General features: G+C 40.7%; 1 protein-coding gene across 1 annotated transcript; it reads left to right on the top strand.

The window, feature by feature from the left end:
- The first annotated feature begins 24,591 nt into the window (after nt 1-24,591).
- On the top strand, nt 24,592-55,943 carry LOC117550138 (S100P-binding protein-like). Its single transcript, XM_034222477.1, has 6 exons — nt 24,592-24,694; nt 30,579-31,249; nt 32,453-32,586; nt 53,657-53,757; nt 54,718-54,817; nt 54,928-55,943. The coding sequence occupies exons 2-6, from the start codon at nt 30,581-30,583 to the stop codon at nt 55,055-55,057; spliced, it is 1,134 nt and encodes a 377-aa protein (XP_034078368.1). The 5' UTR covers nt 24,592-24,694; nt 30,579-30,580; the 3' UTR covers nt 55,058-55,943.
- Nucleotides 55,944-56,888: the final 945 nt, after the last annotated feature.

Genomic DNA, 56,888 nt, shown 5'->3' with positions numbered 1-56,888 from the left:
TGGTGCTCTTCAAACGTATATCCAAGGAGGTATTGCACTTTTACCTTGTGAAAAAAATTATAGATTTGCCATTTAAACAGATAATCATTTGAAAATGTCTCCCCTCTACTAAAGTAATCTCACGGTATTGTCCCTTTGCTTCCTCTCTATAGGGGAATGGTATCACAGCTGACTGTAGAAGTGAGTACCATTTCCTTCACTTTACTCTAATGGCGCATTTCCACTACGTGGCCTCGCTCGGTATGGCTAGGCCTTGTTAGGCCTTGGTAGGACTGGCTCACTTCATGGCGCATTTCCATTACAGTTTAGGAACTGGGGTAGTATCTAAACCAGTGGTTCTCAACTGGTCAGGCCTCGGGACCCACTTTTTACTTGGTCAATACATCGCGACCATAGACTGTATAAATGGACGTAGTGTCCGTGACGTCACCCATAGGATTCTGCAGAGTTGCCGAGAAGCCCTTAGTAGGCGGAGTCGGCCACTAACGGCTCGACTGTGACGTCAGAGTCTAATCCCGCCTACTCCAAATAAGGGCAAAGAGGCGGAGCCGAGGCGGGACCTGCTGCCTCCGAACTGGAAGTAAACAGAGCTAGCTCAGGCTAAGAAGCTAAGCTAACATGAAATACATGCATACCAAGTTACTGCTAACAGTGTAGTTCCCCTATATAAACGTTACATTCATAATCAAATGAGACAATCTGCAAGAGAATTAGCTATATTTTGTTATTCTTAATGCTTGTCATTCACACGTTGAGAAAAGACGGACTCCACCGCCCGGACCTAACGGAGCCGCAGTGGGCTAGCTCCGGGACGCCGGCTGGAGCTATTCCCCAGCGGCTCCGTTAGCTCCGGTGGCCACCACTGGGATAATTGGGTCCCCTATTAACATTTGCTCCCGTTTAGCATTATGGGCGTCATAGCCATAGACTATAAAAGTCTTACCCAAGGCTGAATCATAAACTAAAATGTATATGTATGCATAAAGGGTTACGTCCTTAGCTGGCTAATAAGTAACAAGCTAAGCTACCAAGCACACAAACACCTGCGAACGGGGTTAACATGTATAATATTATCATTTTAGACTTCTTGGAAGTTCTGTTAGTACATTCAAGCGCACAGCACGACATTTTAATTGTCTGGTATTTGTAACAATATTCCCTAAAAGGCACAATCACCACGAACACCGCTAGCTAAAGGGTCAAGTACAGTACTATGACTAACTAACGTTGTAGCCTCTATGGTTGTAGCCTAGCAGAGTGGACAAGTTGCTGTTAGCTGACAGTGAGGCATGTACGTGTCCATCAACGTGACCACACCCTAATTTATGCAAACACTTTAAGACCTAATATAAATAAAAGGGTCGTGTTAGAAAACAATTCACTCACAGATTCATAATCATGAAGGTGGAATCTAACTATATCGATAATAATATTTATTGCATCCATGGGTAGAAACATGTTTTTTTCTGCTGTAAAGTTGGGCATTTTAACATGGGGGTCTATGGAAATTGCTCCTTTCTGCAGCCAGTCCCTAGCGGCCCATGTATGAACTGCAGTGTGTGGCACTTCTGAATTGGCGTCCCGGCTGTTCCCCAGAGTTTGCCGCTTGATCGCGACCCAACATTTTGAAGCACTCAAATCTATTCAACAAAAAAACGTGCTGTATACGCTTTTCAGCATACAATATTAATAAAAGTGAAGTATAGTGCATATACTGTATCCCTTATATCCCTTCACCAAACTAAAGTATGCTTTTAAAAAAGGTTTAATGAGATGATGGAATCAAAGCTGAACTATATAAAAGGCACACATGCTGAAAACCACCCCAGCAGGGGGGTCTGGGGGGATTCTCCCCCAGGAGATTTTTAGAAATACTAACATAAACTATGCATTCTGGTACACTCTGAGAAGAAAATAAATAGATGTATTACTACCCGACATATTAATAATATTTTATGCCATTGTTTGTTTTTCACTTTGTTCTGACATCTTGCTGCGAGAAGAGTAAAGAGGAGATAGTCTGTGTGACTTACTTTAAATTGTGGGTAAGGGTAAGTCATCAGACCGGGGGTCATATTTCATTATGTGTTCATTTTTATCTGAAGTTGTAGCCACGGATGTATAAAGAAGAGTTCTACCGCAAAGTTATTCTCCGTGGGGACTTCCGGCAACAATCTTGATTCTGATTGGCCAGAAGACTCAGCAAAAAAAATATCAGCAAAGATACTTATTCAGAAGATGATCACTACGTGACAGAAGTTTTCAAAACCGTTTATGGTCTCCAGTACTTCCAGTCCAACGCCAACTGCATGCACAGCGTTAGAAAATCGGGCCTTCAAAATAAAAGTTTGACTTTTTCCCAAACATTTAAAAAAATTAAAAAAAATTCAATTTTTTTTTCTTCGCTCACACATCCCACTCCAAACGGGTCCGCGACCCACCAGTTGAGAACCACTGATCTATAGTAACACAGTGTAGGCTGAGCCGTGGCGTCATCTTCAATGAGAACCCCAGAAAAATAACATCAGCCGTTAGCTGTTAGCACTCAGAGCTCACAGCTCCTCATATCTGTTCAGAAACTAGACAAAAGTTAAACAAGTACAAACTACAGACTGCCTGTGTCATGGCGAATACAGTCGCTGGTTTATTTATGTCTGTATAGGCCGTTGCTGTGAGTGTGGACGGTCGGAGCATATATAACGTTAGCTTAGCCAAGCTCCATTTAGAAAGCACGCATTTTAAAAGGTGTTTCGCCTGCCGTCTGTCTGCAGACTTGTCAAAGCATTAATTCATGGTTTTTACTAACCGGTATCAGTATGTTGTTACTTCGGCATCATTTTGAAACGTGTATTACAATTAAATCACGGTCAAATATGTTCATCTTGTTGTAGTTGTAGCCCCCTTGCCAGTGATTCTCTCTCGAGTTTAGCATACTCAGCCCGACTCAGCCTGGTTGTTGGCCCGGAAAAAACCTCGATTTTATGGGGCCAGAAAAACTGTGAAATAGTACCCGTTAGCCGGTACTACGCCTAGTGGAAACGCAACCAAAAACGGGCCCCGCACGGCTCGGCACGCTTAAAGCGAGCTACCCGCTGCAGTGGAAATGCGCCATAAGTGTGCGAAGATCTTGCGGTCTGCCTTGTGTCCGATTGTCATCCATTTGTATGTTTAATATAATTGTTGAATGTTGTCCTTTATTTTGTATGAAGTGAAATGTGTTTCCAATGTTCTGATTTCTTCTTTTTACAGCCAACTGTACTCAGAGTGCTCCCAGACAGTCTGAGGGACACAACGGTAAGGATGATTTAAACAACATAACTATAGGTTACTTACGTAACCCCAGTTCTCAGAGTAACATGAAGTGAGATGTCTCACTATGGGATGCGCCTCATCGCGGAGCAAACAGAAGCATCAATCTCATTACGCCAATCCTGATTGGCTGGTGATCTTGACGTCAGCGTCAGGGAATTCACCCCCTATAAGTAGCTTGCGCAACGACGCATGCGCCATTCAAAATAAGCACCTCTTCTCGCTTCACCATAGCAAGGAGGGCCGTCTGGTGAGACATCTCACTTCATGTTACTCTGAGAACTGGGGTTACGTAAGTAACCTATAGTTCTCATTCATAACACTCCGTTCGATGTCTCACTATGGGAAATTGTAGCTCCCGTATTGTCAGACGAGCTTATCTCGAAAATCACCAAACCAACCAGAACTTAACAGGTAGAGCTCTGACTCAACCAGGTGCCCAGCACTGCTTGAGTCACACTGGGAGCAGAACGTCCAGCCTGTTAAGAGGCGGACAAAAGTGAGCGGCGAGGACCAGCTCGCCGCTGCACCAATGTCTTGGACTCTGTCCAGGATGTCTCCCATCCAAGCCAGACCCTTTTTTGTCAGCCAGACCCTGAGTCGAAAGAGCTCGCGGACCCGAGGGTGCCTGCGAACTCTGACTTGTATGAGCCCAAAGCAATTGCTTCCACAAACCAGTGGGAGAGCCGTTGCTTAGTAACAGGCTTGCCCTTATAAGGGTTAGCCCAGGACACAAGGGGTTGGTCATTATGACAAAGCACCCTTGATCTGTCCCTGTACGTGCGTAAAGCACGGGCTGGACACAGCAAATCCGGCCGCTGTTCCCCGGAGGAATACAGTGGCGGGGAGGATGCCTCAATGTCAAATGTGGTACCTGAACCAACCGCCTTAAGATAAAGGCAGGGTTGGGCTTCAACCACACTCTGTTTGCCCTGGGGCGAACTGAGTGCATGAAGACTGTACAGATAGTGCATGAGTGCCACTGGCTCGCTTGGCAGCTGCCAGGGTCAGCTTCATGTCACACTGTATTCAGATTGTACCACTCACGGGCCAGGCCCATAGAGCCAAGCGCTCTGGGTGTGGGTGAAAGATCGCCCCCCCCGCTTGGGACAGTATGTCCCTGCGTAGTGGGAGCTGCCATGGCTGCCCGCACAGCAGCTGATATATCTCCGCTAGCCAGTACATAGCTGGCCAGTGCGGAGCTATCAGGATAAGTGTGTGGCGTTGCTCTCTCACTCTGGCCAGAGTTGGGGGTATCAGAGCCAGGGGTGGGAACGCGTACAGAAGGCCCGGGGGCCAATTGTGCGCGAGTGCATCCACGCCTAACGGTGCATTTAGATCGCGCATCGAAAAGAACAGCTGACACTGAGCGTTGTCTTTCGATGCGAACAGATCCACCGCGGCTCTGCCGTAACGCACCCACAGCTGGCTCACAATCCTTGGATGTAGAGTCCAGTCTGCATAAAGTGGTATACCTCTGGACAGTAGATCTGCCCCGAGGTTCATCACTCCCGGTACGTGCGTCGCTCTCAGAGAGAGGAGACGTCTACCGCTCCATAGGATCAGTTTGCGCGCCAGTGTGTGTAACTGGAGAGAACGCAAACCCCCTTGGCGGTTAATATACGATATTGTGGTCGTATTGTCTATCCTCACGAGGACGTGATGTCCCCTGAGGAAAGGCAGAAAGCGTTTTAGGGTGAGAAACACCGCTAAAAGCTCCAGGTAATTTATTTGTGCCCGCTGGAGGTCTTTGCTCCAGAGACCCCTCACCGGGCGACCTTCATAAATACCTCCCCAACCTGTCAGACATGCGTCCGTGGTGACCACTTTCCGTGAAAGGACAGCACCCATAGGCACACCTCGTACTAGAAAAGTCGGGTGCAGCCAGTGGCGCAGTGCCATTACGCATTTCACAGTAACCATCACTCTTTAGTTTTAGGGCGGCCACCCAGCGCTGAAACTCCCTCATGTGTAAGCGTCCCAGTCGTACGACCAGGATGGCTGACGCCATGAGCCCCAGCAATCGCAGGCATGATCTGAAGAGAACATGTTTGCGCAGCTGGAAAAGAGCGAGACAAGCTCTGAAAGCTTTCACTCTATCTGCTGACAAGCGAGCTGAAAAGGGCACCGAGTTCAGGTGTAAACCCAGGAAGAGTATAGTCTGCGCGGGGCACAACATGCTCTTCTCTGTGTTTATTATGAAACCCAAGTTGAGTAGGTGCTTTACGAGGACATTTGTCTGCGTAACAGCCTCCTGCTCCGACTGTGCGAGAAGCAGCCAGTCGTCCAGGTAGGTCGCCAGGCGAATACCCTGTTGTCTTAACGGGGCTATCGCGGCTTCCGTACATCATACAAACACCCTTGGACTGAGAGACAGACCGAAGGGGAGTACTCTGTATTCATAACAGATCCCCTGAAATGCGAATCTCAGATATTTCCTGTGTGGGTAATATACTGGGATGTGAAAATACGCATCTTTCAGGTCGACTGATGTGAACCAGTCGTCTTGTCGCACGAGCCGCAGCAGAGATGTGTGAGTGAGCATTCTGAACTTATATCTTTTTAGATATTTGTTCAGAGCCCTCAAATCAAGTATTGGCCGAATTCCGTTCCCTCCCCGTTTGGGAACGAGGAAGTACTTGGAATAGAAGCCGCCCTGACTCTGCTCGGCGGGTACAATAGATATAGCCCTCTTTTCTAGGAGAGAGAGAATCTCTCTCTCCAGAATATGGGCTGACTCTCCTCGGGCCTGCGAATGCAGAATGCCGAGAAGCGAGGGGGGGTGACAGCGAATTGGAGTCTGTAGCCCGTGTTACTGTCTTGAAAAACCCAAGCAGATGATGTGAGCATCTTCCACTGTATGCTCCTTAGAGCCAGTGGAGATGTCACGTCTCTTCCCCTCTGAGTCTCTATTTGTTGTGTTATGGGGCCCTCTAGTGTCTGAACACAGTGGTGCCCCTTTTCGACAATCCCCACCGACACTGCGCATGCACATGACGGTGGTGCCTTCACAACCCCAGCCGGCACTGCGCATGCGCGTGGCGGTGGTGCCTTTAAAGCCCCAGCCGGCACTGCGCATGCGCGTGGCGGTGGTGCCTTTAAAGCCCCAGCCGGCACTGCGCATGCGCGTGGCGGTGGTGCCTTTAAAGCCCCAGCCGGCACTGCGCATGCGCGTGACGGTGGTGCCTTCACAGACCCGCCTGTAATCCGCCTTTTGAGAGATGCCGTAGCTGCTCTCAGAAGGGGAACAGTTGACGGGCTGTTTATTGGTTTTATTGTTTTTCTTATCATTTTTTTTGAGCTGCGCCCTCGGCCTGAAGCCTGGATGCGTCAGCGGCAAATGTTTTATGACAGAAGAATCAACAAATTTGTGACATGTGTTTGTGCGGACTTGAGGATGGTGTTGAGGCATCTCTCGAGGCGGCGGGAACACATTTAGAGCTGGGGAACCGTGGACTTCCAGCTCTGTCACAGAGGGGAGAAGGAGGGGCTGTCACGCCGCTCGCTTCTTCTTCCTCGACTGCTGGCCGAAATTCTGGGTTAGCTTCGCCTGAGCTGCAGCCGGAACCGGAGATTTTCTAGGCCAGCTCGCCCTCGTCTCCAGCCTGGGCTGGGGACTCGGGGCGGGCTGCGACCTCTGCGTTTTCGGTGTTTTAAACCGAGCAGGGTTCGAGGCAGCTTGGGCGAAGGACTGCTGCTGCGAAGGACTGCTGCTGCGAAGGCAGCGGCTGGACCCTTCGAGGGAGGCAGAGGTGGAGTGCCTCGTCCTCCTTCTTTTTCGACTCACACCTCCTTTGCATGGAAGCAAGAGCGGAGCCGAAAATTCCCTCGGGAACGATGGGCATATCCAGCACATCCTCCTTTTCCCGGTTTGGGAGGTTGGTGAGGTTGAGCCATCTCGCTCTTTCCTGCACCACCATGATCCCCATTGCCTTGCCCGTGGCCTGGACGGCGCAGCGTTGGACACGAAGACAAATGTCTGTGACCGCTGCCATCTCGTCCAGAGTGGCTGCCCCCGGGTTACCCGACAGGTCCTCGCAGAGCTCCGCTTGGTAAGCGGTTAGCAGCGAGGACACATTCAGGGCCCTGGCGGACAACGCTGCGGCTTTGTAGGACCGTTCAGTCATTGTCGACTGAAATCGGTCCGACTTTGCCGGCAGCGTGGGGTTCCTGCTTGGTGACGGGCCCATCCTCGGTAGGAGGTGGGCTGCTACCAGCGGTTCCATGGGCGGTATGCGGAGCAGGCCGAGCTTCTCCATTCCGTCACAGTCTAGGGAGGAGGCACCCTGGATTGGGACCTTGTTGCTGAAGGGCCGATCTCTCCACGAGACCGACACCTCATCCAACATCTCCGGGAAGACCGGAAGGAGTTGCCTCTTTGTCCGCGCTGCTTGGGGGAAATGTTTCCCTTCGTAGCGGGACCTGGAGGTCTCCTTGGCCATTTCAGGCCACGGGATGTCGAGTCTGGCCGCGGCGCGTTTACACACGGCCTGCAGGTCCATGCTCAGACAGGGCGAAGCTGGTGTGCTATCGTCCGGGAGAGCAGCCCTCGCTCCAGGCTTTGCAGCCTGAGCCGATGACATGAAGATGTCCTCTTCATGTTCATCCGACTCGGACAGGAGGAACACCGAGGCGTCCTCTTCGTCCTCATCGTAGTCCAGCTCAAGGACATCCTCCGCGGGTGAGACCATGGTGAGGTCTAACCGGGAGCCCCAGCTCGGTAAAGCGTGGGGTCCCGTTCCCGCGTGTCTTGCCGTCACCGGGTCCCGGCCTGCCAGGGCGCGGGATTCCGGTTCTGCAGCCATCGCAGATAATGAGCCCCAGACCGACACGGAGAGGGGTTCACTCTCTGTGGTGGATGCCCCCGCGTCTTGACTGCCGGCCGGCAGGTCAGTGGACATGGGGGGGTCCTGCTCCGACAGGCTAGCTTGGCGTGCTAGCCGTCGGCGGAGGCTCTTCACGGTGAAGCGGACACAATGTCCGCACGAGCCGGGGTTGTCGATAGCGCCTCGGGCGTGTTCCAGCCCGAGGCAGGACGAGCAGACCTGGTGTGTGTCTGTGCCCGAGATCTTCAACCCGCAGCCACAGAGTCGAGCCACCGAGTCCCTGACTCCTCTGGTGTGAGGGAGAGAGGCGTCCATCTTGTTCGCCTCGTGGCGTGGAGAGGACCCGCTCTCAACAGGTAGGTTGGGAGAAAAAAATCCGGAGAAAAGGACGGTGTGGGTCTTTTATTCCCGGAGAATACTGACTGGTGTGACAGTATGCTCCTTTAATCCTTTCCTCCTCCGTGGGGAAGAGAAAATAAAAAACTTCCTCGCTACCGTGGTGTCGATAGTGAGGGAGCGAGCTAACGCTAGCTTGAAAAAATCAGACCTACCTTACTTTCCGGGGAAAGAGAACGGCGAGGTCGATTTCAATACTAACTGGCGTTAGTATTACCGTCTTCCTGCGAAGCAGAAGGAGTAGCCGGCGAGCGCCCGTCGACCGAAATGGTTATTTGGGTTCAGTCTGTGGACCGTTAAGCTTGTCCGGCTACCATAGAGATGTGCTCTGAAGCGAGAAGAGGTGTTTGAATGGCGCATGCGTCGTGGCGCAAGCTACTTATAGGGGGTGAATTCCCTGACGCTGACGTCAAGATCACCAGCCAATCAGGATTGGCGTAATGAGATTGATGCTTCTGTTTGCTCCGCGATGAGGCGCATCCCATAGTGAGACATCGAACGGAGTGTTATGAATGAGAACTGATGTTAGGTAATCTTTGCCATCAATGCGGTAGATATCGCAAGGTTACATCATGTGTGCACTTCCTTTTAGACGGCATGAATGAAACAAAGACTTCTGTTTCCATTCACAACTAATAGAGCAAGTATTTGTATACAAATATCTCCGGGCTGTCAATTATATGTATATAGGTAATACAGTAACTGCATATTTAAGATAAATATTGACAATACCCATTCCAGTATGCACAAATTGTATAGTAGAAAGCAACAAAAAAAGCATGTTTTTGTGATACATTACATTTGAATACATGTAATAAATAGTAATCTATTGGTATATTAACTGATTCTCTTCTCTTGACAGTGACGGTTCCTGTTGTCATTGCTGTTGTTATCCTGCTGCTGGTCGTGCTCGGTGTCTTCCTGTTCTACAAATTCAAGAAGAAAGTATCCAGGTTTGTTTTTAAACAAATCAGTTTTAATGAAATACCATGCATTTCTCTCATCTTGCAAGTTTTTCAGTATGCTCTATTTTCATTTCTATGCATCTGTCTCCCACTCAGATTGATTTACACTCATGTGAAGATGCAGAGGGACCATGACGGGGAGGTGGGGATAACATACATCTCCCCTGTACTGCCATCTTAAGAATCTTTTTAACAAATATACTGTAGCATGCAGCATTATGTACTATGGATGCTTAGAACTTTATTCCTGCTTTCAAAAGTTTTTTCCTTTATATTTTTTGTAGCAGTTGGCGTGTTGCTGTATTCCTGCTGCACTACTCTAAATGCGTTTGTTGTGCCTGTCTTTAGGGAACCATCTCTTCCCTGTTTTAAAGAATGCTTTCCCTTTTAAATCTATATTTCTGCTAAATCAGTGGTAATAGTACACAGGATTGGATTTGTAGCCGTAACGTCTATTAGCATAGCTGATCCGTTTTTAATATTGTCCCATCAACCCTAATGCTCTACATCAACATGCCACTGCAAGAAAAGGTTACAGGGAGATATTTTTAATATATATCTTTATGCTTTTTTATATTATATAGGGCTGCACACTTTACAAATTGTCTTTTAATGAATCAGTTAAGGACAATATGTGCACACATGTGATTTGGGATCACAAATGATTCATTTGTCAAACTATCACTGCCTCACTAGTTTAATCATATTTGGAGAGATCAGATTTGTATTTGCCAAAGCAGCTGAATAAGCTCAACGTTACTTAAACAATGATGATATTTGCACGGCCATTAGGTTAGCTATCCTTTTTGGTGCACAGATATATAGTTAGTGAGGCTGTGGAAGCAGACAGAAAGCAAGTAGGACCAAAGCCCAGTAGCCATGCAGTAACCCCCCCCCAGGTCCAGTCAGGACCCCCGAATTGGTGTTAACGTGACCCTAAGCTGTGGAAGTGCGGAGACTCGTAATGCAGCACCAATGTGTGCCCTTTCAGTGTCCTGTCATCCTTAAGTAATTCCCTGCACATATAAATACTGATATATATATAAAATATTTCTAATATATATTCCTAGCTATGTTTATACTGTTGGATATTATAGTAAATAAATAATGTTAGCATATCTATATCTATATTAGATATTGGGTATTATTTTATACTTTATACTAAACAAAATGTATGTATATTTTACATATTATAATATATTTTAAATACACTGCAGGGTTTGAATCATAGACTGTTTGAATGCAATAATGTGTGCAAAGTTATTATATCCGATACAATTGATTTGCAGGATATAGTGGTTATGTCCTGTCATTGTATGTCTTTGATCCTTGTGTTATTATACCAAATGATTTGCTCATTTGTTTAATATTCATTCATGAAATCACGACCCATTCTCTATTAAAGCCACCTTTGATTAAAAAAACGTTTTGTTTTGATTATTGTCGTAAAGTGTAGGCGAGTGTGTGTATTTATAGTAACAGGGTGTGTTCTAATCTGGTGAGGTGCCCCAACCAATCAGAGGTGGTCTATTCCTATGGTGTGAGGAGTTTTAATAGGTGGTGATGAAAGTTTTCCGATATCTGTCATAGGAAAACCCCATAACAGCTGAACTGTTATAGTACTCACTACTCTCACTACTCTCTACACTGCCTACTTTCTCTCTCTCTAGGCATTTGAAGATTAAAGTCAGCTGTAAAAACGTTATCTCACACGAGATTACTGCAAAACACTTAACTAATAGAGGGTTGAGAGCTTGTAAATGTTACTTTATATTGAGTGAGAACTTAAAGAGGTTTTTTTCTTGAAGTACTTTATATGAAATAGTCTACAGTACATGTGTCTCAGCAACACATACTTGTTAGTGTGGAACCTATACACAGTTATTTATTATTTAACACACTTCTGATTCACCCATGAACTTTCATGACTTTAGTTTATGACGCAAGGTGAGTGTGACAGTAGGATGTCTGACGTATAAACAAGGCATGGTGAGGTGTGCCAACATTCACATGGTGTGACCTCTGTGTAAGCCATGAAAAATAGGCTAGCTGTGTGTTATGATTTCAGTGACTAGACAGACTTTTTTATGCTGAGTCAATCTAAATGAAATCGGCTTTTGTTGTGTTTTGGTCATAAATAGCAGGGGTATATACACTTTTGAATGTCAGATTTCTCATCTCAAAATGTTACATGAACCGGTGGATAAAGTTGTGGAACTGGTAAGATCAATACTGGTAATGTCGTAATTTTCTTCAGAAAACATGTTCAAATGACCAGATTTGAATCATTAGGATTAGGCCTGTACAGGAAATCCAAACAGTTATGTCACATGATCCACCGACCAAGCAAAAAGGGTGTGGCCTTCTGGGAAATAGTCTCACCTCAAAAGAAACCGTCATGTGAGGTTACCCTTCCAGGCTGCAAACAAAAATGCTTTAGAAATGCTGGAATTCCCCTTTTGTGTATGGAACATTCATGCATCTTTGACCATTCATCTGAAACTATAGTAGATTGGACTTTCAAACTTTTTCCTGCCCCTGTATCCCACCACAAGGTATCTTTGTCTGTGAGTGGCCGTGTGTTATGGACAACGTACAGCAAGACATTTGGAAATGTTGAAGTGGGCTCTTGACCTCAGTGGTGTTGTTCTGGTTAACAAGTGTTCAAATTAGCCACTTTCAAGGTTCAGTAATTGTTCAAATGTTTATGGTTTGAGTCCTTGGTGTGAATAGAGCCACACACTGGAAAAAAATGCTGCTCCAAAAATAAGTTAAACACTATTGAAAACAAGCTGTTTTCACTTGAAATAAGTACAACAATCTGCCAATAGAACAAGTGAAACTTTGCTTTGTAAGATTTCTTGAAATAAGATGGGATATTTAGATAAATCCGATTTTGTAATTAGATGGGAGAACTATATTCGACCAGAATCAGGAAAATGTTGTGTTACAATATAGGCCTCAAATGTTCAAAGGTGTTCTGTGTTCTGATGTTGGTGATTTTCTAATAACTATCTAAAAAAATACGTGTTTCATCTGAGATACAACTCAAAATAAGATATTTTGACTGAACAAGATGATTGATGATGCATTGTCTAAAAACAAAACCCGATATCTCACTGCAGTGTTACTTCTGAAGTTATTATGTCTTATATCAGGTGTAAAGACTTATTCTGACTAGATATTAGACACATATGCAAGATTTCGAGTTTTTGTACTGTATGTATTCATAGTTGGTTTTTTTCACAATATTTTAAATTTAGATTTTTTTTAACACGAGAGACATAAAAGCAATTATGCTTCACCCGTATAACACAGAAAACATTATGCAAGAAAATAAAATAGAAAATACACAATTCTAGCTCTTAGAAGGATATCTTCTCCAATAGGAGGCCTGATAACATCCGTATCAACCAATTAGTGATGCCTGGGCTGTGGGCCTTTTCCAAAACATGCAATACAGGTTTTGGTGTAGAGCAAGCTGAGGTCTATTTTAAATGTTAGTATTCATACTTTTATGTACACAACAAAGTGTGTTCTTGCATGACCCCGTGGTTAAATGAGTCTTTTGAGTACCAAGTGATTCATAACATAGAGGTGGATGGGAAACAGCTAGCTTCTGTCACCAGACATTCAAATGGAAATGAAGAAACAGGTGCAGTTAAATGTGAACACCGCTGGAAACATTAAAGAGCCAAACTGAGACAGCTTTTAACATTTTGACATTCTCTAAATGTGTCAGATGACAGAGTGAGGAAACATGGAAGTCTCAGTTGTGTTTTTTTTGCGGCTTTTCTCTCATAAATAAGAGGAAACCCTGATGAAACCTGAACAACCTTATTTCTCAGACATGTCACTAGATCAGGGATGGGCAACTTGGATGGTGGTGGGGGCCACATAATGACAGATTCCATATATTGTATGTAATTATTGACAAATATACTAAGTCTGACATCTTCATTGACATTTTTCATTGAACTTCCTCAAATAAGCTCACTAAACAAATATCAGTTCACAGAAATGTTATTTAATTTTTACAAGTGGCATGTTTGTATTGAACAGGTTATTTAACAGTGGAATACAACTATTTTAAACTATTGGAAAGCACGGAAAATGTGTGTGCATTAAAATTAAACATTAAGATGACATAAACAGGAAGTCTTGAACACTAACCCAGACATTAGTTATCGAACTTGTCCCACCCCTCCCCCCTCCCCTTGCTGCCCAGCTCACTCACATCCACCACAGTGTAGAAGTGACTGAGACGAGGAGAGGGATGTTCATCAACAAGCACATCGAAAAGTGGTTCCTACTTTTATGTAAGTATTCTTTTATACATTTACACACGACATCTACAGCATGTCTGTCCGTCTGTCCGGGACCCCCCTCTCTTGCTCTCCTCGAGGTTTCTTCCATTTAACTGGGCTTTCTTTGGGAGTTTTCCCTTGTCAGATGTGAGGGTCTAAGGACAGAGGGTGTCATACAGTACTCATATTCTGTACAAACTGAATGTAAAACATGTGATATTGGGCTATATAAATGCATTTTGATTGATTGATTGATGATTGATATTCTATTTTTATTTTATTTTATGCTATTACGTGAAACCTCAACCTGTAACATACACAGGAAAAAGTTAATCGTCCTAAGCAGTTCTGCTTCACTTCCTATCAAACATCCCCAGCTTGTTTTATCTGATGTTCACAATGAACGATGTGTAATCCTTGTTTATGAATTATGCATGCCGTGCCACATTCATTGTGTTTGGTTTACTGGAACCCTCGTTTGTAGATTTTCATTAGTTCAAGATTCCAGATTCAAAGGTTGTATTCATTATTGTCATATGCAAAAAGCTATAGTGTAGAAATGGCAATGAAAATCTTATGACCTGAGCTCCTCCAACAATCCAACATATATAATAAAATAAACATTTTAAAAAAAAGAAATAGTGCAAGTCTATATACATGTACATATAATAATATGCACAAGAACAGAATAAGAAATAGAACAATTTAAATTAAGACAAAATTAATTAACAATCCTGATTAACTTAAATGCGTGGAGGCTAAACCATTATATTCTTAAGATTTCCGTTTGTGTATAATAAGAAGTCATGTTGTAATATAAATGTTAAATGTATAAATATTCTTTCCCAAATCATTCAGATCAGTTGAGCAGCAGTGTAAGGAACATTAACCTGCACAACTGTCTGCATGCTAGCATTGTCACTTTCATATTTCTTTTAAATCATTTTATTGTTGAAATATATCTGCCATTGACGCTATGAAAACTTATTTTGGGTGATATTTTTGGCTTTTTGTCGCCAGTGTGTTTTCTACAATGTGGCCGTGCACGGGACATTGAATGCAACATCACAGAGTCTGCAGAGCGGACAGAGTACAGCATCTCAGACGGCCATCGCGTCTCTGAGGCCGAGGCACCTGGCTGCGGCTACTCTTGGGCCAACGGCATTGTAAGTTAGACAAACCAGCGTAGTTTAGCTCAGAGTTTCACTTCTCTGACCAATGTTCTGATTTTTAACAACAGGAAAATCAATCCCATGTAACAACCTTCTTATTGTGACCATTACATTAATATGTCAATTTACATATGCCAGAAAACGTTTGCGGATCCAGGCACAGACTCACCTGATGAATTTGAGTTGTTATGTATTGTGCTATGTGAAATTGCCAGCATTGAAAAGACCAAAACGTCTTAAACATTTAAAAATATAAAATGAATTGTATTAATATCACACATTGATGTACAGAATTTAGTACTATCCTCACTTAATGATGTATTATTCATGCATGTACGTTAGTTTTGTTTTATGGTTTGTGTAATTGTTTCCTTTCTACGTTGATTTTAGAACAATGTGCTTGCACATGAAGAGGACAAAGATCCTGAGCTGGTGGTGAAAAACGGCGTCAACAATCTCATAACCTACACATGCTTTGACAATATGGTCTTCAAACGTCTATGCAAATCAGAGGTATTGCACTTATGTAAACAAATGTTCACATAAGATTTACATAGATAATAATTTGATAGTGTCTCCCTTCTACTTAAGTAAATCCCTTTGCTTCCTCTCCATAGGGGAAAGGCTACACAGCTTACTGTGCAAGTGAGTACCATTCTGTGTCTTTGAACTCTGTCAGTGAGGGGTTTATCTATTTGTATTGTTACTGTAAATATTTTTGTTCCACCTTTCACCTTGTGTCATTTTTAAATGTTGTCTTTCATTTCTTGAGATGAAAAAATAAAATGTGTTTCCAGTAATGTCTTCTTTTTACAGCCAACTGCACAGATGCATCCAGAAGGCCTCAGAGACACAACGGTAGGAATGAACAAATATCATATTCTTTTAGATAATCTTTGTATCAGATATGGGTTACATCCTAGAGCAGCAGTGATTCTATTTAGTCTCTCACTGTATGTGTACCGTCAATGATAGGATATGGCAATGTCAGGTTAGATCATGTCCTTCCTGTTTCAGAGCATGCATGCAACAACTGCTAAAAATAGTCTCCATTAACCACTAAAAGAAAGAAATGCGTGGTCATCTAAAGTTTTTCCAGTTGCTAGCACTAAAATGACACAAATCACAATTATTTAAACTGAAACTCAAAGAGCAACTCTCCAAAACTCTTAACACATTTTCAGCTCTGCTCCCAATTTCCATTTCAACATGGCACTTTTTACAATAAACTGCACACGGTTCTCGAAGTAAGACACAGTTTTTCAAAATCTGCCATTTTCAAACACTGCCATTCAAAATGGAACACTCAAGAACCAATTAGCATGTGTCATCATCGGGCAAATACCTAAATGTTTTATTGTTGACTCATCAATCAGGATGTAAGCACTAGAAAAAGGCTAAATGTAAGAACTTTTTACGACAACAGTGGATATATAGCAGAACAAGCAAGAGGTAGAGGGAGGATAAACTGAAGTCAGGTGAAGAGTTATATGCAGCATAACGGTGGAAGTTGTATGACCGTCAGGCCAATGGATGCAGCATAAGCACTTTTATTTCCTGTGTTTTAAAATGATTTGTTTCCCCTCAAAGTTGTCTTTTCCATTTACTGTATCAGATTGAGAGCATATTTTCCTGTTCACACAACTGTAACTGTATGTGCTTTGCATACATGATTTGTTGTGGAGTAAAACATGTTTTGTTTCAACAGAATATTTGTGTCTCTGCGCATATTTCTGAAGTGCAGAGTTCTCTATACAGAACAAAGCCCACAAAAGTAAGTGTGCTCTCGATTGAGCACCACAGTGTGTAGTTGGTTGGACAAAGAGTCTTGTACTATGAATGAAGTGTGTGCCATTTGGTGCAAACGTTTGGCTTTGGTAAGTGTTTCTGTAGTTTTGAGTGCAGTTGGTCATTCTGCAGGTTGCATGCATTGTTTTGCATTTGGGTGTGTGGTTTTGTGAATTGTGGTAAGTGTTACTGTAGGTGTTTTGAGCAAATTAGTTCCTCGAAAATGTACGTAAGCAATTGAAAAAAACTGTTAGCTAGGTTGGCTTTTACTTAGAGCAAACAATGCCTCCAGGCCTGAGGCAGCTTTGTTGGTCTTATCAGGCAGCGGGATCAAACGTGTGGGCTTTACAGTTTTTCTCGATTGCTAACACACATTTTTTTTTAAATTACTCAGTTTCTCAGAACACTAAACACAATTCACAAAACCACACACCCAAAGTGCAAAACACCTCATTCCTCCTGCTAAGTGAAGAACTGCACTCAAAACTACATAAACACTTTCCAAATGCAAACTTTTGCACCAGATATAACTTCATTCATATGTTTGACCACCCAACTGCACACTGCTGAGCATACTCTAAAGCATTTTCATCTGTTATGGGCTGTGCTCTGTCCATAGAGGTTTCTGCAGAGAAAGATTGCTTGAGTTTACAGAAATACAGTACATGAAGAAATACAAATGAGTTGTTGAAAAAAAAAATCACATTTTGAGAAACAAAGAGGTGGAAGGCTAAGGATTCTCAATGAGGCAGGAAGCAGCAGTTACAAACTGGGTTTTAGCAAACAATGCATCACACTTAGAGAGATCTGAAGCATAGTAGCTATGTGCTGAGAATGAGATGCATGTTGCACAGTGTTATTTTTTAATAAACCACTGCACACGTTTCTCCACGTAAGACACAGGAATCTGACATAAAGTCACGTGTTAGCAGGTTTAAAACACTGATATTCAAAATGCCTCACACATGGACCAATGATCAAGAAACACGTTCCACCTGACCAAACACCTGGTAGCATAATTGTTGGCTCATCAATCAGGATGTTAGCACTATAAAAAGAACACAGGTGAGTACTTTCTTACAGCAACAATGGATGCCAACATGGAAGCAAGAGGAAGAGCAAGAGCTGGGTTGAGAGTGAGAGGAGGGAGAATGAGAGGTAGAGGTAGAGCTGGAGGGAGAGGACGTGGACAAAGAAGAATACTCTCTAATGAAATGAAATGTTATGAACCATGGTTTGACGACGAGAGAGGCTGGAGGGAGGGTTCAGCCTAATCTAAGCCGATTTACTGTCGCCTCTGTAATCCGACACTTAGACTTGAAAACAGGTTAGTCACCAGTTTGTAGCTCTGCATAGTTCATGATATCTCAGAGCTTATGTCTGTTGTGTGAAACGTATTTACTTCATTACTGTCATTGAATTGTTGGCATGTTGCATACTATAACTGTACACAAATCCTGCACAATGTACTGTGGTAGACTCACTGTTATGCAACACAGACACTGACCAACCACTATGTCTTTGTTGTTTATCTGAAGGACTGAGAAACAAAGAGGTGGAAGGCTAAGGATTCTCAATGAGGCAGGAAGCAGCAGTTACTAACTGGGTTTTAGCAAACAATGCATCACACTTAGAGAGATCCGAAGCATAGTAGCTATGTGCTGAGATGCATGTTGCACAGTGTTATCTTTGAATAAAATGTGATTCTTTTTCAACAACTCATTTGTATTTCTTCATGTACTGTATTTCTGTAAACTCAAGCAATCTTTCTCTGCAGAAACCTCTATGGACAGAGCACAGCCCATAACAGATGAAAGTGCTTTAGAGTATGCTCAGCAGTGTGCAGTTGGGTGGTCAAACATATGAATGAAGTTATATCTGGTGCAAAAGTTTGCATTTGGAAAGTGTTTATGTAGTTTTGAGTGCAGTTCTTCACTTAGCAGGAGGAATGAGGTGTTTTGCACTTTGGGTGTGTGGTTTTGTGAATTGTGTTTAGTGTTCTGAGAAACTGAGCAATTTAAAAAAAATGTGTGTTAGCAATCGAGAAAAATTGTAAACCTGCTAACACGTGACTTTATGTCAGATTCCTTACGTGGAGAAACGTGTGCAGTGGTTTGCAAAAAGTGCCATGTTGATTTGCAAATTGTGTGAAAAGCTGAAAACGTGTTTAGAGTTTTGGAGATTTGAGCCGATGTTTTGCTCTTTGAGTGTCAGTTAAAATAATTGTGCTTTATGTAGAATTTTAGTGTGTTAGCAATCGAGAAAAACTGTAAAGACACCCTGGCTGACCAACTCATTTTTGAATTTGGTAATACAGTAACTGCATTTTACAAAACTTTAAATGTTCACAAGTTATTTGCAGAGGAGTGCAGAAGGGCTACTTCTTGTTTGCTGACTTTTCTTCAGCATTTAACACAATGCAGCCGCATCTCCTGGTAGAGAGCCTATTATGTGATTTTAAACTGCCCGGTCAACTTATTTTATGGATTTTAAACGTTCTAACTAATAGAGAGCAGAAGGTGTCTGTCAATGGACACCTCTCTGACTCTGTCATCACTTCCACGGGCTCGCCTCAAGGATGTGTTCTTTCGCCCCTACTTTTTATAATGTAGGATACACTGATAAATGCAGGAGCATGCAAGACAACAGCTACCTGGTTAAATTCTCTGATGATACCGCCCTCTTGACCCTACTTAGCGGCTCAGAATCAGAGTGTGCTCTTACTGATTTTATTTCCTGGTGTGATGACCCAAAACCTAAAACCCAGGAATTGTCAATTGACTTTAGAAGATACAAGGATGTTCCTAAGGAGTGCATCATACACAATGAGAAGGTTGAAATGGTCACATCATATAAATACTTGGCCACCATTTTCGATGACTCCCTCAAATTTGATGTGAATACTGTATTGTGAAGCGGGGTCAACAGAGAATGCACCTTCTTTGCAAACTGAACTCTTTCTCTGTCAGGCCTTTCATTCTTTGTCGTTTTTACCAAGCATTCATTGAGAGCCTTATTTGTTTTCTTTTATCTGCTGGTTCCATAGCCTTGCACTGAAAGACAGGAACAGCCTGAACAGCATTGTTAAAACCTGCTCTATGGTCATCGGAGTGAAACAGAGAGACTTAAACTCCTTTTGCAACCAACACATTCTGCGGAAAGCAGAGAGCATTCTGAACTCTCCAGGTCATGTTCTTGCAGATGAATTTCATCTGTTGCCCTCAGGGCGAATATATGCTATACCTGCTCTAAAGACAAATCGCTTTTCAAAATCATTCACCCCCTCTGAAAGGCTTTTTAACTTGATTATTTATTTATTTATTATTGTGATGCTATGAACTATTTATCGTGTACATTGGAATGATCCACATCTCCTGCGCCCGGGTGTTTCTGTGTGCTTTCTTCCTGTATGTTCCTGCCTGTATTATAAGCTGCTCATAACCAATTGCCCCTTGCAGGATTAATAAAGTTGTTGATTGATTCCTGTTGTATAGATTTGCATTCAATGTATGACTAGTAGTAAGATTGAAGAAAAATTCCCTTTTAGAGATGGTATTCGAATGAACAACTTGACTTTTAGAAAGAATAAAATGTTATCTGTTAGTACATTATCTGCCAAACTCGGTTCTCCTGACAGGGATGTCTCCTGCTGGTATCATTGGTATCGTGCTGGTCGGGGTCTGCATCATCTCGATTGCCCTGTGCCTTAGATTCAGACATAGCATTTACAGGTATTTTAAAAACACATCAGTATATCAAATGGCATGTATTTCCCACATGAAGCAAGATTTGTAATGATGTTCTGTTTTCATTGACAGGATGTTTAGCTCTAAATCCCTCAGACGCACCAACACTATGCAGAGTGTTTCCCGAAGAGATGTTGTTGATGTATAACAAATATACAGTAGCTTGTTTCGGTATATGCATTATGTTCCATTCATTCAACTAAATTCATTTGAAACTCAAACTATATGCGTCTTCTTTTTTTGTGACCAACTTTTTATTGTTTTTTTTATTTTTGTTTGCCCTCACAAAGGGACTTATATACACAGATACAAATAGACAATATAGACCATACAAAAAGACAATACAAAAAGAAAAAGAAAAGAAAGAAAGAAAAAATATAGGGAATCCCTTTCCCATGCCGATTTAGTAAATCAGTAAGGTGACCTAGTGACTCCAAATCAATGCCTCATTGTATTATACAACTGGATGAGTAGGACACACCTCTTTTGGATGGATTTTTAGTGCACAATGATATCATATTTGACACTAGCCAAATGTATTTTTATTCTCTACTCTATCTTGTTTGAGAGCCTTTCCTGTGACAGACAGCGGAAAACTTGAACGACCACCAAGCTCCTCACACCACAGGATCACCCCACCTTACCCCACTCTGATTGGCTGGAGCACATCACCCTATATCAGAATACACTCTGTTGCTATAAAGACACATACCTAACGTTACACTTGAAAACAACAACAAAAACAACTCGTTTTTTAAATTGTTAGTTTTTTAAGTTATTGGACATGATTTGAGTGATGAATGTATAAAATGTACATGTTTACAGAGGGAATGACGGCTTTAATAAGAGAGATAAAAAATGACTTTACATAACCACCTCTTCACTCAATATAAAACAATTGTATTGGATTAATTTACATTGCAGACATAATAGCATTCAAACCCCTTCAGTGTTTTTCTAAGTGTAGGTTATTCACAAACTGCCCTGTAACTCTACATGAATACTCTCACTGCCCTATCTATCACAACAGTGTCAGCTGTATAAACGGTATCTCACACAAGACAACTGTAAAATAGTGAGAAATAGAGCACTACTCACCCAGAGTTTATCTAGAGATACACAAGATAAGTCATGTTCTTTTGGAGTTTACTTTTCATTGAATGAATTGCTGAATGTATTGAAAACTCAGCAACATATGGTCTTCTTGTGTGGAACCTGAACATATCTATCACACATCTGATTCCCTTGAACCGTGACCTGAAGTATGACTCCAGTAGTCTGACAGCTTCTGGTACCTTTATGTTCTGGTGCAGCCACGTGCAGAGAATGTTAGAGGGGAAGGGGCTCATTGGCGATTTTTGTTAATAATTTAATACAAAATATGCCCGGAATGACTTTTTTGAGACAGTGTCAAAGGAATATTGAAATGTTTGTATTTAAAACAAACACTAACGTTTGTTCAAACACTGCTTAATGACAGTTATTTAAATATAAATACAAAGAAATTAAGTGTATGTCAATTCTCCAATCTCAACTTTGACCTAACCCTCTGACTGACAGAAAAGCTCTGTGCTGCTGACATAGAATCACTTTCTCTCTTATTTATGTATTTGTTGTTAACCCTATGTGAACTGGGTTACAGTTCACATAGGGTAAAAAAGTAAAAGTAAAAAAAACAAACATTATAAATCACATTTGACAAAAAGGGCACTTATTTAATGGGACAGCAAAAGTGCAGGTGCTCAAGCCCCCTTTGGGGTCTATCTGTGCACTTGTCTGTTTAGTGGGTGTCTGTGTATGAACAAAGCAGAGGTTATCAAGGAACTAATAAGAAACAGGTTTGCTGTTACGCATTAAACGCATTCAAGAAAAAATACGTTTCTAGATATGCAGGTGAAGTTTTGTTAGGGAAAAACACTAAATTATTCTGATTAATTCATTGATCTAGATTAAATCTGTTGCTTGTTGAACAGCAGCTGCCACGATAACAATGCAAAAGTGATTTCTCATGATTAACTGTGTAATGATTTTCATTTGGGGATTTTTTTTTATCAAGTTAGGTTCAGGATTCTATGTGGGTGTGTTCATGTGTGTGTGTGTGTGTGTGTGTGTGTGTGTGTGTGTGTGTGTGTGTGTGTGTGTGTGTGTGTGTGTGTGTGTGGGTGTGTGTGTGTGTGTGTGTGTGTGTGTGTGTGTGCATGTGTGTGTGTGTGTGTGTGTGTGTGTGTGTGTGTGTGTGTGTGACTCACATTGGGCACAATCACACAAATTATTGTGCAATGTTGAAATTCCCCTTACATATACATACAGTGTGTTAGCTTATGTTCTTGACTAAAGCATGACCATGGTGGTTAAACTTTTTTATGTTTTTCAAGCCAGAAATCATAGAGGTGGACTGGGAGCGTGAGGAACAACGTGCTTCTTTCAACGGTGTGAGATTATTGTTTCTAAATGACAGTGTATTGACCTATCCCCAGAGGTGGAAGAAGTTATCAGATCTTGTTCTTGAGTAGAAGTACCAGAGTGCAGGAATACTCTGTTACAAGGGAAAGTCCTACAATCAAAATGTTACTCAAGTAAAAGTACAGAAGTATTAGTATCGAAATATACTTAAATACAGTACTTGAGTACATTTACTTCCCACCTTTGCCCATCATCACAGGAAAACAGTTCCCATCATGCCAACAGTAACAATGCCTTGGTTTCTGTGAATAATACAAAGTTCTGCCTTTGGACACATTTCTGTTTTCTATGTACATTTTAATATACATGAACTCCTCTAATAGTAGATCTAGCAACAGTATTTCGATATATTTACTCGTGTGTGAGCCGAGGTTCCTTTTTGTTTCTATGTAAGAGACGGCACTGCCATCTACTGGCAGAAGATGTTTAATTTATCCAAAGGAACTTTTGATCATAATGAGGAAAAAGCCTAAATGTGTTGTTATTATTATGCAGTTGCTAAGTTTACACATGTTGATTATGACAGGTTGGAAGATTCAACAACACGTATCATTAAAAAAAAAGGATATTGCACTAAATATTTCAAGTGTCTTTATGTGCACATTATTGTTGTTTGAATGAACTGGGCCTCTTATCCTACTTGGATCATTTTGTAAAATGTAATTACCCTGGTGCTAGCTAGCCAAGCTAACGGATGGAGCTTTTTCAACAACAAGGTGGAGGGAGAGCTCTCTCCTGTCAGACTGAGAGTCTCAGATAACCTCAGCAGGTGAAGTAAAGGACTCTCTCCGTGTTTAGATAGTTAACTTAGTCTAGTTATCTCAGTGGGTCTCAAACGGTTTTGGTCACGATTAATGTAAATAAGTATTTCCGAGGCACACGTTTATATGATCCGTATAAAAAAATAAGAGCATAAAGGAAAAACATGAAATAGCCTACTATATGACAGTAAACAAGAATACAGTTTTAAAAGGGGAGTGATTTGTAAAATATCTATAAAGAAATAGAAAATCTGTTTACAGTTCTGTTTCATATTATGGGTGTTGAGAGATGTATCCATAGATCTCTTATTAACGTTGCTCTCAAAGTGCACCAGATTGATGCTTTTAACTTCAATATTAAGGGTGAGGACCCTCCTATTAGGAGGTTAGGTCCACTCCCCACTTGTAAAAATAGCACTTTATCCCTGCTTACACCTATAGCCTATGCCGTGAGCTGATTATCGAGCCTTCATTGTAACAGTCGCGGGTGTGTGTGCGTGTGGGGAGTGTTGCAGTCGAAAATTCAACTGTAGCGCTGGTGCATTAATGGGAACCCTATGTTTGAGCACCCTCTATGAAACGCCAAGCTACTCCACAGCACCCCCTAGAGAAAATCTCTGGCGCCGCCACTGCCCTAGACGATATAAGGACAATGCAAAGCAAAACAGAGCATTAATATTTTTTATTTTATGCATCCACATGGACTTGCATTCTCTATTCTCTAAATATAATTAGAGTTTTGTCAAATTACAAGTGACCAGTGTAGAACCGAACCACCACATTGAAATAATAACAATGCGCACGTCAGAGACATTTGAATCCAAACAGCGCGCTCATCGCATTAAAGCCCCGCCCCGTGTGCACGTTATTTTTCCTGCCACCTGTGCGCGCGTCCAAGATATTCAATCGAATGAGATGCGGTGAGCAGGTGGCTTCATTAGCTGGTGGACTTCCGATAGTGGTGAGTCGATTTATGGTGCTATTATTTTTTGCATATCGTGAATACACAATTTAGTTGGATTGCATCAGTTTACCCTAAGGTAGCGCTTATAGTTGACTTTTCGTGTGCCAAATGTTTAGTTTAGCTATCTAGCTCACAGCTATATTTTTCAAAACCATGCTAGCTAAGTAAATGCGCGCCATGTGCTTCTACCATTAGAAAACACCTTTAATGTTAATGACATTTGTTGATACAATGTTGGAAACCACTAAGGGATTAAGTGACGCAAATGTCCAGTTTTACTAAGTGCTACTTATTTGTTTTGTTATCAATAAGCCTAGGCTACTATCTAGCTCAGGGGTGGCCAACCTGCGGCTCTCGAGCCGCATGCGGCTCTTTGCCTAGTTTCATGCGGCTCTTCAGTTCATATTGAATTGTATATGTGTGAGTTCGGGGGAGAGACACTGACTCCTGACTAGTTGTGCACGGAGTACCGATACTTGAAAGGTATACCGCGATACCCTGCCGTTAAAAACGTTACGATTCCTCCGTTTAAGAATGACGGCGGAAAGTACTCCGGTGAGAAAGCGCCGTTTAAATAAGAGCTGTGTGTGTTCAGCGCTCTGCTTCCACTCCCTGCTCTGCAGCGGTGCCTGCAGTCCCGCCCCTCTAAAGCACGCTCAAGTTCCTCCCCGCTCTCGTGCACGCGCTAGCTGCCAGAGCATGTGAGAAAACGAGAAGCATGGCTGCAAGTGGGAGTGCAACTGCCGCTGCGCCTCGGCTTGTTGACAAAAAAGACGCCAGAAGCGAAATGTGGAAGTATTTTAGCTATATCTCTGACAGTGAGGGCAAGCCTACGGACACCACGAGGCCTGTCTGTAAGAAATGTATTAATTTTATTTAATACGAATTCTTGTCATTTATTGTATTTATTGTTCTCATTGTTTAAAGGTTGTGTTATGGTTCTGGTTCTGGTCTGAAATAAAGCACAATAATTACATTTAAGACTGTTTACCTTTTTTAAAGAAAAATAATCGGAATCGCAATTCTTGACTTGGTATCGAAACCAAAATGTTGGTATCGTGACAACACGACAGTTAAACCTGATATTTAGTAGGTCTGTTAAGTATTGAATGCTGATAATTCTGACGTAATTTGGCCGGTCAAAGTTGTTTGGGCTCGGATAAAATTGCTCCGTTACTTTCGTTCCGTGTTACTTTCGTCCCGGCTCTCCCTACGTGTGTATGTGTGGTGTCAGGTGTCAGTATGAGAGGATGACAGCGCGTCTAATTTTGATGTGGCCCAAGAGCCAATCACAATAATACCTGCGATGCAGTGAACCAATCACTTTTTGAGGGGGGGAAACCTATCGTTGATTAAACACTACTATCCAGTGTTTCCCCTACCATTGTCTTGGAAGGGCACTGCACCCCGCCAACGGAGCCCCGCGCCCCCCCCTGAAATTCAAGGTGTTTAAAAAAAATATATAATTTTAAAAAATATATATATATCGCACCAAATTGCAAATAATCTATAACTACTGTCACTTTTCACATTGAACATGTGCTCTTTTATTAAATAAACTAAACGCTTTCATTTGAAGTTGTGAGTTTAGTGTTTTTGACCCTAAGAAACACTGATGCATTAATCAATACCAATAATCCACAGCTCCTCTCTCTGCTCCAGAGGATTTAAAACAAAAATATCCCAATGCCACAAAAATGCATCAGTGACGTGGTTGAAATCTTGTCTCCAGAAAACAAAAAACTGAAACAAGCGGTATCAGTGACTGTGTGTTTGATGTGGCTCTTTGCAGTAACATAGAAAAAATGTGGCTCTTAACCTCTGACTGGTTGGCCACCCCTGATCTAGCTGCTCGTGCTTTGGCTAACGCCAGCTGCGAAGTTCATGCTATGAAAGGGTTGTGGTGGAAAGTAACGAAGTACATTTACTCAAGTACTGTACTGTGAGTATTTATACTTTACTTGAGTGTTTCCATCTAATGCAAATGTTTACTTCTACTTGGCTTCAGTATAAGAGGGTTAGAATGTATGTTTATTCCGCTAAATATATAAATGAATATTATTTATTAAGCTTTATTTACTTTTCAGATGTTGCATTAAGTTTCACGTGATACACTTTTACAGGGTGTCCGCGGGGTCTTAAAAAGTATTAAAAGTTGATAAATCAATTTAGCGAAAATTAAGGCAAGGCAAGTTTTATTTATATAGCACTTTTCAACACAAGGCAATTCAAAGTGCTTTACAAAAAATGAAAGACATTAAGAAAATGGCATCATTAAAAAGAAAAGCTAATAAAAGAAACATTAAAAGAAAAAATACATGGATAAAAGTTACAGTGCAGTCTAAGATATGAATAGTTCAATTAAAAGCAGCGACAAAAAGAAAAGTCTTCAGCCTGGATTTAAAAGTAGTCAGAGTTGCAGCGGACCTGCAGGTTTCTGGGAGTTTATTCCAGATATTTGGAGCATAATAACTGAACGCTGCTTCTCCATGTTTAGTTCTGACTCTGGGGACAGAAAGCTGACCAGTCCCTGAAGACCTGAGAGATCTGGATGGTTCATCATTTAGCAGGAGGTCAGAAATGTATTTTGGGCCTAAACCATTCAGTGCTTTATAAACCAGCAGCAGTATTTTGAAATCTATTCTTTGACACACAGGAAGCCAGTGTAAAGACTTCAGAACAGGAGTGATGTGATCCACTTTCTTAGTGTTAGTGAGGACTCGAGCAGCAGCGTTCTGAATCAGCTGCAGCTTTCTAATAGATTTTTTAGTGAGACCTGTGAAGACACCATTACAGTAGTCCAGTCTACTGAAGATAAAAGCATGGACAAGTTTTTCCAAATCCTGCTGTGACATTAGTCTTTTAATCCTAGATATATTCTTTAGGTGATAGTAGGCTGATTTAGTAACTGTTTTAATGTAACTGTTGAAACTCAGGTCAGAGTCCATGACTGCGCTAACTTTTATACGTTCTGCCTTGGCTCCAAAAACCATTACCTCAGTTTTATCTTTGTTTAATTGGAGAAAGTTCTGACACATCCAGTCATTGATTTGTTCAATGCACTTACTCAGTGTTTGAATTAAGGCTATTAAAAAGTATTAAACGGCATTTTCCAAGGTATTAAGAAGGTCCACAGCAATGACAACATGAAACACCCTTTAATTTACTGAAACAACATGTCGGGAAACCCCCTCAAGGTGGCCCCATGCATAGAGTGCCATAAAATGCTGCTTCTTATTTTAAGTTTTGTTGGCTTGCTCTGCTCTGTGGGGGGGGGGGGGTTGTTATCTGCTGGTGGACTAACTGAGAGATATACAGCAGGAGAACACGCCGTCCACCGCGGAGAATAAACAGAAGGGCAACCATGACAACTAGGGATGCACGATATTGGTTTTTTGAAACCGATACCGATAACTTCCTGCTTCTCAAGACCGATACCGATAATAAATAATATAATATATATATTTAAAAAAAAATTAACGCGATTGTAACGCGATGTGTATTTTTTTTTCCTTGGCCGCCCCGTAGTTTCAGAGCGCATCGAGTTTAAAATACCATCTACAAGCTGATGCTGACAGCCCCGCTCCTGCCGCCCGCTTGTGGCAGACCACACTTCCACGCTCACCGGCAGGCACCGGCAGGCCATCTGGAGGACCGGGAGGGTGTGTGTATGTGTGGCCCGAGCGAGAGAGAGACCTTACGTGCATTGTTGTTGTTAGCATCTGGTGCTAGCTAGCTGCGCTAACGGATATAAGGAGCTGTTTAAATGAAAACAGAGGAGCGACATTTCGCCACAACTGCGCCGAGCACTTGACTTTATGCAGGCAGCCAGACAGTGGGACATTGTACGAAAAGATCGTGGCGATGTTTCAGGTGACTGATCAGGTTCGAAGTATTATAGCTCGTTGCCTTTTTCCCTCCTCGTGGAACTTCTGCATTACATTTGTTACAAATAGCAAGCGAACTTTCCAACTCTGAAACTTTGAAATAGTCCCATACCACCGACGACATGTTTGTTTACTGTCCTGGCTTCACGGCCGCACACCATTTACGTCACAGCCAGGCATGAGTTCGGGAGCGCTGGATTTGTGAAGAACTCCCCTCTTCCTAAACCACTAATACCACAGTACTGGCAAAACGGGAGGAGCCGAGTGAAAAACAAGCGCCCCTCATCCCAATCCACCCACACCGCAGTATTTTTTTCTTTTTTTTTACCTAAAAAATATATTGTATATTATCGGGGCTATTAATACTTTTATCGGGATGACGTCATCATTCCTAATATCGGACCGATAATTATCGTGCATCCCTAATGACAACCATGCTCCGGGGTCTTCTTCGCTGCTTTTGGTGTATTTTGTGGCGGCAGCAGCGCCACTTACAGGCCTGGCATATGTACTACAGCGTTTCCAGCATTTCCAGCGGTCTAGTGTGAACGGTAGTGCTGTAGCGACGCGTCGACTTCAAAATATCGTCGACGACATATTTCCGCGTCGACGCGTCGCTACACACACGTGGGTCACCCAAAGCAACAAGCAGTTCGCAATCGCACTTCAAACACAATGGAGACTGAAACGGCTACCACCTCCTCCTCACAGGATTGCGCACGAAGCCCCCAAACGAAATACTGCATTAAACCTGACCTTCACAGAGAGGTTGAAGTTCATGTGGAGAGGAGGCTTCAGTAGTCTGTCTGCACTCTGTTTAGTTGTGCTATCTTACAATCAATATAGTAAATGTGAGGTAAAGTGTGTCGCCAATGTAACCGGTTAGAACTCGAAGTTGCGATGAGGTCTTAAAATGTATGGAAAGGGTCTTAAAAAAGGTCTTAAAAGGTATTCAATTTGACTTCAGGATTCCTGCATATACCCTGTTTTAACATAATGCATCTCCAAAACTAGATGTTTTGCATCACTTAAAATAGTTTACCAACTGCGTACAATACAATTAAATATATTACAAAAAGGTTTCCCAAAAATTAGTGTTTCAAAACTTTGTTTGTGTACAACAGTAAAATGAAACACTATTATCAATAATGAATGTCATTTAATAAATATACTTATAATAGAGTGCCACAGTGACGCGTCCTAAAACCCGGAAGTAAGCTGCGCATGGGTTCATTCGACAAAAAAGCAATGCAATTTCTCCATAGGATTTTTCGAATCATAAACCTATAGAGTGGTGCAGGGATGACGTATTTTTGTAGATTTATGACCGATAGATTAATTCCGGGTCGGCCTGCAAAAATACATCATCCCTGCACCCTGCAGTACTTCTGTACTTTTAGTTAAGAATACTTTTTATTTAAGTAAAGGATCTGAGTACTTCTTCCACCAATGATCCAAATTCTGTAATGTAATGTATATGATTCTGAAATGGACCTTTTTAGGCATAAAAAGTCATTTTACTTTTGGTTCTTTAAGTCTAATTGGTATTGGTACTTTTATTTTTTTATAGCCAGCTATTTAGGTTGAGACCTAAACGAAGTCTGCATCCTTTTATTTAATATATATATATATTTTATATCGGTTCATTCAAATCATCCGGACAAATTTGATGGCTTTGGATTTTTTTATTTTTTTTATTTTTAAATTTAAGATAGAATTATGTAGGTTTTGAGGATTGCTTTGACTCGATGAGTTTGTAATAAATAATTAAAATGTTGTGTTCAGGGTAAGTCATGCATTCCTTAATATTTATTTAAAATAATGGATCTCATTAATTAAACTTTAAATAAATATTTTTAAACTAACTTTACAAGTAAAACATTGCATTGATTTTTACTTTCAATTGTTGATTTATACTTTTAAAATATTGTTTCTTAATGATAGAAATTATGGTTGTTAACTGATGAACGTATGTTTGTGTTCTTTTTCAACAGAAATGGATAAAAACGCGAATTCAACAAACTTCATTTTCACTATGCCCGGCACTGACAAGCACTTTAAACCTCTCTCTAAATATTCCCGGATGGTCGCTTGTGAGCAAAAGACAGATGTCAATGACCCAAGAAAGTCTGAGTCAAATCCATTTGTAAATTTTGAATTTGAATTAATAAACAATTCTGACAAAAGAAAAGTAGAGGACTCCTGTATTGGCGACAGTTATGAGACTCCAGCAAAAAAGACCTGTATTCAAAATGATTTGTCCCCTGACCTGGGGTACTTCAGCCCTCCTTCAAGAGCAGATTCAGTTTCCCCTTTTTCCACATCTTTTGCTGTCCTTTTAAATGACACAAAAGATGTGAGCAAGGAAACAATTGAAACTGTGAGCTCTCCGCTGCAGTTAGAGCAGGTGGAAGGTAAACCCCTGTCCTTAGGAGAGAGGGTGGACAATGGGACTGTTCTGCACAGATTGACGTGTGATGGGGCAGACTCAAAGCAAACTGTGGTACAAGATGAGGGTCCCGTGGAGTGTTTAGAGGGTGAGGTTGAAGATGCATGGAACATTGGTTCCTCTATTTCGAACTCATCCATGTTTGAAGCCACACCCGCTGGAGAGGAATTCACTCTTGACACTTCATACGAGCCCTCATTACCCCTCCAAGTTCAGGTAAGCTGTTTCACCAGTAGGTATAGAGCAGGGGTCGGCAACAGGATCCGGACCCAGACGCCGACCTATACGGACCCGGACCTATAATCAATACATTAATAGGGGATTTAAATTTTGACGGGGCGATTCTATTTTTAAGCGCCGCCGACAGGGGGCGATAGAGACGAGTGAGCGATACAGGGAGAGAAACACAGAAGAAGAGATGAGAGCGCGGCAGAGAGAAGCGGAGAGGAAAGTGTGAAGAGAATAATTAGCGATACAGGGAGAGGAGAGTGAACAGGCGTGTTAGCGGCAGACAGGGAGAGACACATAATGACACATGGCGCTCTCCAAGAAGAGGAAAGGGGACAGTGAGAACAGAGCTTTTAACCCCGAGTGGACGGACTCATTCATGTTCATCCTTCCCACTGGGAGCACAGAACCAGTGTCTCATTTGTTCAGAGACCGTGGTGCTCATTAAAAGTGCCAAAACGCCACTATGAGACAAAACACAAAGTGTTTGACCAAACATTCCCTCTCAAGTCAGAACTGAGGTCACAAAAAATAAGCAGTCTCAGAGCCCGATATGATCAGTCCACCAGGATCAAAATTAAAACTAAATATCGTTCCAGGGCATACAAGGGAAAGAAAGAGAAACTTTAAAACTGTTCAATTGTTATGATGTGTAAAGACTGATATTGTTCTATAATCGTCTGAAACTGTTAAGTCATGATGTGAAACGGTTAACAAAGAGAAAGGGAAACTCAAGCTGCTGCTACACTTTATTTTATTTATCTAAAATGAAGCACTTTTAAGATGCACATATTTTCAAAAGATATTTTATTTATTTTCTCTATTTTATTTTTAAATGCAGCCCAAGAGGAACATTACACATATCCACAGTATTTACTGTATATCTGTATAGTTCAATGTTAATTGACAATAAATATTGTTGTTTTTGAATTGTACTTTCTTTATTTGATTGGCAGTCAGTTGTTGATTACATGCAGACGTTGATAAAGCTACAGGCTACTTCAATATATATCACACTAATTCATGAAGCAAGTTAGACATTTTGATGTTCCGGACCTTTGCATGGGGAGATTTTCTCTAACTGGACCTCGTTGAATTTTAGTTGAATACCCCTGGTATAGAGGATGTTGTCCTGCACACATCGAGCCATGTTTGTTTAACTTAATTACATTTTACTTATGCTTTTTCAAGGTGAAATCCGTAGTGGTGAATCCAAATCGGCGCACGGAAACGGCAGCACCCACTAAGGTCATCGTACCCATCAAATGGAGCGCAGAGGACAACAGACTTTATGCACCTGCAGTCAGCAGTGCCAGCACTCAAAGGTATGGTTGTACCATTTGCTATATATAGGGGGTGCCATATGACCGTATTATACAAAATGTTGAGGCTTCTGCCAATGGCTTGGTGTTTGTCCTTGATGGCAGTCTCATATTTTTCCTGTCTGCCTTTTTTTTTCACCTGTGTCTACAAGCCCATCCTTATTTATATATTTTTACTATTCCTATAGATTAATGTCTTAAGCAGCAGGTGTCTTGTATGGTTAAGTGAGGTTAAGAATAGAGTTTACATGATTGTTTCATTCTGTTATGTCTTTCCTACACACAGCATGAAGAAAAAAATGAAACTCGTGCAGAATTCTTAGACATTGCGCTGACAGCCAAGTCCATCTGAGTATGTTGACACATTTTGTATGATCCTTCAGGGTTCGTACGATCATTGAAAACCTGGAAAAGTCATGGAAATTCAAAATGCAAATTCCAGGCCCTGGAAAAGTTATGGAAAACAATATTTTTCCCAAAGTTTTGGAAAAGTCATGGAAATGTAACTAAAGTTGAGTCAAATATAATTTACTTTTTATCTAATCGCCGAAATAAGCTGCGGTCGCGAGCTGTTATGTGCCTCATGACGCGCATGGTGTTATTTTTTAATATATGAAGCGCGAGCTGTGTGCTCGAGTCTTCCTGCCTGTCGGCTGAACTCTGCTGCTCCGGGATGAGGGTCAGCTACATTATCTACGGTGCGTTCGTTAACTGTGCGGAGTCACTGTGGCACAGACTGAGCCGCTGGTGAACAGCTGTTAGAACGGGCCGTTCAAGGGTTCAGAGCAGAGCGTGATGTGCACTGAAAAGTTTTTCTGTCGCAATATTATTTAAGGAATCGTTGAGCTAGCTATCACTATCTGCTAACGTTAGCTTTAGCCTTCGTTTTCTAATAGTTTTTTTCATAGGCTATAAACAGGTGGTATAAGTATAGATATTGTGCTAGAGTAAAAGTAGAAGTACTCAGATCTTGTACTTAATAAAAGTAGAAGTACTCAGATCTTGTACTTAATACAAGTAGAAGTAGAAGTAGAAGTACTCAGATAAGTAAAAGTAGAAGTACTCAGATCTTGTACTTGAGTAGAAGTACCAGAGTGTAGGAATACTCTATCACAGTAAAAGTCCTGCATTCAAAATGTTCCTCAAGTGAAAGTAGAAAAGTATTCTCATCAAAATATAGTGAAAGTAGCGACAGTAAAAGTAGTCATTGTGCAGATTGGTCCATTTCAGAATAATATATGATGTTTTATAATGATTGATCATGAAAGTGTTCTCAAAGCTGGTAAAGGTGCAGCTAGTTTGAAGGACTTTGTATACTGCAGGGTAGCTTGTGGATTTACTCCAGTTGGAACTAAAGTCTGATTTAAGACTTGATTATATTCACATCATTCATCCACATCTGTAAAGTAACTAAAGGTATTAAATACATGTAGTGGAGTAAAAGTACACCATGTACCTCTGAACTGTAGAGGAGTATAAGTACAAAGTAGCAAAACATTGAAATACTTAAATAAAGTACAAGTATCTCAAAATGTTACCCACTTATAGTACTTGTTGAGTTTATGAACTTAGTTACTTTACACCAGTGGCTATAAAGATAGAAAGACTAAGCCTTGCACAGAGGCATGAAAATACATTTTCAAAATGCTCAACAGTGCTGCCAAAATTATAAACTGACTGCTACACAATTAAAATAAATGCTTTTATATATTTTGGATATATCGGATCCTTGTCACCTTTTTCATACCTGATGAGTTTGCATGCCTGACAACAGTTGCTTCAGCGTGTAGAAGCTAGTAAGCCTACTATTTGATTTATTTTAGATAGGCACAACATGTTTCATATGCAGACCTTATTTTCCTGTTCCATGTTAAAATAAAACATTTTCAGTGGTCATTTTTTTTTGGTCATTGAAAATTAGGTAAAGGTCATTGAGAAGTCATGGAAAAGTCATTGAAAATCATTGGTGAAAAAGTGTATGAACCCTGATCCTTAATCTGCAGTTTTAATCTATAGATTAACACCACTACCACTATGCTAGCAGATTTAGAGTGCATCCGGAAAATATTCATACCCCTTCACTTTTTCCACATTTTGTTATGTTACAGCCATATTTAAAAATGGATATCCCATAATGACCAAGTGGAAAAAGTTTTAAAATATATTTTGTAAATGAATTAAGGCGAGACACCCCAGGTGAATTGGGTAATTTTCTCCAGTTAATTACTTACAGTGAGGCAATTGTCTTTTGTATTACAAGTTTTCTGAAATAGCATGTTTAAATATGCAAATTATCCATGATCTCATTAAATACGCACATATTTGAACACATTTCAAGAATCGAAATCTGAACTTTGGATAAAGCCAGGTTCAAAATTCTTGTTTCATTTTGTAGTCATATTAGTATCTAAGGCTTTTACAGAAGGGATATTGGATATCTCTTTTTATCACTCCATAAATCATAAAATACAGCCCTAAAATATCAATTTTCGCCATGTTTTTAGGTATACAATGTTGTATAATTCAGGCTATGAATGATATATGAACAAACCCTTCTGTAAAAGCCTTCATAATATTGATAGGAATATAACTGGAAGGTTTGGTGTCTATGTGCTACTGAAGTTGACATTTTCGGAGTAGGAGAAAAAACTCAATTTGAGAAAACGACCTTTAAAGATTGCAGTGAGGCGCTAGCTAAACCCTCCTGTTCTTTGGATGACAGCTTGCGCATCGACGCACTCCGTGAAGGTATTTCATGTTCGGGGTCATTTGTTTTTTGTATAACCTTGCTTCGTGCAAGTGACAATTGTTGTCGTCTTCTCTGTGAACGTTTTTTTCGCCGTTCTTTTGAGATTTCAATTTCTAGCGGAACGCTAACCAGGAAGTGTTTTAGCACACCACGTGACGCATCTGAACGAATCACGTTGTCAGAAATTGACACCAGCCAATGAGATTTCGTTTCTTGGTTTAAGACCCTTTTGTGCTTTCACGATTGGTTGCTGATACAAAGGAAATGACCATATTTGGATCCAATGAGATTGTGCAGGAGAGACACAGCTTTCCAACGATATCTCTGTTGACATGGTGCACACAGCGGTCGCGGTACTTTATGTTACGTTAGAATGCTAACTTTTAGTGAATTTAGGAGAAATCTACAGACGCAAATAGACAAACTATAGTAAAAAATAAACACTTAAATGTGTATTTTGTACGTTTTCCTTCCAAAAGCCTGAAAGAAAACATGTTATAGAATCAAAATAGCACAAAATCTCAAAATGGACCAGTACTTGAAAAACGATGTTTTTGCCTGCCGTGTCTCGCCTTAACAAGAAAAGACTCATATAGGGGTGCAACAACTAATCGACTTAATCGATTAAAATCGATTACCAAACTAGTTGCCAACTAATTCAGTCGTCGATTCGTTGGTGACGTCATCACGTGTGTTTTACGCGCCGTTAAGCTCCAACGTTATTGGTCTTTTTATCGGTACTGGAGACATTTAAAAAATATATGTCATGTATTATTGCTACAAAAACATTATATCGCAGTCTTAGTGTCGCCAACTCGTTTCTAATATGCAAAAAGACAAACAAATGCGTCTGATGTATTTTCGATCAGACGAGATCTCTCTCCCCCGTCTGTGTGCGAGGGGGCGGGGCAGTTTACACACACGCGACTGCTACATGCAGCAACACACGGAGGAGATGGCGGAGAAAACTCGCTCCGAGGTTTGGTTAAACTTTACCTGTCTCGATGTGGACAATGCCCGTTGGCAAAAGTGCAATAAGAGTTTAGCATGTAAGGGCGGTAACACAAGCAATTTGTCTAAACATTTAGCAAAAGTGCTCCACATTCAGACGGAGGAATGTACCAGGTTCTACTGTCTTTCTAGCAGCTCTGTAGCTCCATCCACGAGTAACGTTTCCACGTCAGGTGTTATGTATGCTAGCAGCAACACACGGAGTTAACTCAATTATACAAACATGGGTTAATGATTAGAGGTAAGAGTTATTTATTTTGTTAAAGTTTCAGCTATTCTGTTCACAGTTCTGTCATCAGATTATTTAATACGATTTGTTAAAACACTGTTGTTTCTTTTGATGTGAAACATTATTTATTTTATTTAAATAAAAAGCAATGTTAATTTTGTGCAAAATGTGTTAATTTAATAATATATGTATTTTTGAATCAAGTATTCATCTTTATTGTCTTCATTGTTAGTTTCCACATGCCGAAAACAACCTCAAGCTAAATCTAAAAGTGGCTAAATAAGAGCGTTTGAGAAATTGTTTAAGGCATACAGTAATAGTCGATTAATCGTTTCATTAATCGATAGATTAATCGATTATCAAATTAGTTGTTTGTTGCAGCCCTAGACTCATATCACATAAGTATTCACACCCTTTACTCAATACTTTGTTGAAGCACCTTTGGCAGCAATTACAGTCTCATGTCTTCTTGAGTATATGATGCTACAAGCTTGGCACACCTATCTTTGGGCAGTTTCTCCCATTCTTCTTTGCAGATTGTCTCAATCTCCATCAGGTTAGATGGGACGCGTCGGTGCACAGCCATTTTCAGATCGCTCCAGAGATGTTCAATCGGGTTCACGTCTGGGCTCTGGCTGGGCCACTCAAGGACATTCACAGACTTGTCCTGAAACCACTCCTTTTGTTATCGTGGCTGTGTGCTTAGGGTCTTTGTCCTGTTGAAAGGTGAACCTTTGCCCCAGTTAGGCCTGTCACGATACTTAATTTTGTTGGACGATACATTTTCCCGGAAATTATTGGGGTAAAACGATAATATTGTCGACACCGTTGTAAGACCATTTTAGACCACTGACATAATGATAATAATAATTCAAGTACATCCTTTCAAACATAACTTTTTATTGAACATCCAACATTGCAAATGAAATGTGAAATAATTAGGTCTGTCAAGTTAACGCGTTAATAAAAAAAAATTAACGCCACTAATTATTTTAACGCGATTAATGCTAGTGGAGTACTTCGTGACCACAGAGTGTGAACGTTGTGTTCAGCTGTTTTAGTTCTCCAGTGAAGGGGGGGGAGTCTCCCTCCGCAGCCGGTTGGAGTAGTTTTGGCACAATTCCGTTGTACAGACCGACGTTAACAGCAGCCCTGTCTGTGCACACGGAGACCGACTCTGTCGTCCGGTGATCTAGCCGCCTTCTGGAAAAGCTTCACAAGTACGTCGGTACGCAAATGCGCTTTGTGACACAAGTGATGGTATGCATTTCAGATTACGCACATAACCTGCGTACCAGTTATGTGTTACCTGTACTACAGCAAAAGTATTCTCCGTCGGGACTTCCTGCAACAACACCACGCTGTTATCTTGATTCTGATTGGCCAGAAGACATTATCAAAGATGTTCTATTGAGAAGACGATCACTACGTGACAAAAGTTTTCAAAACCGTTTCTGGTCTTCGGTATTTCCAGACAAGTGGCTACTGAAATCAATCTTACTAACTGCCGTTACTTACCGCCGTTAACGCGATAATTTTGACAGCACTAATATGTAACGCGATAATTTTGACAGCATTAATATATATATATATATATATATATTAATATATATATATATATATATATATATATATATATTAATATATATATATATATATATATATATATATATATATATTAGTGCTGTCAAAATTATCGCGTTAACGGCGGTAATTAATTTTTTGAATTAATTGCGTTAAAAATATTTAACGCATTTAACGCATGTGCAGAATGGCCCGCCCCATACGTGCCACCAGTGGCAGCGCCAGGGTATGGCTGGGGTAGGCTACACCCATACCAAGAAATGGCTTTGCCCCACCATGAAAAATGATGTTAAAATAAGCAAAATAAAGTCTGCCAACTCGTAAATTGCACAGACAGCAGTTAGTAAGATTGATTTCAGTAGCCACGGTTTTGAAAACTTTTGTCACGTAGTGATCGTCTTCTCAATAGAACATCTTTGATAACAGCGTGGTGTTGTTGCAGGAAGTCCCGGGAGAATACTTTTGCTGTAGTACAGGGGTGCACATAACTGGTACGCAGGTTATGTGCGTAATCTGAAATGCATACCGTCACTTGTGTCACAAAGCGCATTTGCGTACCGACGTACTTGTGAAGCTTTTCCAGAAGGCGGCTAGATCACCGGACGACAGAGTCGGTCTCCGTGTGCACAGACAGGGCTGCTGTTAACGTCGGTCTGTACAACGGAATTGTGCCAAAACTACGCCAACCGGCTGCGGAGGGAGACTCCCCCCCCCCCCAACACGTAATGAATTAAGACCCCACGGTTTGATGATTGATAGGTGTGTGGGTTGTCTTTCATTTTGACACGCAGAAAAATGTTATAATAAACATGGATACTGTATGTTAAATGGATATATTTGCCTTCTTTCATTTATCTTTCCATTCCCACAACAATATACATAAATAAATGACATATTTTGGACATAGTTCGAATGGTGATTAATCATGATTAATTAATTTTTAAGCTGTGATTAATCTGATTTAAACATTTTAATCGTTTGACAGCCCTAATATATATATATATATATATATATATATATATATATATATATATATATATATATATATATATATATATATATATATATATATAAGCACTAGGGTTGTAACGGTTCACAAACATTTCGGTTCGGTACGTACCTCGGTTTTTAGGTCTCGGTTCGGTACGTTTTCAGTACAGCAGAAAAAATTCATCACAAAACATAACATATTTAAAAAAAAATATTATTAAACTGTGAATAATGTATTCACTCAAATAAATACAAAATATAATAAAATAAACATTAAGGTGCAGCATTTCGATGAACTGAAATAATCTGTATTTGAATTTTACTGTACTAGTACTCGCAAAACATAAACTATTAGTTTTGGGTTTTTAATTATTATTAAACTATGAATATTCACTCAAATAAATACAAAATATAATAAAATAAACATTAAGGTGCAGCATTTCGATGAACTGAAATAATCTGTATTTGAACTGTACTGTACTAGTACCTAAGCAGCCAGTTTGACATTATGACTTGCTTGTCATTGTATTTTCATGTTTTTTTTAAATAAAAATGAACTTGTCCACATTGCTTGCCGAAAGGGCAGATCTGCTGGCACTAACAATGTCTCCTGCTGTGGAGAACACCCTCTCGCTAGGGACAGAGGTAGCAGACACAGCCAGGTAGCGCTTTGCTAACATGGCAACATAAGGATATTTGGCGTTTGTAATAGCTTTGGCTCGGTCTGAACTTTTTGCGAGTGGTGGAGGCTTAAATGCTAGTGGGAGTTGGGTTTGCACTTCAGTCTTTTGGTACCGGTGATATTCACGTATTTTCAAATGAGTGTGCAAGTTTGATGTATTGCCAGCCGCGTAACCAATTTTAGTTGAACAATGCCGACAAACAGCTTTGGTTCGGTCCACCTGTCTTTGTCCGTCATCCTTGTACGTAACTGCGAAACCAAAATGTTCCCAAACCGGAGACTTCAATGATGCTGGAGGATTTTCGAGCTCAACTTTATCTGCGTTCGCCATTTCGCCAGTTCCTCAAATTACTGACTACATTTGAACGCATCCCTCTGACCAGCTCTCATAGTATGCCTCTCGTCCAATGAAATGACTTGCTCGCTCTATGACGCGTTGAACACAATGTGAGCAAATTACTCTGAATGCTGCGACGCAGCACCTGAGATTACTTCCAAGAAGTTGTTCATGTTCTCAATTTTTTACGTTTAACGTTATATTCGTTCGGTACACTTCGGTACACACGTGTACCGAACCGAAGGGCCCGTACCGAAATTATTCGGTACGGGCCCTTCGGTTCGGTACGTGTACCGTTACACCCCTAATAAGCACACACTGTCTCACAAGCAAAAAAAAAAACCTCCTTAAAATAGCAGTCAAGTGTACAGTCCATACAAAGACCCAGATGCCTCAACAGGCCATATCCAAATCTGTATTGCAAGGAACACCAACATGTTTGCATTGTCGGGCAAATTCATCTTTGATTGTAAACTGTCGGGAAGGTGGGGGCTCTCCATCTCCAGCTGCCGTGTTTGCTACCAGCTGGGAAAACGGAATGGGTAGGTTGTGTTTCAGATGCAGTTTAAGGTTGGTCGTATTGCTAGCTTTTGTTGCTACCTTTTTAAAACAAATGCGACACACCGCCCGGCTCATTCAAGTCCGTAGGTTCGCCTCGTTGATTTGGCTTAAATCCAAAATATTCCCACACCGGAGATGTGATATTAGGTTTTGTAACCAATTCCATTTAACTTCAAATTCCCCTCGAGTAAGTCACACGTTGTCTCCTGCTTGTCTCTATATTATTAACAGGGCTGCACATAACTGGTGCGCATGCGCACCTCCGCCAAAAAAAGAGCACCGTGTCATTTAAAAAAAGGCGCATTTGCGTACCAACATTAAAAGAGAGAGAAAAGAGAAGAGGGAGAGAAATATATTTGCGATTTGCATATGAATCTATGATATGAACTCAGGACCGGCCCGTAGCATTGGCGTAATAGATGTTCGCCTAGGGCGCCAGATCTGGGGAGGCGCTGCGCTGGCAGCTCTGGGAGGGAAAAAAACATTTTTGACCGTTGGTGCTCATCCTAATTTTTGGCCTTGATGTAACGATATTCACAATTAAGTAAATGTAACACCCTTTTCACCCCGGTTACACGTTTCATTTGCCCTGTATGATGGGCGCTGTAAGTGATGAAAATGGGGGATGTTGGCTTATCTGGCGCCCGCAGCTCACAGCCAAAATGCGAGTGAGCGAGGGAGGGTGCACCGGTACCGGATCAACTGGTTTACAGAGGTGGGGGGCGTGGCCTTCGACTGAAATACACATTTCGATCGCTTCTTCTGTCGTTTACATAAATCTTTTGGTATATTTGGCTCGGTTGGAAGACTTTGATGCACATTCAGTACCAGTGTGTGAGGTTGTGGTTACGATGGAGATATCCGGACGTGACTACAAAAAGAAAAACGAGTTGACTGGGGATGTCTGTTCAAAACGTTGCAAACTCCAATAAATCATTTAAACCAGCTATTGTGGCCAGACTTATTACTGAATATCGTTCTTAATGTGATACCAAGTCCATCTGAGACCAGTGTACACCTTCAGACAGCCTCCAAGTGAAGCACACGTTGTTTACTCAGTTTGAAAGCAGCGTGGAGAAGTCTTCAGCTGTGGTAATCCGCTCGAATAAATCCTTAAAACCAGCTATTGTTGCCCGGTTTATCACTGAATATCGTTCCTAATGTGATACTAAGTCCATCTGAGACCTGTGTACACCTTCAGACAGCCTCCAAGTGAAGCACACGTTGTTTACTCAGAGTTTGAAAGCAGCGTGGAGAAGTCTTCAGCTGTGAACTGTAAACTGTGATCCTCTCAGGTAAACATCCGCCCAGGGAAAAATGGGACCCGCCCAGTTTAAACTGTGTTACGACTTCTGTGGCTATCTACCAGCGATCATGTTTAATATGAAAGACTACACACACATTTATCCCTTTATATCAGGGCTTCTCAAAGTTTTGATGAGTGAGGGCCAATTTAGGTACCCAATATTGGATTGAGGGCCGCCCAAGAAAAAACGGAACACAAAACAAATCCTTTCTTTATTGTACTAACCAATTACCGCAACTCGCGAGATGCCTAGTTGCCATGCAACCAGTAGTCTAGCAAACTTTCCACAAGCTGTCATTCATAATTTAGGAATGACAACCCAGGGGGCGCAGTTTTACCATTCTTAACCCTCTGGAGTCTAAGGGTATTTTCTCGCTTTTTAGATGTTTTTTTAAATCACCTTTTTAAATGTATTTCTTCTAACATAATAATAATAATATATTTTATTTCTATAGCGCTTTTCTTGAACCCAAAGACGCTAAAACAAACATGGCACCCCATGTGTTAAATATCAAAATGTTCAGGACAATCTCTGGTCTTGCTATATATGCATATTGCTCACCTTAGAGCACTGTTTGATGAGATAAGTAGCTTAAAATGTGAAATCCGATTTTTGGAAAATCTTCAAAACACAAATTTACTCATGTGATCGAATTGTTTTGGTGTTTTAGATTTGGTTACCAAAGTCCTAGGATCACAAAAGCAGTGAAATATTTGAATTACACTATATAAATGTGTTATTCATGTCTAAAATGAAAAACATTAAATTAAAATTGAGTGAAATAGGTGTTTATCACTCTACTTTCACCACAGCAGGGACTGAGATACATCAGGACTGAATAATGACTTCATATTACATACCAAGGTTCATCTGATGTGTACAAATACAAATTGAGCATTCAACCTTTTTTTTTCAACCAACAATTTATTATAAATGTGTTTTTTTCAACCAACTATTTATATAAATATAAGAAACAGGAAAATCTCACTATTTACAATATTGAACATCAGAACTTTCAACCAACTATTCATTATAAATGTCAAGACAGTGTCAAGGTCTTTGTCTGTCTTCCAAGACCGTGGGTCTGGCTGCTGTGAAGATGGGGGTGATGGTGCATGGGCTGCTGTGTAGGTGGGGTGTACAAGTGCTATACGAGACCTCCACGAGACCTCCTTGCTGGCTGGGTTGAAGGTGATGGCTGTGGTGGAGCCTTTGTGCTGAGGTGTATCTTGACCTGGTGGCAGCCGCAGATGGAGGTGGAGGCAGCTGTAGTGATGATGGTCTGCTGGTCCTTGGTGGTGATGGCTCTGGTGAAGGCCCTTGAGCCACAGTAGATCTTGACCTGGGGGCCGGCACAGATGGATGTTGTGGCTGCTGGATAAACGCCGCCTGTGTAGGACAATTACAACTAATTGCATTGAAATAAAGTTCAAGTAAAATGTTGCTCAAGCACAAATAACAATGCACACATAAAAATAAAGTTTGGGAGGTTACAGAAGGAGTCTCTCTCTCACACACACACACACACACACACACACACACACACACACACTTATTTCAAGTTACTTTACATTCAGTATAAAATCACAGACACACATATACATAGGCTACATCTGATTACAAAGTCTCATCTGTACAGGATGGTAAAATAATAACAGGCACACATATAAATAAATCTATGACAAAGTCTCATCTGTACAGAACAGTATGATAAAATAATCGATGGCAAAAACATGTCACTGTAAATGTCTCCGTTGTGGGACGAATAAATGATTAGTTTAATCATCTACACATGTAATCTCACTTTTACACACCAAAATAACGTTAACACAGAGTAAACGTTTGCTAATGGAGAGTCTATTTTGTCCCAATAAAAAGTTCATGACTATCGATTAAAAAATATATATCAATAAACCTATTGTTCATTTTCGCGGTATTCTCCACACATTGCCAGTACACTATTACTGTAATATTTACACTTACCCATGTCCAAATGGATCCTTGTTGTTGTCTTTGTATTCTTCTTCTTCAGAAGAGTGGAAGACTTCAGGTTCTGAGGCTCTATCTTCACTGCTGCTAGCGAAAAAAATCTCTAGCAAAGTCGGCAACTGTAAAGTTTTTTTTTTAAGACATTTTCTCTGTCTCTCTCTCTCTCTCCCCTCACAGACGTAAACTGATGGGAGACACGTGGTTTATGTTTTGTTTACTTGGTGGGTAGGTCCTTAGGCAAGGCAAGTTTATTTATATAGCACTTTTCAACACAAGGCAATTCAAAGTGCTTTACAAAAAATGAAAGAGATTAAGAAAATGGCATTTAAAATCAGTCATTAAAAAGAAAAGCTAATAAAATAAACATTAAAAGAAAAAATACACGGATAAAAGTTACAGTGCTGTCAATTAAACATTAAAAGAAAAAAGTACATGGATAAAAGTTACAGTGCAGTCTAAGATATGAATAGTTCAAATAAAAGCAGCGACAAAAAGAAAAGTCTTCAGCCTGGATTTAAAAGTAGTCAGAGTTGCAGCGGACCTGCAGGTTTCTGGGAGTTTGTTCCAGATATTTGGAGCATAATAACTGAACGCTGCTTCTCCATGTTTAGTTCTGACTCTGGGGACAGAAAGCTGACCAGTCCCTGAAGACCTGAGAGATCTGGATGGTTCATAATTTAGCAGGAGGTCAGAAATGTATTTTGGGCCTAAACCATTCAGTGCTTTATAAACCAGCAGCAGTATTTTGAAATCTATTCTTTGACACACAGGAAGCCAGTGTAAAGACTTCAGAACTGGAGTGATGTGATCCACTTTCTTAGTGTTAGTGAGGACTCGAGCAGCAGCGTTCTGAATTAGCTGCAGCTTCCTAATAGATTTTTTAGTGAGACCTGTGAAGACACTTAGACCTTAGTGATTTCTCGATGTCCATTGGTCATTTCAGATCATGATGGCTGCCGGCCGAGATGTCCTTGACGGACACACAAATCCACCAATCCCACACAGTGTAAAGTCAAGCTGCTTTGAGCGGCCATATTGGCTGCTGTGCCCTGGTTACAGTCTCACAGGAGATACCGCTGGAAAGCTACTCATTCTAATTCTTACTAGATACAACCATGGAGGATTAAAATATAACGCATGCATTTCAGCGTGTCACATTAACTATCGCGGGCCGCCAGAAACATTTCCGAGGGCCGTCATTGGCCCGCGGGCCGCACTTTGAGAACCCCTGCTTTATATAAACAGTATTCTGCAGCACTCATCCAGATAAGATGTGACTGTTAACTCGTTTTGCAAAGATAGCAGCAGAAATGTCATTGCTGCATGTGCAGGTAGACTTTAAAATGCTGATGGGTCATTAATGTTGGTCTCGGCAAACAATATTAGGAATCCTCTATTCAAACATAATAATTTTAGTGTGCATCGACATGAAAATAACAAAAAAGTTCATGCTGGACTCAAACCCGAGTCCCAACAGCAAAAATCACGCAAGTCCTGCGCGTTATGAGTGCACCACAAATCAACATGACACCTTATTGAGAATCATAAATTAAATAAGTGTGTTCAAAACACTCACGTCAATTACATTACATGACATTCCCTTTACCTGACGCTTTTATCCAAATGTCTACTATAATATGTATATTATAAGTGTAGATACATTCGCTCTCATTATAAATGATGGTCGGGTTGCATCTTTCTGGAACTTTTTAACAAGGTTCATCCAAGACATTAAAGTGTGGTGGTGTAAGACTTTGTGTAGATCTGTGGCGCACCAGTAACGCGCATGGCCCGAGTGATTTTTGCTGTTGGGACTCGGGTTTGAGTCCAGCATGAACTTTTTTGTTATTTTCATGTCGATGCACACTGAATATTATGTTTGAATAGAGGATTCCTAATATTGTTTGCCGAGACCAACATTAATGACCCATCAGCATTTTAAAGTCTAAGTACCTGCACATGCAGCAATGACATTTCTGCTGCTATCTTTGCAAAACGAGTTAACAGTCACATCTTATCTGGATGAGTGCTGCAGAATACTGTTTATATAAAGGATAAATGTGTGTGTAGTCTTTCATATTAAACATGATCGCTGGTAGATAACCACAGAAGTCGTAACACAGTTTAAACTGGGCGGGTCCCATTTTTCCCTGGGCGGATGTTTACCTGAGGATCACAGTTTACAGTTCACAGCTGAAGACTTCTCCACGCTGCTTTCAAACTCTGAGTAAACAACGTGTGCTTCACTTGGAGGCTGTCTGAAGGTGTACACAGGTCTCAGATGGACTTAGTATCACATTAGGAACGATATTCAGTGATAAACCGGGCAACAATAGCTGGTTTTAAGGATTTATTCGAGCGGATTACCACAGCTGAAGACTTCTCCACGCTGCTTTCAAACTGTGAGTAAACAACGTGTGCTTCACTTGGAGGCTGTCTGAAGGTGTACACAGGTCTCAGATGGACTTGGCATCACATTAAGAACGATATTCAGTAATAAGTCTGGCAACAATAGCTGGTTTAAATGATTTATTGGAGCTTGCAACGTTTTGAACAGACATCCCCAGTCAACTCGTTTTTCTTTTTGTAGTCCTCGCTGTTCGCGTCCGGATATCGCCATCGTAACCACAACCTCACACACTGGTACTGAATGTGCATCAAAGTCTTCCTACCGAGCCAAATATACCAAAAGATTTATGTAAACGACAGAAGAAGCGATCGAAATGTGTATTTCAGTCGAAGGCCACGCCCCCCACCTCTGTAAACCAGTTGATCGGGGAACCAGTTAATCCGGAACACCGGCCGGCGCTGTTGTTATTAGAATCTAGTGCTAGCTGCTTTAACGGATATAAGAAGATGTTTCTACAATAATGTGGAGGGAGAGTCCTCTCCAGTCAAACTGAGAGGCTGATAACTACAGCTCAGTGAGGTAAGGACTCTGAGTGTTTAGATAGTTCACTTTAGTCTAAGATCAAACGGTTGGGTCACAATTTATGTAAACACATATTTCCAAGGCACTCCTTTATAATTATTGGGATAAACAGGTTTGAAATCATTCATTCCAATGCATACTATAGGACAGTAACCAAAAATATCCTTTAAAACTGGAGAGATAAAAAAAAAAGCATAAATAAATAGATATTAAGGTAAAATAAGATATGAATGAACAACACAAATAAAATAAGTTACATTAATTTGTTATTGGCTATGGTAGGTTATTGGTTATGTTCACATACTTATTTGATTACATCCACTTGTCTAAGATGACAACACAGACTTTCGACCCAAAACCAGCAGCTAATCGCAGACTCAACCAGAGAGAAAGTATCAGCTAAAGTATCATCATCAGCTACCATGTCTGACAGAGAGGAAGACAGTGAGGAGAACAGTCAGGAGGGTAGTGATGACAGCTTGTAGGATTACTGGTCGTGCTAATGTTGTTTTGTTTTCACCTCTGCATGTGTGTTCAGTGCCGTGTGTCTGGCAAATAAAGTCAAGACCCCCTCAAAAGTTACAGTTTATTTCATTTTAAGGATGAGCACCAAGCAACATCTCCAGGTGCTCCTTTGAAAACCAGGGCAAAAAAGTAATGTGCACCCCTGATTATTAATTTGGCTGCTGCACGCGGAGTTTCCTGACTTGGCTGTGTGTAAGCCCCCCGCCCCTCACAGCGCGCCGGGCAAACTTTCTGGTCACATTCTTATGTAAACAAACACGCATGTAAACGGCAATTTATCGAGCTCAGAAAAGTTATTGAGTCCATTTTTATTTATCGTACGATAAGTCAATTTATTGATTATCGCGACAGGCCTAGCCCCAGTCTGAGGTCCAGAGCGCTCTGCAGACAGTTTTCATCAAGGATCTCCCTGTACATTGCTGCATTCATCTTTCCCTTGATCCTGACTAGTCTCCAAGTTCCTGCCGCTGAAAAACTTCCCCACAGCATGATTCTGCACCACCATGCTTCACTGAAGGGATGGTGTTGGCCAGGTGATGAGCGGTGCCTGGGTTCCGCCAGACATGATGCTTGGCATTCAGGCCAAAGAGATCCATTTTGGTTTCATCAAACCAGATAATTTGGTTTCTCATGGTCTGAGAGTACTCTAGGTGCTCCATGGGGGCTTTCATGTGCCTTTGGCTTCCTTCTGGCCACTCTACCATAAAGGCACTGGAGCTCTATCAGAGTGATCACTGGGTTCTTGGCCACCTCTCTGACTAAGGTCCTTCTCCCCCGATGTTCAGTTTTGGCAGCAAGCTCTAGGAAGAGCCCTGGTGGTTTCAAACATCTTCCATTTGCAAATAATGGACCACTGTGCTCGTTGGGACCTTCCATGCTGCAGACATTTTTCTGTACCCTTCCCCAGATCTGTGCCTTAATACAACCCTGTCTCTGAGGTCTACAGTCAATTCCTTGGACCTCATGATTTGGTTTGTGCTCTGATGTGCACTGTCAACTGTGGGACCTCATATAGACAGGTGTGTTCCTTTCCAAGTCATGTCCAATCAATTGAATTTACCACAGGTGGACTCCATCAAGTTATAGAAACATTTCAAGGATGATCAGTGGAAACGGGATGCACTTGAGCTCAATGTTCAGTGTCATAGCAAAGGGTGTGAATATTTATGTACATGTGATATTTAATTAAATTATTTTTAACACGTTTTCAAAAGATTCTTTAAAAACGTTTTTGTTTTGTCATTATGGGGTATTGTGTGTGGGATATTGAGAACAAAAATGAATTTAATCCATTTAGAATAAGGCTGTAACATAACCAAATGAAACAAAGGAAATGGAATTTAAGAGCAGCAAAAATAAAAATAAACCCTATTATTTTGGGTATCAAATGTTGTTATGAGCATACTCTGATACATATGTAATCCATAGTTGACCATTTATTGACATTTGGAGAAATAAATAAAACTTTAAAAAAGTGAAATGATTGGCTGTCTGCCATTAAGCCGTCACCCTCCATGTCTTCAGGTGGTGGTGTGGGCTAGGGCTGTCCCGAATACCATTTTTCGGGCTCCGGATATTCGGTAGTAATCAACAGCGAATATTCGGTGTGGAGAGATCTTTTTTTTTTTTTTTATAAAACAGTTTTTTTTCAAAAAAAATTCATAGACACCTGACAACACGCTGTTAAGCAGAAGCGCAGAACGAGCATACTATTACGATTAGAGATGTCCCGATCCGATCACGTGATCGGGGATCGGAGCCGATCACGTGATTTTTAAAAGATCGGAATCAGGAGAAAAAGATCGTGGATCTGGAATCCTTAAAACAATTATTTTATTTAATGTTACAAAACAAAAATGACCATGTTCACGTCTTAAAGTCATCCTGAGGCCTTAGTTTTAGTTTAAAATGACACAACATCATGTATGTGTTGCTTCTTTTGGGCTTGTTTTCATAGACCTGGTTGCTTATTTCTCTCAAATCTGGCAACAGAGTGGGCGCAGTGTCTAATAGTAGCATTAAGCTAACGAGAGGCTACGTTTAGCTGGTGACTCGGGAGTCGGGACAGAGAAAATCTCAGGAGTTTGGAAGTATTATAAAATTGAAAGCAAAGGCAGTGTAACAGCCAGATGCAATGTTTGCAAGAAGGAGGTTCCGCTGGTGGAAAGAATAGAGCTAAGTTCAACACGACCAATCTAATACGATTGTTTTTTTTTGTTTTTTTTCCCCCGTTTTTTTTTCAAATTGAATTTATTGAAATCTCCAATATCAACGTAAGAGCTTGTGCCTCTTCGGGGGGTGCTAACACTTAACCATAAACGTTATCGTTTACTTTCTCCGTCTTTATATGTAGATATTACTTTTCTCCGTTAATCTCCGTCACGTTGTTTCCAAAGCAACAACAACTTCCTGTCAACAGCGCTACCTCTCCTTCAAAATAAAAGCATGTCCATAAATAGGAAGCCAAGCCAAATTACACTTAAGACACATACAACTGCAATGAAAGTAACAAACACAATGCGATATCCTTTTCAATTTCAAAGAACACAAATTGGGTTACATTAACAAATAACTATAAAACAACAATACTGTAGAATAACAAAAAGAAGTGGTTTGCTGCTGATTACTATTGAATTGTGTTACTCCAGTAAGATGGAAATATAATACTTTGTTTATTCATGTTATGTTAAGCTGCTGTTGTTAATTGCATTAATACTAGACTAGTTAGTCTTAAGGCTAGAATTCTGCACTAAGCCACATTTTTAATTTATTATTTGTGACTGAATGTGAACTTGTGAAGCTAGTCAAGCTACCTCTTTCCAGTAGAGTTATTTTTGTTTTGTTACTGCACTATCTGCACTCAATTTGTTTACATGGTTATTTTGTGGTGGACCACTGATAAGCTTTATTTTGTTTTGATCCAATGCTGCACAACTGAACTGATCCAATGCTGCTGTGAAAAAAAGAAGCTATATCCATGTTGGATAGAATGGATAGTTGGGTACTGTCATTTAAATAAAAAAAATAACCTTAAGGGACAACTTTTTTTCTCTTAATGCATTGCATAAAGATCGGATCGGGAAAAATCGGTATCGGCAGATTGTCAAAATCAAATGATCGGAATCGGATCGGGAGCAAAAAAAGGTGATCGGGACATCCCTAATTACGATTTATATTTATTTATTGTCTCAGTACTCGCATACATTAAAACTAAATGTGTCCTCTGCATTTAACCCAGCCGCAGTGCAGCGCCCGGGGACCAAATCTGGTTCCAAATTCCGTCTATAACGTTTTACAACCTGAAGATACAAAACACATATTTCTGTTATAACAACAATACTTTTAATAACATATCCGTAACAGTAGGCCTAACAGTGTAGTACTTGTTACCGATACAGTAAACAGTATTTAAATAAATGAAGAACGACAAATAAATGAACGAACGAACTGTATGCCAATAATTGCCTTAGCCCCAGATGTTCCCACATTGCTCCTATTATTTTCACTATTCGGATACAATTGAAAAACTAATATAAAAAAACAATTCGGGTGCTTGCTTGCAACTATTTTCCAAGCAAAGTAAGTGCACGATTTTATCATATGTAACGTTACTGTTTAAACGACGGATAAAGCAGCTTCATCATGGCAACTTGACAACAGCTAAGCTAAGCTAGGCTAGTATTTACAGCATCCGGTGACTTTTCAGAGTTGTTGTGCCACCGTGGTAGGCCAGTTTCTTGTCGCATATTTGGCACACTGCCTTCTTCTTACCGTCGTCCAATTTAAAATGGTCCCACACAGCTGAAGTCTTCGGCATTTTGTGTTCAGGTGTGTGAAACGAGGTGAAGCGTGCCGTTTGCGTTCGTGACTGAGTGAAAGCGATGTCAGGAGCACAGGCTGATATTGTATATATTTCCGCATTTTAACAGTACAATTCAAAAGTATAAATATAGTATAAGAATATAGCTATTCGCCTTTATTGATAGCATACATTTAGGGGAAAAAAAATAATTGTTTGAAATAATGAAATAGAAACCCGAATAGTTGGCCAACGAACGAATATTCGAATAGCCGAATATTCGGGTACAGCCCTAGTGTGGGCACACCATGGTACATCACAATATTTCCAGAGCACAGCTGACCATAGTGTTGTGTCAATAATAAAAGTATCTCTATATCGATATGAAACAATACCAAAGCACAAACATTAAACACCTGTGAAATTAATGGAATACGAGAAGACACAATGTCAAATTATTTTATATAAATTTTTTAATTGGTCAAAAACAACGACAAAATAAAACGACATTTAAATTCAATTGAAATGCTAGGCAGGAGGGAATGTGTAAAGAGGCCACAACACAGAATTGAAGTACTGTATGAGTTAAAGGTGGGGTATGTAATTTATTTAAGAAACACTTTTTGTTATATTCCACGGAATGCTCTTAACATCCCGATGGCAATGAATATATTAAATGCTTTGACAAAAAATCCATTAAAAAATGTCATCTGTGGAAGCCGTAGTACTGTAAAAAGCACGACCAATCATTTTAGCCGGCCTGACTAAAATGATTGGAGGTAATAATATGGGGGTTATTCCCTATCTTTATTCAAGAGCGTGGTATTTAAATTTGAGAGCATACCTTATGTATTTATTTCCCTCAACCCCTGTCCTCGCACTCAAATAGTGCCTGCTTGCACTTAGATTTGCTCTGCTTCTGCTCAAACTGTACGCTTGCACTCAGATATATTGCTGCTTACAGATTTTTTATGCTCTCAGATTTATTCTGTGCGCGCTCGAAACTTTTGTGCAACAATCCTGTCAAAATCCTCAACCAATAGGAGGCCAGGTGTCCTTGCGGGTGCGTTCGCTTTACTTATTACAGCGTCCCGTAAGGGCGGTTACTCTTTGGTTTATAAACTCCCGCCCTCCACGGCTTTATAACATAGCATGTACTGCACTTGTTTGATTTACAACTACCTTACATAATAGCTACGTTCAGTGGCGGACTGGGACTAAAAATCAGCCCGGGAATAAAATAAAATCGTCCCTCCGTTGCCTTCTGCACAGAACATAGTGCGAGGTGGTTGCTATGCAACAACAATAACAGATAGCGAATGTCGTCGTTTAGGTGCTTTTTTTTTCTGGAGATATGCACTTCTCAATCCACTCCTCCATAGTAAGGCCACCCCGGAGGTCGAAGTTAACCTTAAATATTTCCATCTTAAGCTTTGTTAGTTAGTTAGTTAGTTTCGTGACGGACGTAATGTAACAGTTGTAACGGTTTTCAGACGCGGAGGGATACTGATTTGTGAAAAGTAACAACAACTATTCCCTGGATATACGCTCATTATATCACGGCTAAGAAACATCAGATTGCTGGATTTGACTTAGCCGTTTTATAAACATATACTACCTGTGCTTAACCACCACCCCCCCCCCCCCCCCCCCCCCCAAAAAAAAAGTTGTAAATCAAACAAGTGCAGTACATGCCATGTTATAAAGCCATGGCGGGCGGGAGTTTATAAACCAAAGAGTAACCGCCCTTACGGGACGCTGTAATAAGTAAAGCGAACGCACCCGCAAGGACACCTGGCCTCCTATTGGTTGAGGGATTTTGACAGGATTGTTGCACAAAAGTTTCGAGCGCGCACAGAATAAATCTGAGAGCATAAAAAATCTGTAAGCAGCAATATATCTGAGTGCAAGCGTACAGTTTGAGCAGAAGCAGAGCAAATCTAAGTGCAAGCAGGCACTATTTGAGTGCGAGGACAGGGTTTGAGGGAAATAAATACATAAAGTATGCTCTCAAATTTAAATACCACGCTCTTGAAATAGGGAATAACCCCCCATAGCCTACCTGCCTGTCAGCCTTCCATCTGTGCACAAACTTATCTCGTGCCCTCATTGGTCATGTGCGCGTTCGTGTGTGTTGGAGGAGGGGCTCTGTAAGGAAGTCTGAAGGAAGAGGCAGATTTTTTTCCGGTTGTGTACTTTCAAATTCTAGCGCACTCGAGCTGTGTGCATAACACTGTTAACTTTGAGATTGTGATTTGGGAAATCGCCGCCAATCATATTTCCATGCTCGCGCCAGGGACGATTACATTACACAAGCGTGTAATACACTGTCGTAATGACCCCACAAATGTTCCTAAATTGAGACTTGTTGTTTGCAGGCCGGTGGTCTTTGTCACGAAGGGGGACTGGGAGCGTGAGAAACGGCTCTATGTCCATTCTGTCACAAGGCACATGAAGGAGCATCCAGGAGCAAATAAAGGTAGACTAAAAATGATGTGTTTTATAGCAAAGCTGTGTTTTTATGCACCATGTAGTGTGAGGTAAGCCCAGAGGTGCATCATTGTCACAAGTAAGTCTCAATTATTTACACTCAAGTCCCATGTCAGGATGAGCAAGTCCTACACTTTGTCATTATGTGCTTTTCACCACATGTAATGAACAACAGAATAATAATATATTACATTTACATCATATTAATAATTTACTAATCAATTTTCTTTCTGCTAGTAACGTTTTTTCTATTTTAAGAAGGAACAGTAAGGTTAGGCTACTGTGACGGTTTAATTCAGAAGGAGTTTAATTAATAAGATCCCTGATGTTAAGTTGACCAGAATGTTTATTCTCACTGTGTACAACATGTTATCAGGGACACCACAATCCATTTTTATTTGTATTTAATGTTGTTCCTAATAATTTCTAATCTCATTCGCACCTACATTTTATATTGTGTTGTTCGAAGCAGTTTTTAATGTTGTTGCTAGTTTTCGCCACAAGGTTGCGCCCCTGAGTAGACAAGAGAATAAGCAGCAGTAGAAGAAGAACGCTTCGGTGGTGGTTAATATGCAAGGATTTTTAATGTAGTAAGTTGAATAAAGCAGCTGAGCAGTGTAAGCAAGAGTATACTGTATGTTCAAAGTTTACTCGTTGTGTATATATATGTATATATATATATATATATATATATATATGTATATATGTATTACTTTGGTAATATATGCTACATGTCAACTTGCCAAAGTTAATAAAGTTTAGGATTGTTGAGTCGGTAAATATATTGTGGCAAACTTATTTTGAATACATTAAAATATCAAGTCAGAAGGCTTAAGGTCAAGTCCCGAGTCATTGGTGTTAAAGTCCAAGTCGAGTTGCAAGTGTTTTGTGATTTTGTCAAGTCGACCTCTGGTAATTTACCTTGCGTCTCTTTGGCACGTTTGTGCAGATGCCATGAGTGAGCTGATGACGCTGATGAACAGTGTGGCTGATCAGTCACCGGGCGCTGACGGCAAACAGTGGCAGCATCCCTCCGATCTGACACGCAGGTACATCATTTTCATTGGGTTTAATAAAGAAATGAAGGGATGTCTGTTCTAATGCTGGCGTTTTTCAGCCACCTTTAAATATGCGGCTCTGGATCTGTGCTTACTTTTAGGAACTACCAAAGAAGGCTTGGAAGAGAGACGCCTAAAATGACCCTACATGAATGGAAAACTGAGACCATTCCAACACGCAAGCGCTTTGCCAAGGTGCCGAAAACATTTAAACGGAGTTCATTTTTGTAAGTTAAGGACTTGTGGAACTCCTAATAATTCAAAAGGCTGGACTTAATTTGTGATTTGTAAATGTGTGTGTTTCTCTCTGCAATGTTTGTCCCTGTTAGAGAAAACTAATGCATGTTTTAAGGGGTTTGATAGTGTGTGAATTATGCTAAGAAACAAGCACCCACTTGTTTCAAGCATCTTAAATAACATTCCTTTTTTACAATATGATAAACTATGCCTGTTTTAATGTGTATATAAGTTCTCTTCTGCTGTTTGAAATGTATTTTGTGTGTGTTAAGAAATATTCCCAGTTCATGTTTACTCTGGATATGATTAAAAACACTCCGGCCCTTATCTGTTCTTGTCTTTTGGGAGACTTGTATATCTCCAAATGTTTCTTCAAATAATTCTGAAAGGGTTTGCAGAATTTAAAGTTTCAATTGAACACATTTCAACCCATTATCAATCTTTGTTCACTTTTTGTACTACTTGTCAAGCCTAGTGTTCAGACTGTAGGGCAACAAGTTGGTTTGAAGTGCAATGCTTTGTAATTAGTGACATGAATGTATCATATTGTCCTGGAAATGTTTACCAAGAGGTTGTATCCAGCTTTGAATAATAAGCTGTATACAATCATGTAAATGAACAATATTGCACATTTGAACAAAAACTGAAGAAATAGTTACAAATATTATATTACTCCTCTTTATGACATAACAGTCAAAATAGCTTTGTATTTCTAATGTTATTCAATACATTTCATTTGGGGGCTGGCACAGATGTTGTGCCAGACACATTTGCATGCTATAAGCAGGAAGTAAGTGTTCATTAAGGGCAGTTCACCCACACCATATAAACATTCATGAGCCATACCCTAAATTGTTATATTAAAAACATTTTCCATTAATAGTGTCCTGACTTTTTTTTCAATATCCCACAGTTCTTTGGGCATTTAAGTACTTTCATTTTATCATTTGCCAATGTAAAACAGTTTGAAACGAGGTCTGTGAATTATTTCAACCCAGAAACCTCACTGGTTGATATTTGGTAACCTGAACAATAAACGAGCAAAATGGAGGCCCTGATCATTGGCTCCAAATCATGCTCCAAGCTTTGCCCGAATGCCAACCAGTTTTTCCACTCTCACATTTGTGAGCCTGTTGCAAACCTTTGTGTGGTCTCAATAGCTATGCAGTGTGCTATGGCATGGATATTCAAGTGTAATATAATTAATAATAATTTAATACAATTTATTTTTTAATCACAATCTAGAATGTGGGAAGGCACCCTTAAGGGCCAGCCGCCATTGTGAAGGCCTCATGACGCACGTGAGCAGCCACACAACAATGTTGGGACACTCCGGACTCCTGAGCCTGATCTCAGCAGAGAAAGAAGCTGTTTGTGTTGATCCCATAGACTGTATAAAGGTTGATCCTCAAGCCCCTCAGTTCTTCTTTGGATGTGTTGGGTTTTGTCAAAACAGAGTGCACCACAAGAAAACAAAGGCAGAAATGGAAGTCACGCATGTCAGCTACCAAATCAAATAATCAATCCAACACTTTGCTCTTGTTTTTATGCATGGGTACAGATAATGTTATTTAGGACTTGAGTGAGATCCAAGTGATTTGTTGTTTTGCTGTTAGGTCTTATTGATTTCAAAGAAATTACAAAATCAGGCACGTTTTATTACACAAGCTGCTGACTTGAAGGTGTATGTACCAGCCTTAAACCATGTCAAATGTTTTCTAAGACAAAACTCATTCTTCTATGTGCTTTCCTTTGGTGGATTGAGATCTTGACAGTTTAAAACTCCTGTTCACATATTTTTACAGCAAAAATTAGCCTGTGTTCT

This window comes from Gymnodraco acuticeps, unplaced genomic scaffold (genome assembly GCF_902827175.1).
Source record: "Gymnodraco acuticeps unplaced genomic scaffold, fGymAcu1.1, whole genome shotgun sequence".
NCBI classification, from domain to species: Eukaryota; Metazoa; Chordata; class Actinopteri; order Perciformes; family Bathydraconidae; genus Gymnodraco; species Gymnodraco acuticeps.
The sequence above is the reverse complement of the archived record's forward strand: the minus strand, read 5'-3'. Positions and strand labels throughout refer to the sequence as shown.

Coding starts and splice junctions, on each gene's coding strand:
- LOC117550138 (XM_034222477.1), top strand. CDS start 30,581: ATGGATAAAAACGCGAATTCAACAAACTTCATTTTCACTATGCCCGGC. Junction 31,250..32,452: donor CATTACCCCTCCAAGTTCAG/GTAAGCTGTTTC, acceptor TGCTTTTTCAAG/GTGAAATCCGTAGTGGTGAA. Junction 53,758..54,717: donor GCATCCAGGAGCAAATAAAG/GTAGACTAAAAA, acceptor ACGTTTGTGCAG/ATGCCATGAGTGAGCTGATG.